At 37.4% G+C, this 72,089-nt stretch overlaps 1 protein-coding gene and 1 long non-coding RNA gene across 3 annotated transcripts; one reads left to right on the top strand and one right to left on the bottom strand.

Moving 5' to 3' along the window:
- Positions 1-8,782: 8,782 nt before the first annotated feature.
- LOC147830927 (uncharacterized) lies at positions 8,783-20,409 on the bottom strand. Its single transcript, XR_015526630.1, has 4 exons — positions 20,162-20,409; positions 19,202-19,502; positions 10,479-11,447; positions 8,783-10,402 (listed from the first exon to the last, which is right to left on the bottom strand). It is a non-coding gene; the product is annotated as an uncharacterized LOC147830927 (long non-coding RNA).
- A 73-nt stretch (positions 20,410-20,482) lies between these two features.
- On the top strand, positions 20,483-43,897 carry brd1b (bromodomain containing 1b). Of its 2 annotated transcripts, XM_087310249.1 has the most exons (13): positions 20,528-20,855; positions 25,970-27,334; positions 28,578-28,734; positions 28,819-28,950; positions 29,064-29,192; positions 29,357-29,669; positions 29,755-30,009; positions 30,381-30,860; positions 30,938-31,067; positions 33,517-33,647; positions 36,423-36,532; positions 38,957-39,111; positions 42,490-43,897. In XM_087310249.1, the coding sequence occupies exons 2-13, from the start codon at positions 25,989-25,991 to the stop codon at positions 42,656-42,658; spliced, it is 3,507 nt and encodes a 1,168-aa protein (XP_087166375.1). In that variant the 5' UTR covers positions 20,528-20,855; positions 25,970-25,988; the 3' UTR covers positions 42,659-43,897.
- Positions 43,898-72,089: the final 28,192 nt, after the last annotated feature.

Consider the following 72,089-nt stretch of genomic DNA (forward strand, 5'->3'; position numbering starts at 1 on the left):
TATTAAATAATCATGCGATTTAAGTAATGATGCTGAAAACTTTGTATCAGTAATACGTGTTGAAATATGCTCACTCAGAATTTTAAATATCACATTTTCTTTAGTTTTTATTTCAAATAATTAATACAATTTTTAAAAATCACATAAATCCAGATTTGGTGAGCAGAATAGACTTATTTTAAAGCATTAATGAATGTTTTCCATCACAGAAAAGAAAACTGGGTTATCTAAAATGTGAGGATGTTGCCCCCTACTGTTTTTTTGGGGGAGGAGGAGGGGAAAGGGTTGGGGGTGGGGGTCAAAGACGAGTCAGTGCCTTTATTCCCGTAATTTGATTTTGTTCGTGGTTGAGGAAGTCGCTACAGTTTGTGTATGTGACTCAGTCCCGCGAAATATCCTGATGACTAGTTAATTATACTCGCATTAGTCAATACAAATGATGACACACTCACATTAAAGTATTATTGCCAAAAGGCTGAATAAGATTGTATTGATTCATTGTTATGTAACGCATGAGATCACCTGAGATCGTTTAGTTGTACCTACAGTTACTAGGTGTCAAATCATTTGGCACGTAATGCCCATTACAGAACATGGGTCATTCTGAATCAAACAAAAAAATCTACACAAATAGTGACGAATGGCAAAATAATAATGCATATAGTTTCTTGGTATTTATCTTAATATTCATTCAATTTTTCACAGACATTCTTTTGATATCTTCATTTTAAGGACTTGTATGGTTCATTAAATTGTAAACAATTTCAGTAGTAATTTAAAAATAGTTTTGTTTTAAATAATAACGTCTTTAAAACAACAAAAAAAATTGATAATATACAATACAAATGAAATAATCTTGTTTCCTACTTTTTGAAAAAACTGGATATTAATTGTAATTGGATATTACTTGTTAATTTACAATTGTAAATTTTAAGGACTTGCTTTAATTATTATATAATGCTTTATTAAATTGTAAACATTTCCATTAAAATAGTTTTGTTTTGAAGAAGTACATCTGAAAATTATTCATTCATTCATTAATTTTCTTGTCGGCTAAGTTCCTTTATTAATCCGGGGTCGCCACAGTGGAATGAACCGCCAACTTATCCAGCAAGTTTTTACGCAGCGGATGCCCTTCCAGCATCTGAAACATCTGAAAAACAAATGTTGAAAATATAAAATACAAATTCAATTATTGAAACATTTGTTTATCAATATACCTGACTTTATACATTTTTATATCTCTTTTTCATATTAGATTCCGGTTCTTAATATTTTTGGTACAATAATGTAAATAGGTCAGTTTTACCGATATATGTTTAATTTTGGGGCAAATCTGTGGCTCAGTGGTTAGCACTGTTGCTTCACATCAAGAAGGTTGCTGGTGGAGTTTGTCCCGGTGTTCTTGTGGGTTTGTTCCAGTTTCCCCCACAGTCTAAAGACATGCGGTACAGGTGAATTGAATAAACTAAACTGGCTTGTAGCGTATGTGTGTGCATGTGAGAGTGTATGGGTGTTTCCCAGTACTGGGTTGCAGCTGAAAAAGCATCCATTGTGTAAAACACATGCTGGATAAGTTGGCGGTTCATTCCGCTGTGGCGACCCCTGATAAAGAAAAGCACTGAGGCAAAGGGAACTAATGAATTTCATTTTTTATTTATTGCATAAAAATATGTTTGGTTTCTCCTGGATTTTTTTTTTAATTTTAAGACTTTTAATACTGGTTAATTCTGATAAAACTGGAGTTACAAGCATGTCATCTGGAAAGAGAAACAATATACACTTTAATACACTGCAAAACCTCACAGTCAAATTTATCAAATGAAATGAGTGTAGTTAACTCAAAATTAACTGAAGGTTAATCCTACTCATTTGAAAAGAGTTTTAAACTCTTGTTAAAGTGTTAAAGGTAATGAGTTAATTAAATACCTCATTACTTCAGCTTAAATAAAGTAAGTTCACAGTTCTCATTAGGATTAGTTTTTTGGAACTCAAATGGTTTGTAGCAATCAGTTTCCTCGAATAGTTTGAGTTGCCTTAATTTATTGGGTTTTACAGCACTCAGTTTGTTTGAGTTCTCTTCATTTATTGGGTTATACTGCACTGAAAACCCTAATAAGTTGACACAACTAAATTAATTGAGTAAACTCGTTGCCTCAATTTAATTGAGTAATGGAGTCTCCCAAAACTTGCATATTTAAGTTTATTTAACTTGCCAGTTTTGTAGACTATACTTAAATTATTCAGTTTACCAAACTAAGTACTAAATTTGGTGAACTGAACAATTTAATTATAGCCTACAAAACCAGCAATATATATATATATATATATATATATATATATATATATATATATATATATATGTATATATATATATATATATATATATATATATATATATATATATATATATAGTTGAAGTCAGAATTATTCGCCCCCGTTTATTTTTTCCCCAATTTCTGTTTAACGTAGAAAAGATTTGTAACACGTTTCTACACATGATAGTTTTAACAACTCATCTCTAATAACTGATTATTTTCTCTTTGCCATGATGACAGTAAATGATATAAGACTAGATATTCTTCAAGACACTTCTACACAGCTTAAAGTGACATTTAAAGGCTTCACTAGGGTAATTAGGTTAGCTAGGCAGGTTAGGGTAATTAGGCAAGTTATTGTATAACGATAGTTTGTTCTGTACACTATTGAAAAAATATAGCTTGAAGGGGCAAATAATTTTGTCCTTAAAATGGATTTTAAAAATTAAAAACTGCTTTTATTCTAGCCGAAATAAAACAAATAAAACTTTCTCCAGAAAAAAAAATAATTCTCAGACATACTGTGAACATTTATTGAATCTGTTCAACATCATTTTGGGAAATATTTAAGTAAGAAAATAAAATTCAAAGCGGGGCTAATAACTCTGACTTTAACTACATGCATGTGTGTGCATGTGTGTAATATACTACGAAAAAATATTTACATAAATTTTAAACAAAAAATAAGTAGCCATTTATTGACATTATGATGAATAATTATACCTGAAGCCAATTGTTTTCTGATTTAAAAAAATACCTTGCACTTAAAAGGTTGCACATATTAGAATTTTACAGTCAGGACTACATTTGTGAAATGACCTGTTTTTTGTTTTGTTTTTAAAGGGATTAATTATGATTTTGAGCTCACTACACTTGAAATCTTAAGTTTATACAATTATACATAAGTTAAATTAACTCATATTTTTAAGTGCAAAATTTTAAGTTATGTTTAGTCAACTTTACTTAACTGTTTTAGTAAAGACAATATTAGGGTTTACAGTGTGTGCTCAAATTGCTTTGTTTACTCAAACGGATTAAGTTCACAGTGCTCATTTGGTTTAGTTTGTGAACTAAATGGTTTGCTGCAATCGGTTTCCTCAAAAGGTTTGAGTTACCTTAACTTTTTGTACTTTACAGTGAAAAATATAAATGTAAATCAGCTGTTCGCAAATTGTTTTTTCGACAACTGAAAATATCTACAATTCAGCATACACAGAACCAAACATACTGATAAATCAGTATGTCTGGAAATGGCCAGTTTAGATGCTAAACTTTAGCACATTCACATTTAAATATAACAATACCAAAAGAAAAAAGAAAAAAAAAAACATGGTTAAAAACCACAATATGGTCAAAGAGTCAAATAACCACAATCTAAATGTGTATTAAGGTAAAGTTGACACAGAAATGTACTTATGATATTTATTTATCCTTCACTTGTTTCAAACCTTTATGAGTTTCTTTCTTTTGTTATTTGAAGGAAGCTGGAAATCTGCAAACATTGACAAAACAAATACCAAGGAAGTCAATAATTACAGGTTTTTCTTTTTCTTTTAGTGTATTTGACAGAAGAAAGAAACTCAAGGATTTTAAACAAGTAAAAGATCAGTACATATTTGGCGGAATAATACAGTGCTCAGCTTATATAGGCACATCCCTCACAAATCTATCTTTTAAAGTCATATTTTTAATAGGAAGCTTTACAATATTAGATTTGTGCATATACATTAGATTAGTCAGTACTGAAGCCAAATCTGGAGCTTGTCTAACAAAATAACATATAATAACGATCTAAAAACGAATACAGCCAAAGTTATACGTTATAGAAAATATTAAATACAAACTTTAAAAAGAGGAAAAATCACGAGAAACTAAAAATGGAAAAATGTAGTTGAAACTTTGTAGGTTGTAATTTTTTTTGCAATGTTTTGCTTGAATTTAATTGTATTATGTTTCAATTTCTAAATATGTTTGGTGACTAAAATATTATTTTAATAAATATATGAGTTTAATAAATCGGTTTTGTTTAAACGCACCAAAATACTGTATTCACTGAGAAATAAATACAAATATTAATTATCAAACAGGGGTGTACTCAAATAAACTAAGCACTGTATATCCTTTTAAGATGTCTGTGCTTTAAGAAAATAGAGGATTTTAGCTTCAGATGTGAGGTGAAAATTGTCAAACCCCCTGTTCAAAAAATAATATATTATAATATGTGGAGATATGTGGAGCTAAAATATTAATAAACAAATAATATTTTCCAGAAATCATTAATCTCTCTTTTAAGAAAAGATCGATTCAAGTGATTCTTTTCTCCTTCATAGTAAGAGCTGGATCGATATGATGACCTGCTTTCTGTTATAATGTGTGTAAGGTAACTGGAACAGTTTACTCAAGATAATCAAATTCAGCCGACGGCGTTCATTAACACGAAACCACAATCACAACTAAACTTGATAATAAGCTGTCAATGAGTGTTCAATAAATCAATAACTCTGTGAAAAAAAAAATCATTATGAATCAAATGGTCAAAGTAAATGACACCCTTAATAAATATGAGCTTAAAAGGCTGTGAAAATAGATATACAATGTAAATAAATATATAAATTACTTTTCAATTAAATAAAACAATTGAAAATGGAGGAAAATGGATTTTAAAACAATATGCTGTATACAGTTAAAGTCAGATTTATTAGCAACCCTTTGAATTGTTTTCTCCTTTTAAAATATTTCCCAAATGATGTTTAACAGATCAAGACATTTTCACAGTATGTTTGATAATATTTTTTCTTCTGGAGAAAGTCTTATTTGTTTTATTTCGGCTACAATAAAAACAGTTTTTAATATTTTTTTGAACCATTTTAAGGTCAAAACTTTTTTTTAGAACAAACCATCGTTATATAATAACTTGCCTAATTACCCTAACCTGCCTAGTTAACCTAATTAACCTAGTTAAGCCTTTAAATGTCACTTTAAGCTGTATAGTGTTTTGAAAAATATCTAGTTAAATATTATTTACTGTCATGGCAAAGATAAAATAAATCCGTTATTAGAAATGAGTTATTAAAACTATTATGTTTAGAAATGTGTTGAAAAAATCTGCTCTGTTAAACAGAAATTGGAGAACAAAAATAAATAGGGGGTTACTAATTCTAACTCCAACTATATGACAAAATAAATATGACAAACCATCATGACAAAAAATGTTGTTTCTTAAAAATAAATCAGTATTATGTTTCAACTTACAAATCTTTTAGTTAGGACTAAAAAAGGACTAGAAAAGTTAATTTGATTCAACAACAAATATTTGGGATTTTTTTTTTTTTTTTTGTATTTTTGCAGTGAATTAATCTGCAGGCATTTGCTAGAATCCAAAATGCTCTGAATCTAAACAAGATGTCCGGTGGCCTAGCTTTGGCAGAAAAAAAGCACACAGCACTGAAGATCCAGCAATATATTTAACCATGGGTCCCTTTTATCTTCTTGTGCATCAAAACCATCTAGTGTGTTTACTGCCAAAAAAGCTTTCTTTTTTTTTTTTTTTACTTTATGTAGTTCTAAGTTCTCTAGCTTTGATCCTGGAAAAGCCATCCTCCTCACAGTGCATTATAAACACGCTATCTGTTTTTTAGGCAGATTCATTTTTATATAAAGCTTCTTAATTATTGATTTACTAGTGAATAATATTAGCCATTTTCTATTTAATAAATGGGGATAAAGGGATAGTTTACCCAAAAATGAGAACAGTTTCCAAATTATTCTATTCCAACGAGTAAAATCAAAGAATATAGTTCTGATGGGCATCAAAAGATTACTGAGCAATCATTTAAAGGGATAGTTCACCCAAAATGAAAATTGTATAATTTACCTACCACAAACCTTCTTGAGTTTCTCTTTTTCTTTTGAAAAATCTCAACCGGTTTCTAACATTCTTCCAAGTATCTTCTTTTGTGTTCAACAGAAAAAAAATTAACTCGTAAAAGTTTGTGTGAAAAAGTATTGACAGCACTTCACTTTTTCCACATTTTTTATGCTACAGCCTTATTCCAAAATGGATTAAAGTAATTTATTTCCTCAAAATTCTACACACAAAACCCCATAATGACAATGAGAATTTTTTTATTTTTTAAATTGTTGCAAATTCATAAAAAAAAAAAACAAAAAAAAACAAAACTGAGAAATCACAGGTACAGAAGTATTCAGAGCCTTTGCAGTGAAGCTCTAAATTGAGCTCAGGTCTGTTCTGTTTCCACTGATCATTCTTGAGATGTTTCAGCAGCTTAGTTTGAGTTCACCTGTGGTAAATTCAGTTGATTGGACATGAATTAAAAAGGCATACACTTGTCTATATAAGCTCCTAGGGTTGACATGTCAAAGCACAAAACAAGCACAAGGACAAAGGAATTGTCTGTAGACCTCCGAGGCAGGATTGTCTCGAGGCACAAGGCTGGGGAAGGTTACAGAAAAATTTCTGCTGCTCTGAAACTTCCAGTGAGCACAGTGGCCTCCATTATCCGTAAGTGGAAGCTGTTTGGAACCACCAGGACTCTTCCTAAAGCTGGCCGGCCATCTAAGCTGAGTGATCGGGGGAGAAGAGTCTTAGTAAGGGAGGTGATCATAACCCGGTGGTCACTCTGTGCTCCAGTGTTCTTCTGTGGAGAGAGGAGAACCTTACAGAAGGACACCCATCTGTGCAGCAATCCATCAATCAGGCCTGTATAGTAGAGTGGCCAGACAGAAGCCACTCACCGCCTGGAATTTTCCAAAAGGCATCTGAAGGACTCTCAGACCATAAGAAACAAAATTCTCTGGTCTGATGAAATTAAAATGGAACTCTTTGGAGTGAATGCCAGGCATTACGTTTGGAGAAAACGAGGCACCGCTCAACACCAGGCTAATACCATCCCTACTGTGAAGCATGGTGGTGGGAGCATCATGCTGGTGGGATGTTTTTCAGCAGAAGGAACTGGAAGACTAGTCAGGATAGAGGGAAAGATGAATGCAGCAATGTACAGAGACATCCTGAATGAAAACCTGCTTCAGGGTGCTCCTGACTTCAGACTGGGGTGATGATTTATCTTCCAGCAGGACAACGACCCAAAGCACACCACCAAAATATCAATGGAGTGGCTTCACAACAACTCGGTGAATGTCCATGAGTGGCCCGGCCAGAGCCCAGACCTAAAGCCTATTGAACATCTCATCTTGTAATAAATTTGCAACAATTTCAAAAAAAATCTTTTTTCACATTGTTATTAAAGGTATTGTGTGTAGAATTTTGAGGAAATAAATTAATTTAATCCATTTTGGAATAAGGCTGTAACATAAATAAATGTGGCAAAAGTGAAGCGCTATGAAGACTTTCCGGATGCACTGTATATTTGAAACAGAAAGCTGTGGCTGGACAATTTCATGTTTGTACTCACCTTGGTGTGTTAATTTATTTTACTGATATACTTTACTAATAAGATTTTTGTACTTTTTGGAATCTGATGCTAATAATAGACTATCGCTATCAACGTCATTTTCAACTCTTTACTGCAATGAAAGTTTTGATTTCTGTAAATGTTTATTAACATTTATTTTTTCACAGCTTTTTGCTCATAGTGTCAAAATTCTGTCCATGACTGTTTATTATTATTCAGTAGGGATGTAACAGTATTGTTAATACCGTCATACTGCAATAGTAATTTTTTTCAATATTACCGTAGGCGGATGACTCAATAAAACTATATTTCTGAGAAAAGTTTGCTTAGGCGATTGAAGCGAACGGGAGGTAGCGGGAACTACAATTCCCATCAGCCTAGGCGTGGCCATCATCCTTTGCGGTCTGTTGTCACTACAGATCCAGTAATGCGGAAATGGAGGGTGCTGCTAGTAGCGGGGAAGAAAAAGAGCTGGAAATGATCGAACCAAAAGCGGGTTTTAAATCGGATGTGTGGAAGCATTTCGGTTTCTTTCTAAAAAGATACGAAAAAGGAGAAAAGGTGAAAGACAAAGAAATAAACAGTATGCAGGCACTGCCAGACTGTGGTGAAATATAAGTCGGGGAATACGACTAAAAGCAGTCATGGGGACTGCAGAACACAGCACACTTGTTAGATTGATGCAGACATCGACTTGTACCGCAAAGAGACCTCTATCTCACTCATGGCTTGTCCTCTCAAGTGGTGGAAAGACAATGCACAATGTTACCCACTGCTGTCAACCTTGGCTAAATCATATCTCTCTCTGTCCCAGAAACCTCAGTCCCAAATGAGAGGGTTTTTTTTTCTGTTGCAGGGGACATGCCCAGAGATTCCAGCTTTTACCAGATTATAGTTATATGATAATTTTCCTTAAAAAACCCATCTCTATCTAAGTGAGTGAGTGATTAAATGTTGAATTTGATGAGTTTTCAACAATACTAAATTGAAACTTTATTTGTTTTATATGGTTTAATAGTTTTTTTTGTTATTAAAATTGAAAAACTGAAGTTCCTGTTTCGAAACTTACAGATAGATGGCTAATTTGTATGTCATTGATTTATTCAGTGCTAAGGTAAATAAACACTTTTGGCACTTTTTTTCGAGTCTTTTCATTAGTTTTTTTTTTCCTGTAAATTATTCAATAAATACTGTACCGTGCCATTCATACCGAGGTATTATCGTACTGTGAAATTCTGATACCGTTACATCCCTATTATTCAGTCCTCTCTTAATTAAATAATGGATTTTTTCATTGTAAATTATTATAGGCAGCCTTGAGGAATACTAATTAATTAATCAAACCACTGTTAGCGAAACATTTTTGATCATTTACAATTTCCAATACAGTTATGACCACTTATTATTTTCTATTTCTAAAGGTCATTTGTTGTGTTTCACAAGCTACGCATGTTTGTTTTGCTTTATAACTACGGAACATACTTTTACGATCTATTTTCACAAAATCGGGTTGAAACATTAAAATAAACACTTGCATTAAATATGCTTTCAATGGATATAAAATCACTTTAGGAAGTTTGATTTGATTTTGATGTGAGGAGAGTTTCACAATGACATCACTTCATTTCCAGGTTTCCACAACGCAGTGTATTGGTACTTCCATTTTACCTTTGAATAAATGGGATACTTCACAGGGAAATTCATTCTTTCATTTTCTTTTCGGCTTAGTCCCTTTATTAATCTGGGGTCGCCAGAGCAGAATGAACCGCCAATTTTTCCAACATATGTTTTACGCAGAGGATGCTCTTCCAGCAGCAACCCATCACTGCGAAACATTCATACACACTCATTCACACACATACAGTACAATTTTAGCTTACTCAATTCACCTGTATTGGGTGACATGTACATGTCTTTGGGCTTGTGTGGAAAACTGGAGCACCCAGAGGAAATCCATGTGAACACAGGGAGAACATGCAAACTCCACACAGAAATGCCAACTGACGCAGCTCATGCTTGAACCAGTGACCCACTGCGCCACCTTGTCGCCTTCACAGGAAAATTTACAACAAAGAATATTAACATTGCATGTTGTGAGGTAAGCTTATTAAATGATTAATTATGTGTCCAAACGATCCTCTTTCAATACTGCTTTTAAAAGTAATTTATAAAGTTATTGAGAAAAAAGTAGGCTATTAATTATTAATGAAAGTATATATTTGCAACCTTTTCAATTATTTATTCAAGTTATTTCCTCAATATGAATCCTCAATTTTACTTTGATGCTGCTATGAATGTAAATTTCTCATCTAACAAATACAATATATAAATGTTCCAGCATGAGTAAAAATCTGTATTAAATCTTATATTACCTGGTAAGTATTCGACTATAAATGTAATCAGCTTCATCATTAAATACTCACTGATCCATTAACGATTTTTTTCTTGTTGTTCATTTGAATAAATTAAGACATTGTCCTGCTGCCATCTATTGTGTGATTGTAATTTGATATCTGTTCTATTTTTAAATTAATAATAAGTTACAAATAATTTCATAATCTATTATTGATTTAAACTAAACTAAGTCTTCTTAGTGTTACTTTTGCCATTGTAAATACGGGGTAAATACATTAATTCCACTTTCTAACGACCCTTCTGGGTGGATCTCTGTCCTGTGGCCAGTATAAAATTCTGATGGTATGATAACCATTGAAAAAAAAAAAATCACGGTTTCATGGTAATGTTTATATATACTATGAACAGCAGCTACGCTAACTATTTTCTTTTTTCTCAATTTCCACCTGGGGATACTCATCCCGAGGGCCTCAGACTATGTGGTGTCACTGATTGGATCCAAGACCAGTGACAAGATGATCCCAAGGTTTCCATATCCTGGACCAGGCCGTATCCTGAGCAGCTGCTGCGCTGGTCATGGAGGAGTGGAGAACATGAGACTGATTCCAGTGACGCTCCAGGGACAAAGAAATCTTCGCTGAGGCCAGTTTCCAGTCTCCGCCGCTGAGACTGCAGCTCTGCACCAGACGTTTGGCCAGCGGAGAAATTAAAATGCTTGTGCCCAACCCTCTCTCTCAAGGTTTTTTTTCTACACTCGCCAATTGGTGAAGTTTTTTTCCCCTCTCTACTGTTGCCTCTAGCTTCCATGGTTTGGGATCGGTAGAGCTACGCATCGATGGGTTTGCTCTTCAGTGTTTGGACTCTCAGTAATGATTTCAAACCAAAATGAACTGAGCTAAACTGAACTGAACTTAAACACTAAAAAACTGAACTACTCTGTTCCAATTTACTATGACCATTTATGTGAAGCTGCTTTGACACAATCTACATTGTAAAAGCGCTATACAAATAAAGCTGAATTGAATTAATGTGGTTACTGATCTAAAATGTTTTTTTAATGTCTGTGTAAAAACTAAAACTTTTTTTCAAATTCGAACACAATATATTTTGTTTTAAGAAACATTAAAAATATTTTGGAACAGTAAACATAATAATTAAAATGAATTGTTTCTAAACTGCGGTATACCTTGAAAACGAATATAGTCCCATGCCTAGGTAGATCTTTAAAAATAATTTTTATAGCCTCACAGAAAGTCGCTGGTTCGAGCCTGGGCTCAGTTGGCATTTCTTAGTGAATTTTGCATGTTCTCCCTGCGTTTGCGTGGGTTTCCGGTAAGGTTGGCTGTAATGGAAATTCATTTTAGATAAACATGTGTAGTGGAAACTTACAGCAGAAACAGCGGAGCACCTGATGCACGTACAGAATGGGCCTTATTAGGATTTGACCTTGCAACCAGTACAAACTAGATAGAACAGTGAACACACTTTGCTTCAGTGTCTCATTCTGTAGAAACTGTCGTCAGAATGGGCAGTATTAGGGTTTGACCTTGTAAGCAGTAAAAACCAGATAAAAGGGTGAACACACTTGACTTCAGTGTCTCACTCTGCAGAAACTGTTGTTGCTGTATGACTGTGACCTTCTTTGCAAAGAATAAAACTTTAAAAAGACATTCCGAGTAAGACTTTGTTTCTTGACCACAGAGAGCGCCTCTTTAAAGAAAATTGCCACTACAATTTGGTGTCAGAATAGTGGGATGTCTTGGAGGAACTTTTCCGGACCCTGCGGACGGTGACTGATCATCCTGGGACTTCGTGTCACAGCCCTGCCCCGCTCGATTGAGGGTTGAGGGGCCGACCGCAGGGCTCGGAGGGGAACCCCACTGACATCTGGGAAAAAGAACTCAAGTGGCATCTGAACTCTCTGGTAAGAGACAAATTCTTTGTTTGTTACTAAAAGAAAATTGAACAGTTTTGGGCATTTGATTAGGCAATTAAAAGGGTTTTTCACTGTAATTTGGGCCATCACCATGCTGGTAGATCTGTCTCTGTGGGATAGCAGCGTGATTAATGCAAGTGAGATCTGACATCAGGTGGGGATCGAGACCTTTTTACAAGTGAGATCTGGCGTTTAGCTGAGATCAAGACCTTACACAAGTGAGATCTGGCGCCTGACTAAGATCAAGACCTTTTTAACACGTTTGGCTAGCTAACTGCGATTTACTCCCGGGAGGGGGTTGAAATCAGGGGGCTGTGCGATTTACTTCCAAAAAGAGGTTGAAATCTAGGGCTGTGCGATTTACTTCCGGAAGGAGGTTGAAATCAGGGGCCAAGCGATTTACTTCTAAAAGGGGGTTGAAATTGGGGGCCACAAAATTAGAGCTGGAAAGCTTAACTTTTCGATTTTAGGTGAAAAATCGAAATCTGTTGGAGACGTCCGACAGATTAATAGGTACCGAAAAAGTCCAGGGGAAAGATTGTTGCCAGCATGGGGAAGTCTCAAAGCAAAATAAAAAGATATGATACACCGGTGTTTTGGAATATGGGAAATTTATACGGAATAAGAAAAAAATAGAAAAAAGCATGCAAGAGATAGGAAAACAATCAGGTATCACAAGTTTCTAAGGGAAAAGGAATGTTGAGTGTTACTAGGTTAAACATAATGAAAAAGCAGATGAGAAGGCAGAAGGAAAAGCAGGTTGTCTTTGGGAAAGGCATGTGCGTGTCGTGTGGAGACACTGTTGATTGTTGGCTCAGGGAGGCAGATAAGAGGCAAAGAGGAAAATGCTTCAGAGGCAGCTGGCATGTAGGGAAAAGAATGAAGGAGATAAAGTGAAAGAAAAATGTGAATGTGTGAATGAAAGATTAATTAGCACCACTAATCCTTTCTATACATCTGTTTCCATACATGTACCGCCGTACCATCACTATCCCGTGGCTGAGCTGCGAGCCCTGAGAACTGACCCAAACCTCAACTGCTACTGTCCCAGAAGACCTCCGACCGCACCAACGAAAGTGGCCAACAAGTGGCCAACCAAAGATCCAACCAACACCTGACAACCAAGTTCAAAGGTGACAAAGGTGTCAAGGGGGAGAAAGATACTAGATGGAGAAACTGGTATGTGACATATGGCGATGAAACCTGCAGAGCCTGTCGTGCACGTGATGTGAACCGGTACCAAATGTCTGCGCTTGCAACCGAGATGGACTTTTGGTTAAGGATTGACCCGAAAGGCGCTAACCAACAACGAGGAGCTGATGTGCGGAGAGGGAAGAGCAGAATGGAGAGGGTCTGGGCAAACAGCCAACAGCTACAGTAAAGGGAAGTGAACATTTTTTTACTAACATGTTTAAATGCAGACACATTTTTATACACACATATTCACAAACACTGACAAACTGGCTCTCTGCAATGAAGGAAAAGCTTGCATTTCCCACTGTAAATTTGACATTGTTTTTAATAGTGAAGCATTTTTTTTAAATATGCAAAATATTCTATGTTGATTGAGAATACATTGGTTGAGTTTCTAGCTGATAGTGGAGCTAGCATATCTTGCATACGACCATGTGACCTGCAGTGTGAAATACCTTTAACAAACAAATTTCACAAGTCTCTGTCTGGATCTGGTCATACAGTGGTTGAGCGATTTACAGCTCCGCTGACCTGTGAGACAGAGGGGGGTAAAATTTTCAGACATGCATTTGTTTGTTCACCAAAATGCCCTGTTCCTATCCTCGGAAGGGACATTTTGTGTAAACTAAACTTGATTTTAACAGCAGATTCCACTGGTGTGAGAGTGATTGAAGGAGAGGAATTTTGTTGTTTACAAATTGAATCACAAGCACCGAAGTGGGCTTATGAATGGCTGGTTGAAAACAATGAGTGGGCTAATTCAATTTGCAAATTGGCTGAAGAACGTGTAAAACCTTTTGACAGGGATATAATGTCTCCTGGTGAACTGCATTGTACGTCACATGTCGTAACTGATAGGGATGCAGAGTTTGAAAAGGCTTGGTTTGAGGCAAATGTGAATGAAACTTTGATTTTAGAGAAAATGTACTGCAAGGATAGTCTGTGTGCAGTTTCAGTGTCTCTGTCAGAAAAGCAGCGTTCATTCTATCTCATGTCAGCACAGGCTGTGCCTCACATATCAGTTTGCAAGGGTAAACATCAGTCTTGGGCTGATTTAGGCCCGTTTGTGAAGCAGTGTCTTGAAGTCAAAGATTGGATCAGCAGAGAGGGAGGGGTAGAATGGAGCGCGTTCTCGCAGGCCTTTAGGGTGGACAGTGAAACTGAAACAGCTGTTTCAAGAACTGTGACTGCGATTGACAAACTTTGCGTAAAGAATTCTTGCATGGTTGACTTTAACGCTGCAGACATACACCCAGCTTTAGCAGAAATACCAAGTGAATTGTGGGCTAAAAGCAAATATGATGTTGGTTTAATCAAAGGTTGTGATCCAGTGACAATCATTGCAAAATCTGATTACAGACCATGCCAACAACAATATCCTTTGAAAAGGGAAGCCATTGAGGGCATTACCCCAGTACTTGAGTCTTTACTGGAACAGGGCGTTATTGTACCATGCAACAATTCTGAGGTTCGCACCCCTATTTTTCCTGTTAAAAAGATAAGGGAAAATGGGATGCCTACTAAATGGCGTTTTGTACAGGATTTTTAAGCAGTAAATGCAGCTGTCAAACAAAGGGCTCCATTAGTTCCAAATCCGTACACGATTTTGTCACAAATTCCTGAAAAATCACAATTCTATTCAGTGGTTGATTTGGCTCATGCATTTTTCAGTCTGCCAGTGGACAAAGACAGCCAGTTTTGGTTTGCATTTAATTTCAATGGCAAAGGCAACACCTTTACACGTCTGTGTCAGGTGTATGTTTCACTTTATACAACGAAGCGTTGTTAAGAAGTTTGGAACCTCTGACCCTGACAGCTGGAACTGCTTTGTTACAGTATGTTGATGACCTGTTGATATGTGCTGAGAATGAAGAGACGTGTGTGAAAGACACTGTGACTGTTCTTAGGCATTTGGCTAAGGAGGGCCACAAGGTCAGTTTGACAAAATTGCAGTTTGTTAAACAAAAGGTAACATTTTTGGGGCACGTCATTACACCACACAGCAAATCTCTGTCTGAAAAAAGGGTGAGTGGTATAAAAAATGTACCAAAACCACTAACGAAAAAAAAACAAATGTTGTCTTTTTTAGGTATGTGCTCATATTGTCGCACATTTATTCCAAATTATGCAATTTTGGAACAACCCTGAGAGCCCTAACATTAGGGAAGGGGATGAAATCCACTGATAAACTAGAGGGGTCGACAGAGGCAGAGCAGGCATTTGTAAACATGAAATTACAAATGGCTGAAGCCCCTGCATTAGGTTTACCTTACCAACAAAACCATTTGTTCAGATGGTAGATGAGAGAAATGGGTTTATGACGTTATTGCTCCTACAGGACCATGGAGGTAGACTGTTAAACAATGTACTGGTTTGAATGCAGCTACTATTCTTCCTACTGAGGAAGATGGGGAAGAGCATTGTTGTTTAACAGCACTTGAACAGGTGTGTACACCACCACCTGACCTTTCTGACGAACCACTTGAAAATTGTGACAATGTCCTCTTTGTGGATGGGTCAGCATTTTAAGATCCACAAACAGGCCAGAATAAAGTTGGTTACGCTGTAACAACTGAATTTGATGTGGTGACCTCTGGGAAATTGCCAGGGCACTATTCTGCACAGGCCGCAGAGCTTGTGGCGTTGAAAGAGGCATGTAAATTGATGGCAGAAAAAGAGGCTACCATTTAAACTGACTCAAGATATGCATTTGGGGTAGCTCATGATTTTGGGGCTCTGTAGAAACACAGAAAATTACTAAAATCTGATGGTCGACCAATAATCAATGCTCCTTCAGTGGCAGCGCTGCTGGATGCAATTTTACTACCTGACAAACTGGTCATTTGTAAATGCGCAGCGCACTCTAATAATAAAGATTCTGTTTCTGTAGGTAACTCCAGGGCAGATGGAGCAGCAAAAGTCGCGGCGTCCCAAGACAAGGACAACTCTGAATGTTCTTTGCTATCTGTTGGTGATAACAATGACGTGTGTTCTTCTTTGCAGGACATGCAGACCTTTGCGACGTGGCTGGAGAAGAACAAGTGGAGACAGTCTGGCTGTGTGATGAAAGATAATGTGTGGAAGTGTGCTGAGGGCAGGGCGTGTTTAACAAAACATTTTTTCCAACATTATGCAAAATTACTTCACGGTAAAGATCATGTGTCAAAAACAGCAATGGTTGCGCAAATGAACGAACTGTGGTTCACAAAGGGGTTCACTGCATTTGCGGACAATTTCTGTAGACGATGTGTAATTTGCAACACACATAATGTGGCCAGAGCGATAAAGGTTCCACGATCATCTCATCCACCTCCAACAGGGCCTTTTGAATATTTGATGATGGATTTCATTGAATTGTCCCCATGCAATGGGAAAAGGTACTGTTTGGTGATGGTTGACATGTGGTCAAAATGGGTTGAAGTTTTTCCAACCTCAAAACAAGATTCGGCTGCGGTAGCAAAAGCGTTACTGACTGAAATTATGCCGAGATGGGGAATACCACGGAAAATAAGTTCAGATAATGGTACTCATTTTGTTAATGAAGCAATCAAACAAGTGGGCCAATATTTGGAAATTGATTTGAGAACACATTGCAGTTACCATCCGGCTTCAGGTGGAGCTGTTGAAAGAGAAAATGGCATCCTGAAAAACAAATTGGCAAAATGTTGTGAAGACACAGGGCTTACATGGGTTCAAGCTTTACCCATTGTCCTAATGTACATGAGAATGAGAAAAAGATCAAAAATGAATTTGAGCCCATTTGAAATTCTCTTTGGTAAACCACCGCGTGTAGGTGTGAATGGGGGTAAGCAGCAGCTGCCCTCAACAGATGTGTGTGAGAATGACATGTTGAATTACTGTAAAGAAATGTCTCATGTGTTGTCCGATGTTTGTGTGCAGGTAAAGGCCGCACTGGGGAAGGCTGCTGAGAGACCACTGCACAGTCTGAGGCCTGGCGATTTCGTGGTGATCAGGGACCTGAGGAGAAAGAGCTGGAGAGCGAAACGCTGGCTGGGTCCATTTCAAGTGCTACTGACCACTGAGACAGCGGTGAAGGTCGCAGAGCGGGCGACGTGGGTGCACGCTGGGCACTGCAGAAAAGTTCCATCACCTGAGAAGGATTCCATGAGGGAGTAGGAGAGAAAGAGGGGCTCTGAAGCTGTCTGAAGAAAACAGCAGGCTGCTATCTGAGTGAAGCAAGGTCACAGCTGGGGAGAAACAACAAGGTCAAGAGGTGTGTGTGAGACAGTAACTTCTGAATACAACACCAAGCAGCAAGAAGATGGAGGAGAAAGCGACCAAAAGAGAGGTGAATAAGCTGTGATTGACCATCGCATTAAAGATCTGAAGATGAACGAAAAGATTCGATGGCATCCATTCCGAGTGCCAGGTATGTGTGGGCTGAAAAAAAAAAAACATGTTGTGGCTGACGTTACTATCATTGACATTATGTTACGTCATCTTCCTTGCTCTAGAACTGGCAATGGAGCATGTGGATTGAGACAAATCACACTGATGTTGCTATTATTATCACTGAATGTTCTGTTGTTTTCATTAACCTGATTCCAGGAAACCATTTCTGACATTGTAGCCGACATGAGAATGGCCGTAAAAGAGCCTAAGAACGCTAACAACTGATGGCTAGATTGGCTGTCATTTAAGTGGGGAAACTGGATCTACTGGGCCTTTACTGTGGTGTTACCTGTATTGGGGGTGGGTCTAGTGATATTATGTTGTCTGCCATGCATATTCAGATTTGTATCATGGTCAGTGGGCAGACTAGTTACATCTACAACATCCCATCAGATGGTAAGGATGGCCGTGAATGAAGAGGGTATAAACATTGATATGGGTGATGATTTTGATTATGACTTTGACGATAGCAGCAGCTACATGGATATGGATAAAGAAAAACCGTAAACAAATTGAGAACAAAATTTTAGGTGACAGCTGTTACTTAATTGGGAAAATATTAACGGACCTGACTTTTTGAAATTTGAGATAACTATCTGCTTGCTTATGTGTATTTTGGGTCTATCCAAACAAAAACAGCAAACTGCATGAGTTGGTATGTTCTGTAACAAGTCTTAAAAGAGTGATCATTTGCATGAAAATCGAGAGAAGAGTGTAAATGTGATGTATGTTTAAGAGTACAGAAACAACAATGTGTGTTTGTTGTATGTTTGTGAGTGTTATTGATGAATTGATCATGTAGAGTGTTAGTAATTTTTTAACTGATTGAAGAAATGCTTTCAGAATTTTGTTGTGTGAACAAATCAATAATGTGAAAATAACAGGCAATTTCTGTGATTTGAACCTCTGAGGGGTGACCGAGGGTCTGATTTCGGTCAGGAGCGCAATAACAGTGATTATTCGTTTAGCCCGGCTCCCAGGGAAGAGGGATGTTTTGAAAGGTAACTCTTAATGGGGAAACTATATTAAGAAGAGGGTTTAAACATCTCTAGTGTATTTGATGTGAGCAAAAACCTGTTAAATGATTAACCAGTGTGATTTTAGAAATCAATTGAAAAATGAATTTAATAATGAGTTATCAATGAATGATAAAAAGAGAGGAATTGTAATGGAAATTCATTTTAGATAAACATGTGTAGTGGAAACTTACAGCAGAAACAGCGGAGCACCTGATGCACGTACAGAATGGGCCTTATTAGGATTTGACCTTGCAACCAGTACAAACTAGATAGAACAGTGAACACACTTTGCTTCAGTGTCTCATTCTGTAGAAACTGTCGTCAGAATGGGCAGTATTAGGGTTTGACCTTGTAAGCAGTAAAAACCAGATAAAAGGGTGAACACACTTGACTTCAGTGTCTCACTCTGCAGAAACTGTTGTTGCTGTATGACTGTGACCTTCTTTGCAAAGAATAAAACTTTAAAAAGACATTCCGAGTAAGACTTTGTTTCTTGACCACAGAGAGCGCCTCTTTAAAGAAAATTGCCACTACATTGGCCATTTTAAAAGTGGGGTCAATAGAAATCTGCTCTATCATGGAGCCAGGACTAGCAGAATGTCGATTAATTGCAGTTTCAGTTACTTCTGTATTTGCTTCATGAGGGAGAGCGGGAAGTTGCCGCTTGATTGAGAGCACAGAATGACAATACTCTAAAAATATAATCAATAATCTGATGGAGGTTTTGAGCTAAAACTTTAGACACATTCTGAAGACACAAAATACTTATCTTAAATCTTGAAAAGAGTAAAATATGTGCCCTTTAAATATACAGCTGACATTTTTATTGGTAGTTCTGTGTAGGCGGACGTTTTTTTTTTTAATTTATTATTATTTTTTTTATTAATGTCAGGGTAACAATAACATCATAGAAATGCAAGAGTGTACATGAGTTTTACAGAGGAGCAAATAATCAAGTAAGCACATAAAAGAGAAAAGATAACAACAATAAAAAGAAAAACAAATAATATTACCTTATGTGTTAAGAAAATTAAAAAAGGAAAATAAGTTAACCGTTCTAATGGCTTTAAGATTTTTAGAGGAAGCAATAGTTCTAATGTACTGTTGAATTTCCTTTTCAAAAACAATAAAACAAGGTATACGCTGAGAGAATTTACAGCGGTGTATATGGCATTTAGCAAGGATTAAAAGGAGATTAATAATGAAATATTCCTTACTTTTATCATCAGAAGCATTAAAAAAACCCAACAGGATATCCTTAAAAGATAACAAGAATCCTGGTAATATTTTACGATGAATATCTAAAGAAAGTTCAATCCAAAAGCATTGTGTATGAGGGCAACTCCAAAAAAATGTTTCATTGGGTATATTACAGAACGAGCAGCATGTATCTATATCTGATTTAAATCTTTTTAAAAATGTCTTGGCTGGGTAAAATCTGTGTAACAGTTTAAATGAAATTTCTCTAATTTTGTTAGTTATTATATATTTTACAGAATGTGTAGGCGGAAGTAAAATTCAAACCGGACACCGTGCGACGTCATATGAAAAGGGTCTATAGGGCCTACCAAACACTTCCCAAACGTGCTCATGTTTCTATATTTCATATACAAATTAAAGGCCATTAGGCGAGTATATTCGGTAAACGTATTAGGTTTGGCAAATAGTGAATAAAATAAATGAGCTATTTGGATCATTCAGACTACGCTAGTCTACTCATGTTGACAAAAAAAATCATCTGCGGGGCGCTGCCTACGCCTAGCGTTCACTTCCTTGTTTTTGCCGCTAAACGTAATGACGCTGTGCGTACGACTCGTGCGTGGTGACGCAGTGCGTGAGGCGATGGAGAGCTGCAGCCGCATTGTTGTGGGGGGAAGAGAGGCGAGCTAGCCTGCTAGCACAGTGCCCATACGGCCAGCCCAAAAACGAATGAAAAGAGGCGCGTTGGTATGGTTGAGCTGCTATTATCGTGAGCCTGTAACTCCGGCTTTTAAATGCGTATTTTTGGACCTGACAGACCGTCACGGATACCGCATAATATCCTTGGAATACAACGGAGAAGCGGCTGGAGGACGGTAGCGCGGCTCGTGTACGGATTAAACCTACTGCTGTTCAGTAGGCCACACCGCTGCTGCGTTTAGCTCGGCCTGTACTTCCTTTAAAGCTTCTTTTACCGTCGAGGGCAAAGGTAAGACTATAGCGCAGCGTCTCTGATGATTCTTCTATCTATTTACAGCCTTAAACGGGGGCGTGTGTTCATGTTTAACAGTGGCTGTTTTGTTTTGTTTGACGCCATGTTTGCAGTAATGTCGGTGGGTTTTTCCAAACAGCATTAGCTCACTAGCACAACCACCAGCAGGCCGCCGGATACCGTGTGTGTCCTTGCTGCTCCGCTTGAGTGTGTCTTCTTTTCAGTCCAGTGTGTTTGGCCTTGTTCTGCCCTGCCCCCTCAAACAAACAAAAGCCTGGAAGTAAACCGAGGCTGTTATCTGTTACACGCAAATGCCTTAGTTAAATGGGTTAATGTGTCAGTTCGTGGCCCTAAAAATCCGGTAGTGGTTGAAATAAAATGGTAAATTTACCAAGCCATTAATTGTCAAGCTTGAGAAATGTTGTTTTATTATTTTTTTGCATGATTTGCTACTAAATAATGAATGTTCGATGACCAAATGCACACGTTCACAACAATACAAACGCACGCGCTTTTTCTGTCTCCATGCCAACAGTTTCAAAGTTGGGTTTAAGTTGCCATGGATACTAAGGTGCATGCTTGCATTTTACATCAGACATTATACCTGTGTAATTTACATTACTTTAAGAAGGCTGAGTTATTTCAACTCAAATTAGAGTCAAATACAGGGCAGGGTACATGCTTGCATTTTATGTCTCTATATAGTTTACCATGCTACTTTCAATATACTCAATCAGAATTAGCATGCAAGTATGACTTCAAAACAACATCAACACTGACTGTGAACATGGTTGTATTTTGAAAGTCAATGGCTGCTAATATGATTTCCTAATTTAGAATTTGCAAAGAATACTTTTCTGAAATTATATTATTAAGCAGAATGTCTGAATATTGAAATATAAAACCAACTTTACCTCTATCACTCTTTGAAGGCTGATTTGTTTTAACCCAAATTTGGGTCATATATGGACAAACCCAAACATTGGATTCAACTTTTAATCAAAGCTATTAGCCAATGGTAGGGTTTGTCCATATAACGTTATGTATCTAAAATGTGGTTTGAAACAACAAGTAAATAAATAAGTCTTTTGGGAATAGAGCAATCAACAACCATAACAATTAAAAAGTAAAACAGAGGTATGATGCATTTAACATCGACTTTGTCTGATTTTAAAGTTTCAAACTTTTTAAACAGCAGAGCATATTACGCAAAAAACAAATGACTTAGTGTTCACACCAAGATTCCATAATGCTGTTTATTACAGGAGCACACTGCCACTTTAAATGCTTGTACTCTTTCAAGACAGATTCTGATTGGTAGTCTGTGCTGTTATTGTGCATGCCTTGTCTTCACACTCTTAAATTGTAGAATAGCGAAGCCAAAATATCACAGTTATGGCCGCTGTCACCTTGTGCTCGTGATGTAATTTGGAGCCGAGCATGTGCGTTAGTGGTCATGAGCTGGATTTCTGCAGACCCAATAATAATAATCACAACAATATAGTGTGTAGACCACACACAGTTATCTGTCACATCGAAATATTTGCGCATTTAAAATTTGTGTATTTTAATTGGGAGAATTGCTTTTTGCAGTTCAATATTTTTTTTTTCTTTGATTCATTTGCATGAATAGACAGGGCAGAGTTTATATGGACCCACACTGGAGCCAGCCATCAAAGGGACGATGGAAATATTTTGGCTTGGATTTAGGAAATGTATTTATTAGGGGTGTCACGATCCTCCAAATCCTCGATTCGATTACATTTTCGATTCTAAAGTCACGATTCGATTTTCGATTATGAATAATTAATTAATTAATAACAAATTAATTATTTGTAGCCTACAGTTTAAACTGCAGACTTGCATGGTCTTTGTTTTACTCATAAACAAATCATACAGTAAATGAAAAAAGGTAAGTTACACACATAATTACCACCTGTCAATCACTTTTTTCTGCGGGACTCGTGAATAGGCAGTGATCTGTGTCGTTATAATGGTGTTGGTAAAAAAGGTGCACAACCAACAGGAACCAGCCAACAGTATCTGAGGTGTTCGCTAAAATGACTAAGTACTTGTGTGAAAGTAAAAGATGGAAGCTGTCTACTGACCCGCTGACTGCCTTGACCCGCTGTCTCGAGCGCATGACAATGTGTGTGCGTCTGTGTCTGTGTGTGAATGAGCTTGTGTGTGGTCACGTTATGTGCGTTTTCAGCGGTAGTGAGGAAGGAGGGCTGCTCAGAAACGCTACATGCCAGTGTGGATGTGGATCGTTGTCGTTCTAAAATGCCATTTAAAAACAAAGACATATTAGTGTAAACAGGGCCCGAGTGTGTGTTTTTCACGAGCGGATTTGCAACGGGTGCGGGGCGGAGGATCGCGATGCGCCCATCGTCTATCATCCCAACCGTAATACGTACATAGCAGAGCTTGCAAACTGTGTTTTTTTTTGTCGACAACACAAACGTTGTCAACATAACTAATTGGAAATCCAATATACTTCCACACCGGCGACTTCATAAAAAGAGGAGAGGATTTAAGCTCTGTTTACGGGTCTCCTGTGTCTGCAGTTTAACAAGCACTTCAACAAGCATGTTTTTTTCCCGCTTGGCAAGCCAAACTAACGTGACATGGGGGCGTGGCAGCATCGACGATTCTATTTTTTGATTCGATAATCAAACTTAAGCATAAATTTCGATCGATTTCGATTAAAAATCGAAATCGTGACACCCTTAGTATTAATTGTAAACATCAACTGTAGTTATGCAGGTGCTCCTTTTTATTTAAGGATTCTGATTGGCTGTCATTGTTTTAATTGTTCATCATGTGGTCACTGGATGTGTTGTTGGCTTCTTTATTCTGATAACATTTGCATTTTTTTTTGTGGTTACAGTTATCTTTCTTGGTGTGAATGTTTTTCCCCACAAAAGGCAATCAGAAAGCTAAAACCTTAATGAGCAGAACCTTTTAAATTTACAGATACCAAAACTGCAGCGTACAGTTACGATAAACAAAGCAGTCATAAATTACTATGTAGGGCTGCACGATTAATCGAAAAAAGATCACGATCTCGATTCGACCCTACACACGATCCTAATTCAGCTTTTTCTACGATTCAGCCAATTATATTTTTAAGGTCAGGAGAGAAGAAAAGGCGGCCGCAGAAGTCTTCACAGCAACATTGACACTTTCAAATGGCGTTAAAAGTGTCACATATTGTATTTATAATGTATAATTTACCCGAAATGTCATTTCTGTCTTCGTGTAATGATGTATTCACGGTCGCGAAATCACACATGAGCTGACGCATTGTTTACGGCCGAGAACACGCCTGTGCACGCATATGACGCCTACTTTAGTGAACACAACCTCCATATGCTGTGAATAACAGGTAATAAAGTTGTAAATAACGTTCAGTTTGTTGCACAGAGCGATCGTTTGAGGGCCGTGCGGGAGGTTTGATTTGCATGTGTGTGTTTTTCCTCACAGTGACAGCAGCCATGAGCCGCACTAGGAAGTGAAAGTGAAACCTGTGCGCACAAATAATCATATCGCGTTTTACAGTTATAATTACGACAAGAATTTGATATGTTTTTTGTTCTTTTATAGTGAACACAAAGTGTTGTGCATGAAAATAAAAGTTTAGTTTGACAGTATAACCCTAGCTTATATATAATGGATATATAATGGTCTAATAATGTTGTCAATAGCCCCTTTCACACATACAGACCTTTGTATGTGTGAACAGGTCCTTTTTGAAAATACCGGTAAATTCGTTCTGGCTATTTTCCGGAAAGAGAAGTTGTAACATTACCGGCAATTTGCCGGAATGCTGCGCTGTGTGAATGCAGAAGGAAGATTACCGTAATAAGCGCGTGCACGTGTAGAACGTGCTGACGTGAGACGTCTGCTTTAGCCAATCACAACAGTCAGACGCATTTACGTCCGCTCGGTTTGTGAGAATAAAAACCTTTGAATATTTTTCCAGACACATTTAGCTGCTAGAAGTTAGTCAGATCACGTTTATATGTTCTTCTTTATGTCAACTGTGTAAATAATCATCGATGAGATGCTTATGATAAGCCGTTGTTTGTTTACCTTTAAGCTTTGCGTGTGCCTTTGAAACAGCCTGTGAGCGCCAGCACACGCACATATTATGAACATCTCGACATGCGAAAGTGTTCCTGCGAAAGTTGTTCACAATATTGATCATCCACAGAGATTGTAATTTAGTCAAATGTTTACAAATACAAGCGCAGCCGTTTAAAGCTCATTTGTCGTGAATGATGTCAGAATTTACCGGTATTTTGGAATGGATGTGTGAATGCTCTTTTCCGGAAAATTTCCGTAACGTCCTCGCCTGTGTGAACAGCGCTTTTTTGAATATACCGGTAAAGTCGTTCCGGAAATTTTCCAGATATTTACCGGTATCACTGTGTGAAAGGGGCTAATGACAGGTGACAAGCACATGTCTTAAACATAATTAATCAACTTTATAATTACGAATAGTTATATTCTGATGTCATCATTTTATTGTGAATTAACAAACAGGGCAAATTGAAAGTCTGTTCAAGTGCACCATAATACAAAATTTAGCATTTTAAGCAACAGTAGACCTACACATAGGCCTAATATTATTGCTGTTTTTAACGATATGTTTGAGAATTAGCAATAATAATAGGCTAATCGTATTAACCTTTATTTTACATCTACTGAATCTTGAGAAAGAATCATGATCTTGATTTTAAGCAAAACAAATCGTGATTCACATTTTTGCCAGAATCGTGCAGCTCTATTTCTGTTAATTTATGAAGTAATTAAGTTGAATGAGACGTAACATTCAGCGAGTCTCTAAATGCGAACACATAATCGATGGATAAGTGAAACAAAAATTAGCAATTTATTAAATAGAGCATATCAAACAATAAATATAGTTATCTTTGTAGTTGTTGGTGGTGTAAATGTTCCTTTACACTGCGGTCTGCTTGCTTCTGTAATTCTATCTGGAAAAAGATTTTCTGACCTTTTGCTGTTTAAAATGTAAGAATTGTTATAGATACAAATTGTGGCTTTAAATCAGTTGAAAGTTGACACATGCTTTTCTTGTACTTCAGTTTGTCTGCGGCATTCAAAATGAGGAAGAAAGTGAGACAGAACCGTGTCGCAACCCCACAGAGGCCTTCCTCGCCCATCAAACCCTCACGCAACCGAGAGACCTTGACGTACGCTGAGGCTCAGCGTATGGTGGAGCTGGAGATTGACGGCCGCGTGCACAGGCTCAGCATTTATGACAAACTAGATGTCATCGACAGCGATGACCCTTTAGCTCAGGAGATCAGCGAGTGCACCAGCAACAAGGAGAACACTGAGAAGCCGCAACAGGTCCTTGTTCGCTCGGTGCGGCTCAAAAACAACCAGCAGAAGAAGAGTGCCGCATTGACGAATGTGCAGGGTTCGCCAGCTCAGGGCAGGCTACCAGAGCCAAAGATCCGAATGGTTGAATACAACCTTCCGGCTGTGCCGCGGAGGCCGTCAGTGTACTACACCTACATGGAGAAGACACTTGACGAGCTCGATGAGGAAGTGGAATATGACATGGATGAGGAAGATTACGCCTGGCTGGAGATGATGAATGAGAAGAGGAAGAGCGACGGACACAGCCAGGTCTCTCAGAACGTCTTTGAGTTCCTCATGGATCGCTTCGAGAAGGAGTCTTTCTTTGATAGCCAGGCTCAAGGAGAACCGCAGTCTCTTATTGATGAGGATGCTGTCTGCTGCATATGCATGGATGGCGAGTGCCAGAACAGCAATGCTATTCTGTTCTGTGACATGTGCAACCTTGCTGTTCATCAGGAGTGTTACGGAGTACCACACATCCCAGAAGGACGCTGGCTTTGCCGCCACTGCTTAAACTCTCCTTCCCAGTTAGCCGAGTGCATTTTCTGTCCAAATAAAGGTGGTGCACTTAAGAGAACGGATGATGACCGATGGGGTCATGTGGTCTGTGCCATCTGGGTCCCGGAGGTTGGTTTTACCAATACGCTTTTCATTGAACCAATTGACGGTGTGGCAAACATTCCTCCAGCGCGCTGGAAGCTCACCTGTTACCTGTGTAAGAAGAAAGGAGTGGGTGCCTGCATTCAGTGCAGCAAGGCCAACTGTTACACGGCTTTTCACGTGAGCTGTGCTCAGAAAGCAGGGCTTTACATGAAAATGGAGCCCGTCAAAGAGGTCACTGAATCAGGAGGCACTACATTCTCTGTGAAGAAAACGGCATACTGCTGCCCTCATACCCCAAACGGTTTTGTGAGAAGGCCACTCACTATATATGATGACTCCAAATCTAAGAACGGTGTATGTCAGAAAGCTGCTCACAGAGAGAGGGTGAAGGGATGCCAGAAGAAGAAGAACAAAAAGCCAGAATCGGAGCCCGATACAGTGGTTCCAACGGTTTCTGGTCCTAGTATTACTCCTAAAAGGTAGGTGTGCATAACGGTTGCGTGATGTAATATCAGTGTTGCTGTACATGGTAATTATATGCATCATAATGAGTTTTGTCACAACCAGAAATTAGTTTTTACCTCATATTCTTTTTTTAGTTTTATATATAGAGATGGACAGATCGATATACAGACAGACAGATGTGTGCGTCACAGGGCCTAAAACTGCCAAACCTGAAAATGACTGTTGATATTAGAAAATTTAAATCCTCATCCTCAGACAGGACTCTTAACTCTAGACTCATTATTCCAACTGGTTGCACAATTACTAAAACATTATAATATGTACAGTAGTTTAATCAGACATTGGTTACTAATTGCATTTCTTGCTTTATTATAAGTGAACTGAATTTAGCCCTAGAATTTAAAATTTAGACCAGAAGATGACATTCAGTCCATTCCAACGTGTCCCGCTTTTTCTTCACCTTGTTAAAAAAAAAAAAAATGTATTTTTCTAGTCTAGCATGCAATCAGTTTTAGACTAAAGTCTAGTTACAGATGGGCTTTATAAAAGATTGATTGATTTAATGATATTATCTAATGGTGTTCAAACACGTCGTGCAGATGCACTACATTTTCTCTCTCCCCCTCAACTTTCCTGTTCTATCTCTACTGCCCTATTTGTAAATCATGATAAAGGCCAAAAAATGTACTAAAGCATGAAAACCTACTGCTTTTTTAAATTAAGATCTGTCCCGGAACATTACAGTTCTTTGAAATAATTTGATATTTACCACTTTTTAAGTGTTTTAACACAATAATTTAGAATAATGTTATCTTCTCAGATTATTGCGTTCTGTCATTGAGTGCATAATTCAATGTGACCACGCAAAAAAAGTAACTTTAATGTTACTTTTTTTTTTTTTTTAATAATGTGTTACTTTACTCATAGCTTATAATAATGCTTTACTTTTAATGCACAGCCCATGTTTATTGCACTGCCCCCAACACTGCTTGTGTATGTTACACACAGGACACAAACAAAACATAATTGTTGTATTTAGAAATATATGTAATAATAGTAGTAATAATATGTTAGGAAACTTTCCAACAAAGTGTTTTTTCCAGATCTATCAATTTAAGTACAGTTGAGTATTCATGTATTTAATTTTATCACAATATATGGCACAGAAAAATGTTAATATTACAGTATTTTTTTGCAATATGATGCAGTTATTTCTACAATGATTTGCTCAGTTTATAATATAATTCTTCCTCATAGTTTCAACACAATCCTCAATCAAGTGTCTGTCCAGAAGAAGAGGATGTTTGTGGAACGGGTTCTCAGTTACTGGATGCTGAAAAGGCAGTCGAGGAATGGTGTCCCGCTAATAAGACGCCTGCAGACTGCAATACAGACGCAAAAAGATCCAGAAGATGTGAGACTTTCTTAGAACGTAATGGTTGATGGCCTAAAACATGTGCATATGGATTTTAACAGAGGATTTGTTTTTGAATGACAGGACCCGTGTGTTGATGACCACCAAACGTTGACAGACCAGTTGAAGGACTTGCACCGCTTACGGCACGACCTGGAACGTGCTCGCTTGCTATTGGAGCTCATCCGCAAAAGAGAGAAGCTAAAGAGAGAGGAGGTGTGTGATGATGTGATTTCTGGAGGGAGGAAAATAAATTTTCTTCATCTTTTTTTTTTCCTTTTTTTCCCCAACTGATTGCCATCTCTGTTGTATTGGTGTTGTTTTTGCAGATGAAGTTGCAGCAGTCAGTTTTGGAGATGCAGCTCACTCCGTTTCCTATTATTCTGCGGGTAGCACTGGATCAGCTGCAGGAGAAAGACCAGGCCAAAATCTTTGCTCAGCCTGTCAGCGTCACAGAGGTAAAGTTGACTTATTTATATATAACTTATTTTTTAAAATTTCTTGTTGTATGCCATTTTTTTACTATCATTTTAAGATGAGAAAATGTTGAATGAGTAGGTGTGTTTTAGTTAGTTGTACATAAGGTTTCACATGTTGTTCTATATTTATCTCTGATGCACAGGTTCCTGATTATCTAGACCACATTAAGCACCCCATGGACTTCTCTACAATGAGAAAACGCATTGACGGCCATGAATATCAGAGCCTGGATGAGTTTGAGGAAGATTTTAACCTCATTATCAACAACTGTTTAAAGTACAATGCCAAGGACACATATTTTTACCGCGCCGGTGTAAGAATGCGAGATCACGGTGGAGTGATCCTCAGGAGGACTCGACGGGAGACAGAACGGATAGGTTTTGAATTCCCAAGTGGAATACACCTTCCTGAGCCTCCTAAATTAGAGCTGCCTCCATCGTTTACCTGGCATGATGGTAAGAACCTGCTCCATTTCTACTGCTAAAAAGTGAAAGTCATAGCTTTTGAATTTCATTACGAGTTGTTTTGTGTTTGTTCCAGTTGACCGAGTGTTAAACCCAGCTAATCGTGCGCACATGTCAAAGGATGAACAGTTGAAAAAGCTGTTGGAGATGCTGGATTTAACATTTGCCATGAAGTCATGCCCTTCCAGAAGCAAACGGCTCAAACTTCTCAAAAAGACCATTGGTGATGTGCGAATGGATATGGGTCAGAAAACAGAGCCCCCTTCATTGGAGCAGAATAATACAAAGGAAGAGGAAAAAGCGCCTCTTATTTTACCACAAGAGGAAGAAGGTACACTTCTGTTAAACCACTTCTTTTTTTCATTGTATCTTGAGACGGGAAAGCATTTTTAGAAATAGTTTGCAGTGGGGGCTAATACAATAAGATATTGTGTATATACATTAGATTAATCAGTAAAACCAGAGCCAACCATACTTTTATTTTAATGAATAACTGTTTTGTTTAAATGGACAAAATATATGTCTGAAAAAGAAATCTAGTGTGCATTTTAGTACTTTTCATCATACTTTTGCTCTTTGATGCTCTTTGTCTTTTGACATACTCGCCTAATATATTGTTAGAACTCCTAGTATGATAAATATCATACAACTGTGGTACTTTCTAAAGAGTTTTGATGGTAAACGTTTGATCTGGTATCACAGGTGACAAGTCCTTACCTCCAAAACTTGAGCCTTCTGATTCTGTGCCACTCCTGAAAAACTCAGACAGCCCCTGTGAACCTCCTACACTGAAGCCTATGGAGCCCAGCCCCGAAAAGTGCCCGAAAAAGGTCAAATTTGACGGGGAGACATTTTCTACCTCACTTTTAAATGGTCTCTCCCCTGATGTCCTGCCCTCCGAAAATAATGTTATGGTCGCTACCTCCACGCTAACCGAACCAGCAAATATAGTGAACCGGCGAACGGCTGTGCTCTTCCGGAAGTCAAAGAACACAAGTCCACAGAAGCTGTTGAACACAAGCGAACCCTCAATTGACTGCCCTCAACTGGGTACAAAGACCTTTCTATCGGTGGTCATTCCTCGCCTTGAAACCCTGCTCCAGCACAGGAAGAGGACGCACAGTGCAAGCGGAGACAGTCCAGATGAAGAGGATGAGTGTCCAATCAAACGCTTGGATACTGGTAAATATCTCGCCCTTTTCATTTCGCGAGCAATATTTTACTTCAAGGATTAGTTACATAAAAATGTTTACTTACAGGCTTGTCTAATGGCTTTTCGGAGCCAAAGAAAGGTATAATTGTGACTCGACCATCAGAGCCTCGTCGACGCTGTGCTTCAGAGTCCAGTATTTCTTCCAGTGGAAGCGGAAGCATTCAGGAGAACTCAAGGTGTGAAGGAGAATGATTCAAATGCTCACACAAAATTATTTATAATTAATGATGATTTGCTTGTTTTTATACCTTTCGAATGACTTTAAAGTAGTTTAGAATATAGCACTTTTAAATACTTCGATGTGCATCTTGCCCTTCCTTGCCAGAGTATGCAACCTGCGTCAGAAAACCGTTGGTACATCATAACTAGTTGTTAATGGAGATGCTCCGATCGACTGGCCAGAGATCGGTATCGGCCGATAATCATATGTCATGACCAAGCAGCAACCTCGCGCTCTCCCTCAGGAAGCCAATACGGAAGTAACTAAAACTGCAATTCATGCAAAATTCCGCTTGTCCTGGCCGCTCCTGGCTCCAAAATAGAGCAAATTTCAATTGAGCCCACTGTTAAAATGGCCAAATTTACTGCTGAAAAAAAAGTGTTTACAGCCTGGTACAAAAACAGATTTTGGTTAATATAGCTAATATTACCCTTCATGACAACTGTGAGGGGGTGAATTTTTTTTATAACTCATCCGTTTCCTTTATATTAAGTTATATTAAGTTTGCATAATTAAGGGAGTGGCCACTTGAGTGACAGCTAGGTCTCGTTGGTCGCTGTCACTTCACCTCAGCTGAATCCTGCAGATTAGCCACTGATCTCGGCATATTTATCGTATTTCTGTGTTGTTTTATGTGGCTTTACACAGTCAGCTGTCTTTTGGACTTGTTTCCTACTATTATTAGATGGCATGGCATGCTGAGCGCACTTAATTGTGCTCATAAACCATTCACGTGGCCTCCGTTTCCCATGTGAGTAAAATTATATATTCATATACCATCTCTATCCATGTATTTGTTTTATTTAAGATCATTTATCGTTTATATTTATATTTAGAGCTGTAATGCACTCCAAAATCTGACGAATTGATTAGCTGTAGGCTCTAGAACAGTCATCTGAAGCGTTATCATACAGTGTTATGCTGGATTTCACAGACTATATCTGAAGTGTTTGGAAGTAATTCGCGTTTTCCTCCTGTTGAAAAACGTTATAAGAACAATGTTTAGTGGCTCAATGTATTACAGCAGTGTTTTTAAAAGTCTAAACTCTTTATTGGTATAGTATACAACCAAGCACAAGTGGTCAGAATACAAACAAGTCACAGGTGATAATGTATTAAGCGTTCTCCCAAAGTAAAGTGTGTCTGAACCAGGTCCAAGCAAAATGCCAGCAGTGTCTGTAGCTCCGCTCACTCTCTGCATCTTTGCCCTTGTTTGGTATCCCGCCGTGGGTGTGATGACGCGCAAACAAAATGGCGACTAATGGCCGCGCCTACTTGTGGCTTCTTTTGCGCTCTTTAGAAACCTATGGGTGACATCACGGATACTACGTCCATATATTTTACAGTCTATGGTCATGACTCGATCGGTACTCGCTAATCTGGCTGATCTCATGAACCGATCACAATTATTTGTTTATAAGTTTACAAGCAGAGGATTTCAAAAAGTGAAATCTTTTTACGGATCAGAACTGAAAGTTCTGTGTTTTCAACAATATTGCAAATTCATTAAAACCTGGCTGGAAATATTAGGGAAATTAAAAAACAACAAAAAAATATTGTTAACTTGAATATTAAATGGCATAACTTATCATAATATACTAATTGCAATAAACAGTAGATTAAGACCTCTTTTCTTTTAGTAAAGAAGTATTAAATTTATAGCTGTGCATTCTTATGCATCAAATATGTACTTTGAGACATGCTGAATTTGACCATTTATCTTTTTTTTTTTGTATCGGTTTTAAATATTATTTTTTATAAAGCTGCTTCTGACCATTACATGTCCACACTAAATGGTTATGAAAGACATGTTTAAGAAATTATATGATATTTAATTTATTTTTTTAGGTAAGGAGAGATCTCCACTTAAGTATCATAAGTATGTTAAGTATCGGCTGCCAAAATCTTGATCGGAGCATCGCTAGCTCTTCCTAAACCGATACAGAATTTTTCTCGTTTGTACAGCAATTTGGACAACTCTATTAATTTGGACACTCCTAGTGGAGGAGGCAAGGCAGGACAGGTTGGGCGATGTACATTGAAAATATGAATGCATAAATTATTTCATAGATAATAAATCTAATGAACGTGTGAAAGTAACATTCCCAAAGGTGTTGTTTAAAAGCAGCTTGATGCTTCAAATGATGGTTGTAGGTATTACATTATTACGCCAATAGAGGGCAGCAAGAAATTTAGAAATGTATTTCTCACTTTGAGTTATTAAATCATTCATTCAGGATGTGATACATACATTTTAATTATACATAATAAATTATTATATTAAATATATTTATAAATGAACATTACGTTTTTATTGTCCAAAAATGCCAATCTTTATTGAGCATCTCTACTGACTATACACCTGTTTTGCTTTCTATACACTCACACTTTTGAATCACTTTTAGTGATGTCAGTCACACAAAGAGCGGGAAAGGGAAGCTGGCGATGGCAAGGCGGAATACAACAGATGATAAAAAAGAACTGCTCAATTGCACAGAACCAGGGAACATTTCCAAAGCCAACAAGCTGGCAGCAGGTGAGTGTCCAGCTTTTTGCAGGCGTGAGCAAGTATGTGGGATTTGCCACCAAGCCCCATCCTCCTTCAGTTATAGAAATGGGTCAGACCATCGATGTCCCGTCAGCTCTGTGGAAGCTCGCTGTCCTTCCTTCTGCTTGCTTTTGCCACTGACCCGCTCTTCATGGCTTTGTCTAACACAATTATAACCTACTGCCGTAGTGTCTGCATGTGTGAAACCCTCATGTTTTAATAATCATCTCGGCCTATCCTGTCCCTCTGGGTGGTTGCTGCTTCCGTTCGCTCAGTAACATGCCGCTTAAAGGGTTGTTCATCTGAATGAAAATTCTGTCATCATTTATTTGCACTCCTGTCATTTCAAATGTCATTCATTTCTTAGTAAAACAAATGTTGACACATTGCTTTACAGGAAACACTAAAAAGGTTGGACTAGACCAACCTATAACCTGTTAATTGATTGCTTTTACATTGATACTTTATGAAAACATGTGCAAAGCTCCAAATAAAACTGTGCCTATCATTTTTAATAAAAAAAAAAATAAATAAATAATATATATATATATATATATATATATATATATATATATATATATATATATATATATATATATATATATATATATATATATATATATATAATTAATTACACCATTAACACTATTAATTAGAATAATGAAAATGTAATCAGGTAAAACTTTAGTCATCGTTCCTTGATTTGATCGGGAATTAAAATTTTAAATATACAAACTTTTCATTAAAAAAAATATTATAATACTGTGTGACATGATGCAAAACCATGTTACTGCCAAAACAGAATGCGGAAATGCAAACAAATGATGCTTCTAAGTACATTTTTTTTTATTTTAATCTTAAAGTTAGCAAGGAATGATGACTTTGAAGTCTTGCATGTTATTTGCAAATGTGATTTGCCTCTGCGGCAGAGAGGAAGATTTTTAGTGAATAGAGATGTTACGTGAACCTATCATAAGTAACCTTAACTGGACTACTTCATGTCATTTTGGAGTTTAACAGTGCTTCTTGGTGCACAGTTCTTAACCCAAAAAAGAGAGAGACAAAATAACATTTTGTTTTCATTGAAATTTACAAATCACATGGAGGAGTAAAAGATGACAGACTTTAAAAAAAAAAAAAACATTTAACGAACTAACTCTTTAAAGGTAATTTCACCTCAATACTGTATTTTTTGTTGATTTCCTTGATTGCTGAGTGAAATCTTTTGGCCTGCCACATGCTTTACCAGAAATAGAAAGCTTACTTCTGCATTCTGACTCGTAAGCATGTCAGAGTCTGAGTGGACTCATTAGTCACATGACATGTTTGACCTTTCCAGACCACACCAAAACTATTTTCTGTCAGCATAATTCTTAAAACTGCAGTCCATAACAGTTTTTTAATACAATGCAAAATGGATTTTTGTAGCAGCTATATAACTTGCTAGTGTTCAAAACTGGGTCCTCATTTACCACAGTAGTGGAGTGCTACTGGAAGGTTTTCCCAGTGGTGGGCCACTTTCACATTGGTTAACACGAAGAATAACTCTCAGCTTTATTGCATATTAGGAGCTGCCGATGGCGGTTCATTTATAAACATTGATCACAGAAGCTGGTATAAATAGCTAACTATAAAATTTCAAATGAATGAGCCTTAGTTAGGCTTTTTGTTTAAAAATAACAATTTCCTTGTTTGACAAATCTAAAATTCTGCACAATTATTAAAATCTAAAGCTAACATTAATACGCACTAATTCATAGTCACGCAATGCTGATGTTAAATAAATAGCTCAACTAAAAATAAAAAATCTATTATTAGTTACTTACCCTCATTGTTCATTTTTCAGAATAAAATATTTTAGATGAAATTCCAGAGCTTACTGATCTGCTAGAGACCGCAGCAATCCTGAGATATTCAATATTCAGAAAATCCCATGTGACTTCAGTGGTTCAAACTAACATAAAGCTCCAAGAATACTTTAGTGTGGCAAAAAAAAAAGCAACAACAACTGGAAATACAGCCTTCTTTGCCTGTCTTGTGCATCAGATTAGGAGGCACATTTACTATAGACATTATGATGCTTTTGTGTTGCTGACTCTAATGGCAATATGCCATACTGTGCTTAGTAAATGCACTCCCCAACCAGAAATGGGAGAGAAGACAAAGGTAACCCAAGTAGTTTAATCGTAGTTCATTTTTTTGGCCTAGTAAGAGGTTCTTGGAGTTTTGTATGGTAAAAGTTGACTTCACTATTTATATTCACAAAAGTTGAGTTCACTATAGTCACATGGAATTTTTTCACAATGTTTTTAATTACCGTTATGGGGTTTAAACATCTCAGGATGGTTGCTGTCTATGGAGGATGAGGCAGCTTGAATGAAGGCCTCAGGAGATTGGAACAACACGAGGCTGAGTAATTCATACCTGTCAACACTCCTGTTTTTCCTGGGAGTCTCCCTATATTTCAGACCCATCTCCTGTATTGTTCTGTCTCCCGGAAATCTCCTGGAACTGCTATTACACGTTACAAACAGAGATGGCGACATGCTTATGGACTGCAGCTTTAATCCGTTTTGGTCCCAATAAATACAATTGAAAGCATAGGAGTGTCTGGGTAATGGCTCGGCATGCTTTCGTTAAAGAAATAATCTACCGCTGCCGAATGCTAACTGGCTAAATTCTGCCGTGGCTCTCTTGAGGTGTTCTGCGCCATTTTTTGAAAGGTGAACCCCTCATAACCTTCCATTATTCCTACTTTCATAGAGATTGACAGCAGCAATATTTGGATGCCTGCTAACACTACACCACTAAATCTGGAGCCCCTTAAAGTAGTTTGGGCCAAACTTAGTGGATATCCTTCCTATCCTGCCTTGGTGAGTGTGCATGTGTGCATGCCGTCAGAGACTGGTTCTCCTTCTCTTCCTTCTCATTATTTCATGCATCAGCCTCCTCAGTGGCCAAAACTCAACCATAACATTATTGCCAGGTGATTCAACCAGGGTGTGTATGTGCATCCATTTGTTTTGTGTTTGTGTGCGTGTTTGTGTGTGCCGTGTTTTCACAGACTTATGATCTACTTGTGGCGGACCTTCAGATACATACAGCAAGTTATTTAAAAAACAGTTCGCAACCAAGTATTGAAACTTCGGAAACACCAAAATGGTTATTTGCAGATTTTTGCTATTAAACAAATAATCTTGATTATTCACATCTAAAATGTAGCTTTTTTCATACGAGTGTGTATGAATATATGTTTAAGTATATAAATATATGTTTACATATATTCAGCAAATATTTTGAATTACACATATTTGAAAAATTACATATCTATTTATATTATGTATAAATATTTTATATATAGATTATTTTCTGGGCTTGACTTGATTTCAGCTGTGGCGGGTTAGAAAAACACCCCACTAGACACTTTGGCAGGCTGAAAATAATTTTTAAATTGCCAGGTCTGCCCTGTCACTAAAGATTATAATTTTAGTTTAAGACAGTTTTGTCACAAATGTGATCTTAGAATCGAGAAGCAGCACAACTGATAAGTTTTCACTCGAGCAAAAGAAAGCAGGTGAATACCGAATGAGAGGATGATTAGGCGCATGGTGAGACACAGGTGATCCTTGTTTACTGACAACAGTGTCACGCACAGCTGATATGATGCGCTGGAATGCTTAAAATCTACTGTGTCCTATTTTCTTGCGTGAAGCAACCGTGCCTGGAAACGCAACTGGTGCAATTGTTTTTGTTTCATTCCACAGTCCTGCTGCTTTCAAGATCTCGAGATTTTTTTTTTTTATGTAAGCAGCAGTGGTTGCCGCTTTCGCTTTAACTATTTTTCGAACAGATTATTAATGGGCTTAACGTTAATTGTGTACATACAATCATTCTTTCATTATTGCACGCAGAATGTTTTTCACCGGCTTTCTTTTGCTTAGTTATTTTTGTTAATGTTGTTTAATAATCATCCTTCACAATAACATTGCTTTAATAGAAGATTAACTCTTCATTTATCTATAGTTAACTAGTGATTTGAGACATTTAGCCTGGACAGGCTGCTGTGTATAGTTTTAGATGCATGAGAATGATTTATTTAAAATTTCAATTGTTTTTGTTGAATAAAAAGTTATATTTAGCTTGTTTTGGTGAATTATTTAATGTTTGTGGCAAGGAAATAATTAGTTTGGTCTGTCCAGAGAAAAAAAAAAAGGTAAATCTTTAGTGTTGAGCCCTGAAAAGTCATGTCAAATAAAAGTAATTGAAATGCAACACTATGAAACAACATCCCATTTGCTTAAGCTCATTAAGCAAGTTTACAACACATCAAAAAGTTAAATTAAGGGAAAGCATGTGGACAAAATTTAAATCAAGTTAAATTTATGTATATAAAATATATTTTCCCAACAACAAAATTGTGGCTAGTGAAAATGGGCAGTGGCTAGTAATGTTGGAAAACTACCAGCCACAGTTGCTGGTGATCAAAAAAATAGTTGAGCCCTGATTATTTTATGCATAGTATCTATAGAAAAATGCATACAGTACACAAATATATTATGTAATCAAAAAAGCCTTTATTTTTTAATGTGATGACAAATTGTTATCTAACGACAGTTTTGTTTAGCACATTTTGAATTGGTTATGCAGATTTGTCATGACAACGGGCTGCCCAGTGAATCTCAGAGAAAATAGGCACATTTGTGCTATATTTGTTGGTTAACGTTAATTTATCTTCTTTTCTGTCGTGTAATTCTAAGATTTATCTACTTCTAAATAGTTTTTATTTTTAAGGTTGTCGCATTGTTTCATCAATTGAATCCTGTATCTAAGGGAAAGTCCACAATCGAACATAATTTGAATGAATGCCATGGAGGCAAGAAACCAGCCAATGTGTTACTCTAGCAACAGAACATAAGAGTTAGCATTCAGCACACTTTATATCAGTCACACAGATGGAGGAGTTTGAAAAGACTTTTATTTGAATGAATTATTGAGCGAGGGATTTTGCGAACCCGTCTCTGCAGTATCAACCTTATAATACAACAAATATAAAATAATATTACCACATTTTTATTTTTTTATTATTCATTGTTAAGATTTCTGGGCCGCCACAAATGAATCAATGTGTGGGAAACACTTTGTGAGTGTTGTCTGTGTGTGTTGGATCCTGTGTTTTGTGGCAACCATTTCCATTGTCAACAGTGTGCACATTAGCAGAGTTACGAGGTTAGCAAGCCTTTCGCAAACATGTGTGCATTTTACTGTTGTGTTGACTTTCTCTTTGCCCGCCTGTGTAGATCATAGATCCTCAGTTGCCTCGAGTGGGATGCCATCTCAACGAAGAGTACATTCCCACCCCTCCACGGGACGTGCTCCGGGTCGGAGAGCTGATGCAGTTCAGGTCCAAGGAGAAACTCTTCCTCGTCCGCTTCTTCGACAGCAAACGCAACTGGTGAGAAGACTCATTTTGATAGATTTTTTATGTATTTTAATAATAACAAATAATTATCAGAAAATATCCAACTGTTTAACTTTAATATCTATAGGCTATGAATTTAATAAATTAGTTTTAGGACCTGAAACCACCTTGTCTTGTTTTTGTCACATGATAAAGAATCATTGACAAAGATAATAGTAATAGTTTTAGTTAAAAGCAACACCATCTGGGGGTTCCGAACCTATTCTGATTCTCGGGCTCACAATCCAATTCCAAAATCTATATCTGTCCTGTTTCTTCTGCTGTACATTTTTATCTTTACATTTGTGATCTGAGCAGGGCTTGACATTAACTTTTTTTGATCACCAGCCACTATGGCTAGTAGTACCAAATAAGTATTTCTTAGCCACAGTTTATTTAATGTGTCAAAACAAAGAAAATAGCTTTATAGGTGCACTTTTTAACTCAAAACCTTTCTTTTAAAAAAGCATTACATTTAAAAAAGAATTATTGTCATTATCTAAAATATGCATGGTAATCTGTCCTGGCTAAAAGTCCCAGATCACCAGTTAACTACACATAAACGGGGAGTAATCTCCTATCAAAGCAATGGTATTGTAAAAAAATATAAGTGAACCATATTAACAAAAATACCTGTAAGCAAAAGAAAGCAGGTGAAACATCATGAAAGGATGTTCATGTGCACACAGTTAATATAGGCCTGTTAATAATCTGTTCAAAGAATAATTAAAATGAAAGCAGTGACCGCTGCTACTTACAAAAAAATGTGTATTTTTTTTAGTGCAGGACTGTGGGTGCACGATTATCGCTCTTTGTCCAGTCTAGTTCAAAGGTAACCTATCACACCAGTTCTGTTTCCTCTAGGCACAGTTGTTTTCGCGCAAGTAAACGAGAGCGCGGGCGTGCATCACATCACATCACCTGTGCGCGCGAGTGATCATCCTCTCGTTCTGTATTTACCTGCTTTCTTTTGCTCGCAGGAAGTTATTTTTGTCGTGCTGCTTTTCTATTTTAAGATCACATTTGCACGAATGTTGGGCCATGCTTATTATCGAACCCTGCTTTTAAGAAAACTACAATTTAAAAATGACTTCCGACCAGCCAAAGTGGCTAGTGGAGGTGTCCGTTTAACCCGCCAGAGCTGAAATCTACCTGCATTTGGCCGATTGGGGGTTGTTAATGTAAAGCCCTGGAGCTGATAAAGACATGCACACAAGAGCGAGTATTGAGTTTATGCTCATAGGAATCTTTAAAGTTTAAACTGATATAACCTGAAGCTTACAAGTTTAGTTAGCATAGACTGTTAAAGTGATACTGTAAACTCTGGAGAAATTAACAAAGTGGAATTGTAATGGGACAGAATATGGTGAGTTGTTACGAGAGAGTGCTGCAGACATCAGCTATCCAGGGGATATACACTTCAGTCAGATACCACTCCTTGAAAAATTATTTCAAACAAAACAAAGGCATGAAACGAATAAGGGTGTCACGATCCTCCAAATTTTCGATTCGATTTTCGATTCGATTTTCGATTATGAATAATTAATTAATTAATGACCAATTAATTATTTGTAGCCTACAGTTTAAACTACCTGACCTGCATGGTCTTTGTTTTACCCATAAACAAATCATACAGTAAATGAATAAAGGTAAGTTACACACATAATTACCACCTGTCAATCACTTTTTCTGCGGGACTCGTGAATAGGCAGTGATCTGTGTCGTTATAATGGCGTCGGTAAAAAAGACGCACAACCAACGGGAACCAGCCAACAGTATCTGAGGTGTTCGCTAAAATGACTAAGTGCAAGTGAGTGAAAGATTGAAGCAGTCCTCTGACTGCCTGGACCTGCTGTCTCGAGCGCATGTCTGTGTGGATGTGCATTTTCAGAGGTAGAGAGGAAGGAGGGCTGCTCAGAAATGCTACACGCCACTGTGGATGTCAAATCGTTGTCGTTCTAAAATGCCATTTAAAAATAAAGACGGTGTAAACAGGGCCTGAGTGTGTACTTTTTGCGAGCGGATTTGCAACGGGGGCGGGCGGAGGATCGCAATGCCGGTGTTGTCTATCGGACGAACAGTACGTAATACGTACATAGCAGAGCTTGCAAAACGGTGATTTTTTTTTGTCGACAACACGAACGTTGTCAACATAACTCACTGAAAATCCAAAATGCTTACACACCGGCGACTTCATTCAAGAGGAGAGGGTTTAAGCTCTGTCGACGGGTCTCCTGCTTCTGCAGTCTAACAAGCACTTCAACAAGCCTGTTTTTTACCCGCTTGGCAAGCCAAGCTCACGTGATATGGGGGCGTGGCAGCATCGACGATTCTATTTTTTGATTCGATAATCGAAATTGAGCATAAATTTTGAACGATTTCAATTATAAATCGAAATCGTGACACCTGAGAAATTTCTCGTGAAATCATGAGATTAAGAAAAATTTGTTCTGTTTTTTTAAATAAAAATAAACAAACAAAATGAATAAAAATATTAATTACAATACACAAGCACAAATCTAAATGAGGTTTTGTGTAATTTTTCATTTTTATAATTTAGTATTTTGTTTTTAAATTAGTAATTTCAGTAGTTTAGTTTTTTATTGTAATTTTCTGTTGATTTCTTTATATAAATGTAGTTGTACAGTAATTAGAGTTGTTTAATGTATAATCATATTTTTATGTAATAAAAAATAATATATGATTGTAGGATCTTTGTAGAGTTTTATAATGTAGTTATTTGTAACAAATAGTAATTTTGTGTAGCTTGTGTGTGCATGTGCGTGTGCGTGTGCATGTGCGTGTGTGTGTGTGTGTGTGTGTGTATATATATATATATATATATACATATATATATATATATATATACACACACACACACACACACACACAAGCACAGAATTATATCATTACTCTAATAATAGTAATACAGTAAACTAATAAAATCAGTTTTAACATTTAACCTTTATGTAAAAAATCATAAATAAAAATAAACATAATAAATTGTGAACATACTTGCATATTACATATATTGCAACATATTAAATATAAACATTTTATTCTAGTTAAATATAATTTATACACAAAATTGTGAGTGAAAGGATTTTGTATATTATTATCATTATTTTATTTTTTTAATTCCCTCACCGGGAGGTGTCTTATTTTAAAATGCAGTGTCATAGAAATTTCAAAATCTTCTTATTCAAAAGTCTATTTTGTGCAGTAACGTACCTGCCGGCTATTTCAGCACGGACAGGAGAATGACCTGACTCATGAAATACTTTTGTTTCAGGACACGGCGTTACATTTAAAAAAAAAAAGTTCTGCTTTCCTTGCCATTTTAAAATAACCCTTCTCTCAACTCTCCATCAGGCAATGGCTTCCTAAATCCAAGATGGTACCGTTTGGAATGGACAAGACCTTAGACAAACGGAAAATGTTGGAAGGCAGAACATCAGGCATCCGGAAAGCTGTGCAAAGCGCCTTCAACCGTGCCATGAACCACTTGAGCCTTGTCCAGGACTTAAGCGCTGGAGATTAAGCCGTGTTGAAGGGTTTTATCATAAAAAAAAAAATCAAACAATTAACAAACCCACGTTTACCCGACGCTATGCTCCTGTTTCAGACTAGCGAATGAGCTTCTCAACGGATGAATTTCTCCTATAATGTGCTGCAAGACTGCTGTGAACTCACACACTGCCATCTACTTTCCTTTTCACCTCCATCACCATCCAAGTTACACCTCGTCTTTAACTCTGGCTGTAAATAACATCATCCTAAATTATCCAACACTAATTTATTATCTTTTTTTTTTTTTTTTTGTACCGCACATGACCTCCTGGAAGATTTCGACTTTCCAAGGTAATTTCTCAACCGCACTGAGGTGCGAATCCATCTGGTGCTACATCACGTGCAAAGCCTTGTTTTTTTGTTTTCTCCATATTAGAGACTTTTTGGAAGAGGCTGTCGCACTTACTGTATTAACTTTTTTTTTTTTTTTTTTTTTAGTTTTTTTTAACGGTTAAGTTATTGTAATGTCAATGCAAGCTTCTCCTCTTTGGCATTAACATGTTATCTACTTTTTTATATAAAAATATTCTTATGGGACACAAATAAGTGATGTTTGTAAATATTTATATAAAGCTAAGAAATTATATACATGTAATACTTAAGAGTGGTAAACAAACAAAAGGACAACAAGAAAAACATTCGGAGAAGAGAAAACAACAGTAGCGATGAAAGCCAGAAGTGCGTCACTCATGCAAAACCAAAAAAATCAAAAAAAATTGCTGCCCAGTTTTTTTTTTTTTCTTCATTTTGGAATGTTTATCCCTTTTGCATATGGGTTTGTGTGAATGTTTCAGGCATATAGTATGAAAAAATGAAAATCCCCCAAGTTGTTGCTTTTTCTGCTCTCGGGAACTGTATTGTAGGTCTGAATCAAGATGTGCCTGTACAAATGTGTTGTATTAGGACAAAGAGAAGTATGCAAAACTTTATATTCAGAGTAGGCATATTTTGGTGGAAAGCTGTGTTTGCCTATTTTTTATTTTGTTTTTTATTTTTGTTTTTTGCTTTGTGTGTGGGTGTTTTCATCATAGCCATCTGTTGTGACTGTTTAACTGTGTCTCTTTCTCCAGTATGGATTCTGGGTAGCATTCTGGGTTAAAAACACTTTTTTTTTGTATGAATGTCTTGTATTGACCGGTACTCTTGTTTCTTTTCTCTGGGAGGATCACATTATAGCCAATGATAGTGAGTGCTGGCGAGATCCAGTATTTTTTAAGTACACTGAAAATAAACAAACAAACAAAAAAATACAATAAACTGTGCTTGTTTTTTTTTTTTTTTTGGTTGAGATTTTGAAATTATTTTAAATTTTAGAGACTTTATATGGGTCATAAATCAGAGCTTAAAAGTCGTAAATTCATATGATCATGACATTATTTTCATGAAGATATGTTTCCTTGTGTGTTATTTTAAATTGGACCACAAGCATAAGTTCTGCACTGAGGAAAGTCATTGGTGCTAGAGATCTGCGCAGGACTAAATTTTGGATCCCGCAACCGCCAGGTTTTAGCCCGAACGCTCCCGCTTATATTAAGCATTTGTATTCCAGCTGCCCAACCCGCCCCGTTTTCTACCCGCCGCACCCGATCCCACTAAAGAGCAGGGGGGAGAACAAAACCGAAAATCACCCATATATGTAACAAGCTGTCTGTATAAACACACACACAGACAAAGCTCTCTCTCTCTCTTATTCGCGCGCGCGCACTAACACACACCTACACACACACACAGACAGCACCAAACAAGCTAAACACAGCATTGCGCTATTTCATTTACACACATACATACGCGTGCTCACTCGAGAGTGATATTGCTAGACGGCCTGCTCCCGTCCCAAATTAAACCTGTTACTGACTGCTCCCGCAATTTATTCGTAAATTTATACCTGCGCCGCAGAAATCTGGTCGGGACCTCTAATTGGTGCCATCATTGTCACTGAGAATGAGCTGTATTACTGATGTCATTCAGGATGTCTTTCAGGGATGTGATCATGGCAGACCATTGAATAAATGTTGAAACTTCAACCCAACTATTATCGAAACAGCGTTATAAAAGCTATCATTTATTTTTAGCATTTTGCTCCCTGATAATAATGCTATTTCAACGACGATCCTCCGATATTTACATCAAAATGGTTACAAAATCAGCATTAATTCAAGCATTAAATTAATATTTACACTGAAACAAACACTGGATAAATGTTAAAAGATCAACAAAAACTACCACTGAAACGTTAAAATGTTGATTAAAATTGATTTAAGGCAGTTTTGCACCCTGAAACAATGGATTACAAAGTATTACAATATTAGATCAAAATGATCACAAAATCAACAAAAAATCAACCACTGTAAATTGGAAAAACAAATCAATGTTTCTGTTGTCTCCTTTTAATCAAAAACTTGTTAGCTGAATGTTTCTTATTAAGTAAAAAAAAAATGAGAAAAAGAAACCAAGTTTTATTATATAAGAACATTTTTGTAATGTCATTCCCATTAAGTTATGATGTTTTTTGCAGAAAGATCCAAACAGCCTTTTTCTATTTGAAAGGTTTGTTCTGTTTTAGCCACATACCAAATTGTAAAGGTTACCTTTGAATCTTCTCTGCATACATTTTATAATGCTAAATGTAATACAATATTAAGACGTGCAATTGAAATATTTAATCAAACACATGGTAAAGTTTACATATCTCTTGGATTGATCTGTGAAACATTAAAGAAGGCACTTCCAGGGTTCAAAAATATTTTTACTACTGAAATTCCATGACTTTCCAAGACTTTCCAGAGCGAATGAAGCTCTGCACAAGACTTTTGGCCAGCGGAGAAATTAAAATGGTCGTGCCCAACTGAGTCTGGTTCCCTCAAGGTTTTTTTTTCTTCACGCCCATCAGGTGAAGTTTTTTTTCCCTCTCTGCTGTCGCCACTGCCTCGCATGGTTCAGGATTGGTAGAGCTACGCATCGATGAATTGGCTCTTCAGTGTTTGAACTCTCAGTAATGATTAAATCACACTGAACTGAGCTAAACTGAACTGAACTGAACTTAAACACTAAAAACTGAACCACACTGTTCCAGTTACTATGACCATTTATGTGAAGCTGCTTTGACACAATCTACATTGTAAAAGCGCTATACAAATAAAGCTGAATTGAATTGAAACTTTCAAGAAAATTTTCATGACCTAATGTTTCATGTAATGTCTAAGTATGTGGTAAATAATAAGAAAAACAATGCATGTTAAAATTTAATACAGTATGTTATAAAACGTGCAACAATCTATTTAAATTATTTTTATATCTATGCAAAATTTACAATAGAAAATGTAGATAATATTTACATCGCATAAAATAATGTGAGAGTACGTGACTGGCCAAGGACAGAAAAAAGTAAAGACAATCAACCTATATTCAAGTATACAGATATTAGTTTATTAAACAAATTTCTATGAATTTTCCATATCTGAATAATGCCATGTCAAAATTCTATGACTTTTCCAGGTTTTCCATGATCGTAGGAACCCTGCACTTCACAACATAGGACATCACTTCTTTTTTTTATTTATTTATTTTTTTTTAATTAGAATATGCAAAAATCATACAAATACAAGAAAACATCAACAAATAACAAAGCAACGAAACAAACACAAATCAAAAACAACAACAATATAGTCATGTACTGGTATGTGCGTGTGAGTGTGTGTATACATGTAAAGGTAACTTGGTGGACAGGTCAGAGTACATACATAAGGAACAATAACAGTCAATAAATGAAGCAAGTGTCACAGATATAGATAGAACATATAGAAAGAAACCAGTCAGACTCAGAGGTAGAGAGTAACAACAATGCTTATTAATGTATGATAGTAAAAAGAAAGAAAGGACAACAGTAATAAATGACAACAATAATAATAAATCACAAGTGCTACACCAACTACTACTACAGAAAGTTACTTATATTACAACTACTACTGCTTCTACTACAGCCACAACCACGACTACTACTACTACAATGTCTACTAATACTGATACTACTACAACGACTACCACTACTGATACTACTATAGCGTTTGCTACAACTAATACAACAACGTCTACTGCTACTACTACTACTACTACTACTACCACCCCAATCACTTCTACTACATCTACATCAACAACATCTACTACTGATATTACTACACCAACAACGACTACTACTACTACTACTGTAACAACCACACCATTACTACTTCTGCTACTACTATACCAATGACATATACTACTACATGAACTACTACTTCAATAATCTCCGTAACAATTACTCAATAACAATCCATACTATTATAATGTCTACTACTTCAACTACTACTACTACTACTACTACTACTACTACAACTACTACCGGCAGCTAGCTCTCTGCAACTCTCACATGGTCACCCACTGAAGCTAAGCAGGGCTGCGCCCGGTCAGTACCTGGATGGGAGACCACATGGGAAAGCTAGGTTGCTGCCGGAAGTGGTGTTAGTGTGGCCAGCAGGGGGCGCCCAACCTGCGGTCTGTGTGGGTCCTAATGCCCCAGTATAGTGACGTGGACGCTATACTGCTCAGTGAGTGCCGTCTTTCGGATGAGACGTTAAACTGAGGTCGAGGTCGTTAAAAATCCCAGGATGTCCTTCGAAAAGAGTAGGGGTTTAACCCCGGCATCCTGGCCAAATCTGCCCACTGGCCTCTGTCCATCATGGCCTCCTAACCACCCCCATATTCAATTAGATTCATCACTGTCTCCTCTCCACCAATCAGCTGGTGTGTGGTGTGCGGTCTGGCGCAAAATGGCTGCCGTCGCGTCATCCAGGTGGATGCTGCACACTGGTGGTTGATGAGGAGATCCCCTCATCCCCTGTAAAGCGCTTTGAGTGCCCAGAAAAGCGCTATATAAATGTAAGTAATTATTATTATTATTATTACCGCTACAACTACAACAACTGCAACCTTAATAATGATAATGCTATAAATACTACTTGAAGAAAAACAAGCCTTTGAAATGCAGATTTCCTCAATTTTTATAAAAATCTGCTAAATCAAAGGTATATAATAGTCCTCTGGAATAGTTTATGGTCAAAGCATATAGATCAGAATATATTGTAAAAACATCTGTGAAACCTTTAAAATCCAAAAATCATAGTCCTTTCCTCCAGTCTCACAACATTGTCTGGGAAAGCCTGGCTCACCACCAAGATGCCCACCTTGAAAATAAAAGAGAAAAAAAAGACTCAGCAGTGGACCAGATACTTCCCCGTCACTTTAAACATACATTAACAAAATAAAGAGCTCATTACCCTGCTGAAAAATCCAGCTTAAACCAGCCTAGGCTGGTTGGCTGGTTTTAGCTGGTCGACCAGGCTGGTTTTAGAGGGGTTTTGGCCACTTCCAGGCTGGTTTCCAGCCATTTCCAGCCTGGTTTTAGCTGGTCAGGCTGGAAAATGACCAGCTAAATCCAGCTAAAACCAGCTTGACCAGCCTAGCCAGGCTGGGAGCCCAGCCAAAACCAGCTGTGTCCAGCTTAAACCAGGCTGGTCAAGCTGGTTTTAGCTGGATTTAGCTGGTCATTTTCCAGCCTGACCAGCTAAAACCAGGCTGGGAATGGCTGGAAACCAGCCTGGAAGTGGCCAAAACCCCTCTAAAACCAGCCTGGTCGACCAGCTAAAACCAGCCAACCAGCCTAGGCTGGTTTAAGCTGGATTTTTTAGCAGGGTAGCATTTCAAATATCGAACAAATACAAACTGTTTTGTTGATTTAACAGTTTACAGTAGCAGCTTGAAAACAAAAGAGAAGCTGCTGGGTGACAAGGCGATATATCATATATTGACAATGTCAAACGAATATGCCGATGTCAATAATGACAATGAATAATCGGGCCATAATCAACATTATTGAGGAAAAAATAAAAATAATAAAGTTAGTAAGCAAATGGGTGACATGAGGGCTCATTGGTTGGCACTGTCACCTCACAGCAATAACGTCGCTTGGTTCAAGTCCTGGCTGGGTCAGCTTGCATTTCTAAATGGAGTTAGCATGTTCTCCCAGTGTAGGCCTGGGTTTCCGGGTGCTCCGGTTTTACCCACAGTCCAAAGACTTGTGGTATTGACCTTATTCTCTGCAGACGAGTGGGCGCTGCCATTTGAATCTTTTTGGCACGAGACTTCCGTTCTCATTCACTTCCATTCATTTTTAGACAATAAAAACTGCTCGTTTCGCTGTTTGATGTTGTAAACCGATATTTCCTTGTTATATTATTCTACTTGGTCTCTATAGTCATGCAAACATTTGTTTGTAGAGCAAGTAGTTTGACCGTTTTTTGCCGTTTATTATTCCTTGTCATTTCTCCCATAGGCGACTGAAACGGAAGTTCTAAGACAATCGCGAAAACAGGCGCACTTCCGCATTTTAGAATAAGGTCAATAGGTGAACTGAATAAGCTAAACTGGCCACAGTGTATGCGTGTGCATGTGAGTGTGTTTCCCAGTACTGCATTGCAGATGGAAGGGCACCCTCTGTGTAAAACATGTGCTGGATAAATTGGTGGTGGTTCACTCTGCTGTGGTGATCCTTGGTGAATAAAGGGACTAAGCTGAAGGAAAAGTAATGAATGTATAGTAAGCAAATGTAATATGGAATTATTTTAAATTGCATTGCCAAGATTAAATGTATTTAATTGAGCCCTATAAATACAAATAAAATATAGAAGCAAAACATTTAGCTGATTTGTTGTCAAATTCAATTGAACAAAAAGACATGTAGGCACAGGTATATTTTGTAATCAATATATAATGTTCATTCTTATATATATATTATAAAAAAAAAAAAAACACTCATTCAATCTGAAACATGCAGCATACAGTCTGTATTATTACTTCACAAATGCTGTAAATAGTACAAAGACTAAAACATTTAAAATCCTGTTTGATTTAATTTGCCCACATCAATTCAAATCCACTGTTAATGTTAAGATTGCTTGTACTTATAACCATACTGACAGAACCTGCAAGTTAACATTAGGCAAAATCAGTGAACCTTACATGAACCCTCAGACTAAAAATCCACTCAAAATCATTCATTTGTGATAATATATCACACCGGGTGCTTCGGTTTACCCCACAGTCTAAAGACATGCGCTATGGGTGAATTGAATAAACTAAATTGGCTTTAGTGAATGTGAGAGTGTATGGGTGTCTCCCAGTTCTGGGTTGGAGCTGGAAGGACACTCGCTATATAAAACAAATGCTGGATAAGTTGGCGGTTCATTCCGCTGTGGTGACTACTGATGAATAAAGAGACTAAGCTGATTTAAAAAAAAAAAAAAAATCAGACCTTAAACGCGACGATTTTGCAATGGCATACAGTTCACCGGAAGCGATGACCCAGGTTAGTGGCAAATTAAAAGTACTATTAGCATGCTTCGGCATATACCCTATTAAGGTTTTAACATTAGGAAATAAATGATGAATATTGATTCAAGGTGAGTATTTTCAACACTGCTAATAAATACAATATCAATGTTTATTTAATGTAACTATTTTTTAACATTATAGGAAATTAGTAAATTACTAACATTAATTCAATAATTTTCAACATTAGCAAATGATTGAATTATCAGCGTTAATTCAATGTAAATATTTTTCAATGTTAAGAAATAAATGATCAACAATGATTCAGTTTTGGACAAATGGGTAAGTTATCTTATTGACTCTATGTTAGTATTTGCAACATGGAAAGTGATTGAATCAGTGTTGATTCATTGTGAATATCTTCAACACTGGGAAATAAACGATTTATCAATGTTGATTCATAATTTCATTTAGCACTGAATATTCAGCCTTAACCAAAAAAAAAAACAAATATTCTGACAGAATTCCAAAAGAGAGTCAATGACAATCTGCTATCTGAATTATTTTCAAGTACCTTGCAGTGTTTTTCAAGTATTCATTTTATCATATGAGTCTAAAAACCACCAACAAGATTATTTAACAAACGTTATGTCTATTACTTTAGCAGTTAAAATCCTTTAGTTCTCGAAAACAGATAAATTAGCTTACATTTCAAATAACATCTCACCAGATGGCGCTGTTGAACCGAACACAGTGTTGAAGAAGGTGAAACTCGAACAAAAGCGCTTGAGCACTGACTGAATGTGATTGTAAAAGATCTCTTCCAAACTTTAATAATCTTCCGGCAAGGTCAGCATTGTCGGCTGGTAAAGCAGATTAAAGAGCTCTTTTATTCCGGATCAGCACTACCTGTTCCAGAGACGCCTGGTCTGTCAAACAAGAAGCGCTGCTGTGGGTCTCTGTTTTCTGTTGGTTTCTTTATTTGTCCCTCGCCCTCTCTGTCTCGGTTTATTTTCTGGTGCTAGGTATATTATGTATACTGAATATACATACATTTGCAGACTTAATAATCAAGAAACCTCTTCTGAACTCTATTCAGAGAGTATTTAAAATGCGTGTAAAATTGGAACTTTCATTAACAGTCCATATTAATGAGTCAGTAGTAGTAGTATAGTAGTAGAATAATAGTCCATTGTTAACATGTAACATGCAGGAAATGACAGGTAATACTTTAACACTTATTCATTCATTTTCTTTCAGCTTAGTCCCTTTATTCATCAGGGGTTGCCACAACGGAAAGAACTGCCAACTTATCCAGCATATGTTTTACACAGTGGATTCCCATCCAGCTGCAACCCAGTACTGGGAAACATCCATAAACACTCATTCACACACATAGGCCTACACTATGGCCAATTTAGTGTATTCAATTCACTTATCGCGCATGTCTTTGGACTGGGGGAACCCGGAGCACCTGGAGGAAACCCACGTAAACGAAATACAAACTCTACACAGAAATGCCAACTGACCCAGCCAGGACTCGAGCTAACCACCTTCTTGCTGTGAGGCTTCAGTGCTAAACATTGAGCCACCATGTCACCTTAAACACATTATAGAAACAAAATTTACTGAGCAAATAGCTAATTTAGGTTTTTTTTGTTAGTTCCTTATTAGGTATTTGATAACCACTTAAGAAAAAATACCACTAAGAACTACTTGTGAACCATATATAAAGATAACCATGTTCATATGTAAAGATACTCCCCCCCCCAGCTTGAATAGATGTGCATTATATAAAACATAACAATGCATCATTTTCGTTCATTTACAAAAGTAAATAATTAGGAAATTATACCTATGATTTTATTATTTTGAGCTCTATTTAGTAAAATTATCTATCAAAAGAAAGTGAGCATCAAATAATATATTCATTCTAAATTACATGTGAAAGACAACCAAGCATTATTAGTATTATTTCATGTAAAAGCTTAAGTGACACTCAAAACAAAAGTACAAAACCAATTTATGATTACAGTTCACAAAATGCAAGTAACAAAATTATTGTAAGCTAACTTTGTTATGTGGACAAAATAGTTATTGTTTATTGTTTGACTGGGCATTGTTGAGTAAAATGCAAAACCACACAAACTTGGAAGATCAGTACTTACTGGAAGATCAGAACAGAAGTACAGCAACAGAACAGAGGCAGGATGATTGTTCAATCAGGCATGATGAATATTTATAGATCTTTACCATCCTGATGAATACTGCCTATAAAAAGTGTGTTCATGAGTGTGAGTTGTATTATATATAGTTTACATTCTGTTTTGATGTCTTTAGCGATTAGTATTTAATTTGTTTTAGGATATTATATGCTACTTTACGAGACTAGCACACAGGACTGCAAAACAACAGCGTCAGTTTTACAGGTGGTTTGTCAAGCCCACTCACCTACAGTTGAAGTCAGAAGTTTTATTATTCAAAATTTTTTCTTCTTTTTAAAATATTTTCTAAATGATGTTTAACAGAGCAAGGAAATTTTCACAGTATGTCTAATAATATTTTTTCTTTTGGAGAAAGTCTGATTTGTTTTATTTCGGCTAGAATAAAAGCAGTTTTTAATTTTTTAAACACCATTTTAGGGACAAAATTATTAGCTCCTATAAGCTTTATTTTTTTCTCGATAGCCTACAGAACAAACCATTGTTATACAATAACTTGCCTAATTACCCTAACCTGCCTAGTTAACCAAAATAACCTAGTTAAGCCTTTGCATGACACTTTAAGATGTATTGAAGTGTCTTGAAAAATATCTAGTCAAATATTATGTACTGTCATCATGGCAAAGAGAAAATAAATCAGTTATTAGAGATGAATTATTAAAACTATTATGTTTGTAAATGTGTTGAAAAAAATCTTCTCTCCATTAAACAGAAATTGGGGAAAAAATAAATAAACAAGCAGTCTAATAATTCAGTGGGGCTTATAATTTTGACTTCAACTATATATGTGCAGTTGTTTTGTTGTTGTTGTCGTTTTAAGAATGTGTCTTGTGTTTATGTGCAAATCTGGGGTAAGCATTGGTTAAAGTGTCAGAGAGATTAAAGCGTGTGTTTTCTACTGGGGGCTTGTCAAGCCCACTCAGTTTGGCCTTGGTTTTGTTCACAGGGGCTCAGGTGATTTTTTTGTCGTCGTTTGAATGATACTTGTGAATCAGCAGTCTGTGTGGGAATGAAAAGATCATTCCAATAGTGTGGAACATTGAATGAAAATGATTTCCAGTATTCCTGCTGCGGACTAACAATGTAACACATAAGTAATCAGTAAGGGGTTAACATGTTTTTCACTTTAAAATTATGGTCCAGATCATCAGTAGTACCTGTGGACTGACAAGGTAACACATTATTGAGGGGACAATAGAGCTTTTATAAGTAGTTTACAATAAAATTATTTATTTCCTTTACTTACTTGCATTTCCTACTTGACACTTACTGTACAGCCATTTCTATGCACCCGTGATATTCTTCAAGACATTGTAGTCTGGATGTGGTCTTGTGGTTAACAATATAAGTGCAATCAATATTTTTTATTAAGGATGCAACTTTTTTTGACAAGAGAACATCATTTATTGTCACATCCTAAAGAGCCCTCCTCAAGGCACTATTCGTAAAAGTACAGTATCAAAGTTGGAGACACTGAACTAATGGAGCATATATTAGTGAACTAATCCAATCAAGAGCTTGTCTGTATCATTCCTATTTTTTATGATTTAAAATAATTAATAATTTAAAATGTATATATAAATAAATAAGCATAAACATCATGCTTTGGTTAGAAAGGGTAAATATTTATAAACGTGTTTTCACTAAGAACCTATTCACTATTAAACGTTACTGTTATCATCAGTAATAATTTTATTTTATTAATTGGTCATAGTAAATAGTTGTCAATGATAATATTTTTTTGAGAAATTATAAAACTAAAAATAATACCTGTCCCCCAAATCTAATGCCAGGCCAGTAGTGGGTTTTGTTACTTTGAAAAACAATAACAACATTATATTATCAAGCATGTCTATTGACTGAGTTTGTCATATACAGTTGAAGTCAGAATTATTAGCCCCCCTTTAAATAGTTTTTTTTTCCTTTTTTAAATATTTCCCAAATGTTGTTTAACAGAGCAAGGAAATTTTCACAGGATATCTTATAATATTTTTTCTTCTGGAGAAAGTCTTATTTGTTTTATTTCAGCTAGAATAAAAGCAGTTTTTAATTTTTTAAACACCATTTTAGGGACAAAATTATTAGTCTCTTTAAGCAATTTTTTTTTTCCGATTATCTACAGAATAAACCATTGTTATACAATGCCTAATTACCCTAACCTGCCTAGTTAACCTAGTTAAGCCTTTAATTGTCACTTTAAGCTGTATAGAAGTGTCTTGAAAAATATCAACCCAAATGTTATCTACTTCCATCATGGCAAAGATAAAATAAATCAGTTATTACAGTCTCTCTGTTAAACAGAACTTGGGGAAAAAAATAAACAGATGGTCTAATAATTTAAGGGGGCTAATAATTCCGACTTTAACTGTATATAGTGTGCATGATGTCAGTGACTGCATTTACATAGACATAAGTAATCAAATTGTTTGCCTTAATCTGAATAAGACTATAATATGATTAAGGTGTTTACATGAGTTGCTTTTTGATTGTTTCTTTCATGATCTTGTTTTACATGTTAAAGCACATAGATCGATTAACGTCACTGCGTCACTGCGCTATCTAAGTTTCCTTTGGAGTTTTATGTTATTTTGCGGGATTAATTTTTGATTTGTTGACTTTAACTGCAGTTTGGCATTTTCACTTTCATTCAGGAACATTTCATGCTTGCCCCCCGTGACAAACGTGAAATTAGATGCGAGTATAAACTGCTGGAAGAGTGTTGTTTTAATGGAATTTGATGCTGCACTGTATGGGAAAAAAACCTCTGCAATTTGTGATGCAGGTGTCTGTGGTCCTTCCGTGGTAGGTGCAGAGAATAGCGTCAAACAACCGTGTGTGTATGGAATATCCTCTCCTAAAATGCAGCTAAAAATCTTACACGATAGTAATAGTTTGATTACAGTGTTTACATGTCTGTACTGTACTTCAATAATGCGACTAAAATTGCCATATGTCTCCACAGCTTAATTAGATTTCTGTTTAGTTTGATTATGACCTTAATCAGATTAAATTAATAAAAAAATGCTGTTTACATGGTAGACTCTTAATCAGAGTATTTTCCTTATCATATTAAAATTGTATTATTAGTGTCCTTAAAAACGTATCGGTCCCACTTTATATTAAGTGGCCTTAACTAATATGTACTTACATAGGAGTTAATAGTTTGTTACAATGTACTTATTGTGTAAATACAAGTATTTACTGTGTACTTATGCTTGATTAAATACATGTATGTAATTACATCTGTAATTAACTTTTGTAATTACATTTGTAAATACACTGTTGACCATCCCTTACACCTTAACCCACCCTTAAAGCTACCCATGCAACCAAACCTGTCCATAACCCAACCTCTATCCCAACTCAAAAGCACCACAAGTGTTCTCAAATACATTATAAACACAGTAAGTACATTGTATTTATTTTTTGATGTAAGTACATAGTAGTTAGGGACACTTAATATAAAGTGGGACCAACGTATCCACTGTTTTCAAAAATCTGCATTTTGTTGTTTACACTCAATGACAGTATATTTTTCCAAAAATTTGTTGAATTTCTCAAAAGACCCTTTCATATATAGAGGCCAAGAGAGCTCAGCTGTCCTGCAAGTTCAGAAAACATCAAATTGAGATAATTGACCATACATCTTCATCAGTTTGACAACAGTACAGTCTCACAACACATGAAAATAGAAAGCGCACTGCAAATGGCACAGCAGACTATGATGAGAAGGTGTCAGAGTGCCCAAAAAGTGACAAACCCAGCTGCTTCCCTTTTTTTGGTATTTGTAACATTCAGTTATTTATTTATTTATTTGTTTTAGTTCAGTGGTTCTCAAACTGTGGTACGTGTACCACTAGTGGTACGCGGACTTCCTTCTAGTGGTACACGGAGGAATGAAATATGTCATGTACATGCTAAATATATTTCAAAATGTATCAAAAATGATGTATATAATATGCCATATATGACACATAGCCTATATTTCTGAGGTAATCTGCCACATTTTTTAACTGTGCAGAGTTGTAGCTGCTGTACTAGGCCTACTAGGCTACTGTATTTCAATACTGCTCATTATGGTGGTACTTGAAGAGACTATTTTTTTCTGAGGTGGTACTTGATGAAAAAAGTTTGAGAACCGCTGTTTTAGTTTATTTTAACTGTGGCATGTTGGCTCAGTAATTAGAAGTAACTGGAAGGGCAGCGTATGATGTGTAAAACAATAATAATTGCATGAAATACACAATTAATGTTAAAGGAAATGTTATTTTAATTCCATGTTACACCACTGACTCTAAACAGTAAGCAACCATGTTTATCACTGTTGTGGTGTTTCGACACATTTTAAAAAATGCATGTTTGATTAACTTAGCTAGCAGCTTTCTCAGTCACCATACTTTCACCACATTAAAAAAAAAAAAACTGCTTTATATCTGCTTTTAGAACTATTAAGTGAATCTTTTAGTTCTCTTGTAGAAGTATTGTGTTCTCCCAGGAAATGTTGATCACCCATAAAATATTTGTGTGTGCTCTGAAATATAGGAGTAAAACATATAAAAAATATTTTCCCCATATTATTTTCATTAAAAATGTTTTACATTGAAATATATATTTTTGCTTCTTATAAACTAGGTTGTTTGATTTCTTACTCTTTTCTGTCTGAGATGCATGATGTGGTTTTATAATAGAAAAGGCTTACATTGACAATGGCATGTTTCAGATGAAATTACGCTTTCTTTAAAGGCATTTGAAAAATTTTCAGTAGAAGCAAACCTCACATCAAGAATCTATTGTTTGTAGAAACAGATCAGCGGTTTATTACTGTGTTTACCTCTCTTGTCTAAATATATACTCCAGAGAGAAGAAACCAGCCTCTAAACACAGGTGATTCTGTAGCATGGAGATCAATGGCTATTTCAGTTTTATTGTTAAACATCATTGGTTTAAATCAGATGCCTGGAGACACAACAGTTCATTCTGCTCTGGTTGTTCTTGAATCTACTGTTGATGGAGGTAAATTTGTAATAAAAACAATAAAAACATTTTTAAATTGTTTTTCAACTGGGAACAGTTATAGTTCAGTGTCACTTTCTGATTACTCAATGTATGAGATACATGACCACCCATGAAGGTGCATACATCCCTTTGTCTTGTATGAGGGACAGCAAAGATTTCACCGCAGTGAAAATGTGGTTCTGAAAGACAATTCAGACATAAAGTTATGTTTTTGCTATCAGAAAGTTATGTTTTGTTAGCTGAAAGTTGATAGAAACACACATATTCAAAACAATCTGCTCAATCTGAAAGCGTACCTATATATACATTTTTGGAGAACATCAAAGATGTCCCAGGAGCTGCATTTTGTTTTTTCGACACCTGCTGCGTACACTTTTTGAGATCGCAAATATCTCTTGCGAGTGCCATTCGCTCCTGCTGTTCTTGTGTAAATCCACCAGAGGCCACTGTCAACTCACTGTTTGACTGACTGACTGACCCACCATCCTCCTTTCCTAAACCCAACCAATAATATTTTCAAAAGCACAGATTGACCCGCCCACCCGCTTCCCTAAAGCAATCCAGAAAAAAAAGCCCTCATGGCCACCTGATTTTTACCGGGTTTAAGATTTTACCACATTCTCACCCTGTTAATAACTTTATTTTTTGGCTTCTGTTTCTGTCCTACCTGTTTTCTGCAATTGTTCTTCACTGGACTCAAACTCTGTCGTCATGGTCAACCTTTCTCTGCATTTCAAATCCACCATACATGGCGAACGATCTGGTAACAGCGGGAAAGTGTCCATAAGAGATAAGCGGTCAGCTGGTAAGCACGAAAAGGAACAGTGTCATACCGCCCCTAGTGTTCATTTTAAAAACGAAATGCAGCCATACATTCTTCTGGCTACTTAATTTGCCATCTTCAGAAACTTATGTAGGGTTATGATTTTAGAATTCTATTTAGAAGTCTATGCTGATTTAAACTCACAGGAAAAAGCAGCAGACACTGAAATGCATGCATCCAATTTACCTGTTATTACAACTCAAATTAGAAATAAAAGTATAGAAATACTCTCAACTGTTGTTTTATTTATTTATTTTAGTAATTTTAATAAAATACATTTTGAATGAAATATACACTTATTTTCAAAAAGTTATGGTACTAAAGTTATTTGTATTTTATTTTAACAAAGTTATTAAATTACAAAATATAAAAAAACTATGTATTTTGATTTCTATTAATTAAGATATTAATATCTTAATTAATAGAAATCAATATTATAATATTAATATTATAATATTATAATATTAATATTAATTAAGATATTAAGCAAGATATCCTTACCTTTTAACGTTGTGCTTGCTACACTAACAATGGTCGATTTGGGGGTTATCATGAGACTGCACACAGCACACAGGCAAAGCTCAACCAAGGGTGATAGAAAGGAAACAGAATGAGAGTGACAAAGGCAGAGATGGGAGAGATAAAGTAAAAAAACATGTCCTTCCTCACTCATAGTACCTGAAAGTGCCACTAGGTGCACAACTTTTTGCTCCACATATCCTAATGACTCTTTTGACTGTGATCCCCTCGTTACCTTACTATCCCTGCTTCTATCCATCATTTTGGACAGCAGCAGGTCTGAATACCAGTGAATATCCAGCCTTTTGCCAATGGCATTCACTTGCCCATGCTCCGGCAGACAGTAGTGAGTCTGTCTGTTCCCCCAGCAAGCTCTTCCAGAGCAAGCGTTGAATGTCCTTCTGGTTCAATGGCATGACTACCTTCCCCAAGCAGCAAGGGTTATTAAGTAGAAACAGCTTGTTTTTACGTTCCCCCAGACTTGGCATCAATGTAACAAATCGCATAGTCAAGGGAAGAAACAGGTACCTTAAAGACTTTAAGGGTGCTTTCACACCTACACTTTTGTTTCGGAACGTATCTCGTTTGCCCAGTTAGCGCGGTTCGTTTGGTATATGTGAACAGCGCAATCGCGCTCTGTTCCGCGCCAAAGTAATCGCTCCGAGATCGCTTAAATGAGGTGGTCTCGGCTCGATTAAAACGAACCCTGGAGCGGATTGATTGCAGTGAGAAAGCGATCCGATCCGAGCGCGGTTATATCACAGTGTTTTATGGATATGTAATAGGCTTACGGCTATATGAAGAGAGAATTATGAGTAGGGTGGGAAGTTTCGCGAGTCTCCGGATGCCCGCAAACAAGTAATGATCTCCCGGTAATCTTGTGCCTCCCTCCCGGTCCTCAAATATGCATCGTCGCGCACCCTTCTCACCCCTCACCACCGCATCTCTCCTCAGACACATCGCGCGCGCGCACACCCTGTCAATCACCACCAAACTACCACCTCTCCTGACAGCTGAGCGGGACGCTGCAAAATAAACCCTGACACTCTGACCAATGTAAGGAGAGTTTACTCGCACGTGACTTGTTTTAGCTCTTTTGGTCCGATTAGAAACTTTGCAGTGTGAATGCGAACAATGTAACAATTGTAATCTCTGTTTCGGAACAACTGAATCGATTCACAGGTGTGAAAGCACCCTTAGTTACAGGGGACAAAAAGTTCATCTTCTTTCTCTCACTCACCTCAAGCCTTGCCCTCTGCCAAATTGAATACTCTCCATCTTTCTTGTGAGTAGCAGCCACCTCTCCATTCTCTGGCAGACAACAGTAAGTTTAATAAACCCCAGCAAGCTTTTTTTATCTCTATATGGATGAGTTGAAAACCAAACAAACCATAAAGTTAAGGAAATCAATGAGTCAATCAACAAAACATGTTGCATTAAAGTGAGTTTTGAAAGCAGTTTTAAAGGTCTGATATGATGAAATCTAAGACATTGTGGTCGTTCATTCCAGAACTTGGCAGAAGAAAGCCCTACCACCCACACTAGTTAGTATGAGCAAGGGCATAAAGGGTACAATTAATTCAGAGAGGTTGGAAGGTGCCAAACAATTATAGGCCTTGAAAACTAAAACAAGAATCTCAAACTGAATGGGTGATTGAGAGCCAATGCAATTGTTGCAAAACTAGTGTAATGTAATGTATCTGACAATAGCCCCTTTCACACAGTGATATCGGTAAATATATGGAAAATTTCCGTAACGACTTTACCAGTAAATTCAAAAAAGCGTTGTTCACACAGGCGAGGATGTTAAAGAGGAAAAGAGCATTCACACATCCATTCCAAAACACCGGTAAAGTCTGACATCATTAACCAGAAATGAGCTCTAAACAGCTGCGCTTGTATTAGTAAACATTTGACTACATCACAAACTCTGTGGATGGATAAGTATTGTGAACAACTTCGAAGAAAACATATAGAGAAACACTTTCGCATGTCGAGAGATGTACATGATATGTGTGTGTGCTGGCGCTCATAGACTGTTTATGGGCACATGCAAAGCTTGAAGGTAAACAAACAACAGCTTATCATAAGCATCTTATCCATAATTAATTACACAGTTGACATTAAGATGAACATATAAACGCTATCTGACTAATTTCTAGCAGCTAAATGTGTCTGGAAAAATATTCAAAGGCTTTTATTCTCATAAACCGCGTGGACGTGAATGTGACTGACTGTTCTGATTGGCTAAAGCAGATGTCTCAAGTCAGCACGTTCTAGACGTGCACACGCTTATTCCGGCAATCTTGCTTCTGCATTCACACAGCGCAGCATTCCGGCAAATTACTGGTAATGTTACAACTTCTCTTTCCGGAAAATAGCCAGAACAAATTTACCAGTATTTTCAAAAAGAGCCGGTTCACTGTTTCCGGTAATTTTCCGGAAAGTTGTGCATGTGTGAAAGGGGCTGAATTGACAAATTCTTGAATAAGAGTTTCAGCATTTTTGAAATTTAAAGAAGGCTATAGAAGGACTATATTACAAAATTGAAGGAAACAGGATTTGCAAACAGGATTCAAAAAATAAAAAATAAATAGTCAAACATACCACAATTATGTGTAGTGGGAGAAGGATGGATTCTCTAAACTATCCCATGATGCCACACGAGAGAATTCATGAATTCAAACAACTTTGATGGAGTAGTCTAGTTGAGCATTCATAGCAGCAGAATCAGCTCCTCCTTGCTCAGTAGAACCTTAATCTTTTTCTTCACCACTGAGAGCTTTCTGGCAGCATGTTTCTTTTTTCCTCTGGATTTCAGTACCAATACAACAACATTTGTTTTTTAGGAAAGAAAAAGGTGGAAAAATGGCAAAAAATAAAACCTAACAGCAACATAAAGACCAGCCTGGTCTTTTCACTTTTTCCACAGCCATTTTCTTCTCTTCCTTTCATATCCTTCCAGAGTTATTCTGTGGGATAACTGGTCTGCTGTGCAGGTATCACTTACACCCCTTTGCAGGCCAGGGGGCACCTTCAAGACTCCATGGTCAAGCAGACTGCAGCAGCTTTTTTTCGTTTTCCCTGCAAGCTCTTCCTCCAACTTTGAGGTCTCTAATGCAGCAAACCCTGTTTGTCCTTGATTAATGACACTTGATTTTCCTCAAGGAATGAGGGTCCTCCAACAGCGTGATCATTCTTCCCAGATTTAGGCACCAATATAATATTGACAATATAAAGCTGCGTCCCAAATCGCATACTTATGCACTTTTCTATGCCATTATGTAGTATAAATAGTGTAAGTAGTGCGTTCACACTGAAAACCCTACAAATAATAATTAGACTTTAATTACCCGGAGGATGCACTCATTCAGCTGGTAAAATGAAGCATGGAATGATGGATACTTCACGCACTCAACGACCGCAGGTTTGCTCACATAGCGGAAGCATGGAGCTATCGGCTGCACATGTTGGGTAACTTTATTTATTTTGGATGGTGAAAGCAAAATTCTCTTACGAGAATGATTATAGCGCCTTCCAATGGTGAATGCGATTATTCTCATGGTAGGTATTATTTGATCGTTTGGTCATTTATGTCTCTGATTTGGCAACCGTCAATGTCATCAGGGAAAGGGTTTGAATTTACGCTTAGTAAAGAAAACATTAGTGCTCCGTTTGGGATGACACTACATACAAATACTATGCTGTTGAGTGTGTAAGTGGATAAGTACATAGTGCATGAGTGCATAGTGCATAGTGTGCCATTTGAGACGCAGGTTCTGTTTATATTCAATGGAAGAAGTGGATGTAAAGCTAATGCAAAACAGCAATACATTTACCTACTCATGTAGGTACTATTTTAATTTATTACATGTTTTTTACAGAATTATGTTCTATAAAGATATAATGTGAGTAGTACGAATGTAATTTGGACAGACTACATACACCATTTGTCATTACACATGGCTTACGTGCCTCCCTCATGTGGATTGTGTACAGTCCATTAGATTCACTGTACAGATTCTAGCTGGAAGTAGTAGGTCATCCGGGTAGTTATCACTTGCTGTTTATCAAATACTATGAATTCGGAAATACTACTTGGCTCACAAAGTGTTTTATACATGCTATTTAGTAATGCTGCTCTTCACACCAAACGTGGAACGTGCGTCAAGTGCGAGTGATGTACATGGTAAGTCAATGCAAACGCGCAAATAGACATCCTGCGGCGCGTTATGCGCAAATGGCACAGCGCGAATGGCGTGGTGCGAATGGTAACGCGTGAATCACTCGAGTTCGAAAATCTGAACTTCAGTGGACATTCGCGCCGCGTTAACCAATCAGAAGCTTGCTCTTGTAGGGGCGTGATTGTGACGTATCGCCTGTTGATGGTGTCCCGGGGAAAATCCTCCAGCCATCACAGACAAGAAGTTCATCAAACTGGGCTGGGCTAAGTCAGAAGTCACCGCTGAAAGCCTCCGTTAGCCAGGTTAAGTTTCTGGAGGAGTTTATGAGCTCTCAGAGCTGGATGCACCTCTGAAAGGATGTAGTGGACTCAGACACGGCCCTAAACGTATAGATGCTGTTTTTTAGCCTTCATAAAACACATAAACACTGTGATTTTCTTCATAAAACCCATGTTAGCCATTTAGGTATGAAGCTAGAGTCATGGGGCAGACAGAAGCCCTCCCCATCACGCGAGTCCGCGTCTGTTCTGCAGTGAATTTGACGCGTGAATGAAGCGAGTAAACTCAAATGTTCAAGCGGCTATTTACGCGCAAATAGCGCGATTTATCCGCGCGTTCCGCGTCTGGTGTGAACGCAGCATCAAAATAACAATGCTAGTGACTCGCAAAACTCATTATCCCAATACTCATTACAGTTGGTTAGAAATATATAAACGTTGCAATCACAGATGCACACATACCAATAGGCATATATACAACACAGACTCATTTTGAAAACGTACTTCTATATACAAAGCCAAATACATCTCACGAGCTATGTTTTTTGCAGTTTTTGTTTTCGTGAATCCACCAGAGGCTGCTGTGTATGCTTTTTGAGATCTCATATTTCTCTTGCGAGTGCCATTTGCACCTGCTATTTTCTCGTAAATCCACCAGAGGCCACTGTTGACTGACTGAATGACTGACTGACTGACCGATCGACTGACCCACCCTCCTCCTTCCCTAAACCCAAGTAACAGTATTTTAAAAAGTACAGATTTGCCCACCCACCCACTTACCTTAACCCAACTGATCAGTTTTAAAAAGCAATCTAGAAAAAGAAAAGCCCTCATCTGATTTTTACCATGTTTTCAGGCAATGGAAGCACTGCAAACATATTCAATACAAACCCAGGCTCATTCTGGAAACATACCTCTATTTACATTTCTGGAGAACGCCATACACTTCCCAGGAACTACTTTTTTTTGCAGTTTTTGTTTTCTCAAATCCACTTGAGGCCGCTGTGTACTCTTTTTGAGATCTCAGATTTCCCTTGCGAGTGCCATTCACGTCTGCTATTCTCGCCTAAATCCACCAGAGGCCACTGTTGACTGCTTGACTGACTGACTGAATGACTTACTGACTGCCTGATCGATTAACTGACCCACCCTCCTCTTTCCCTTAACCCAACCAATAGTGTTTTAAAAAGGACAGATTGACCCGTTTGGCAAAATTTATTCATAAACAAATTTCGAGAGGATCATGTGCTTATGATTGTTCACAGCTGTTCCAGCATTGGCCAACGACCAATTATCCTATCAGACGATTCCTAACTCACTAAAAATAACGTGAGTTTTCTTATCTTAATGTCTTCGTCTTGAAGTAACCCCCCCAACCAACCCTACTTTCCCTCCTTTTAAACGGCTGACACGGTGGCCCTTGGTTTAATTCCCTGCCAAACCAAGTGACATTTCTGTGCGGAGTTTTGCTCGTTCTCCCCGTGCTTGCGTGGGTTTTCCCCGGGTCCTCCGGTTTCTTCCCACAGTTCAAAAACAAGCACCCTAAACATTTAATCCAAAATATTTATAGCCTCTTTAGTACACCTCTTCTCAGCCATCCTTTTCTGACACTTAGCTACAAATAAGCAAGGGGGAGTCCCTTTTCGCCCTGCAATGGGAGGGAGCCCAGGGCTCAAGGATCTTTTAAGCTCAGGGCTCTCTCCCGGCACAGCATGCCAAACAAGCTTTATTATCAATTATCAGAAAAGTGTGAACTCTTGAATTTTCCGTTATAGATTCGTTTTTTGTCTTAATCGCTTTCTGGAACTGTTTTTCACCGGACTCAAACCCCGTCACCGTGGTCAACTTCTCTGTGTCTCAAGTCCACCAATGTACATGGCGAGCTAACTGAACAAACTGGTAACAGCGGTAAAACTGTCCACACAGAGGTGAGTGATCAGCCCTAGTGTTTATTTTAGAAATGAAATACAGACATACAAACTTCTGGCTACATAAACTCACAATCTATAATTGTATATAGGGCTACATTTTTAGAATGAGCCTATGTTGCATATATGAACATGAGCATATTGACAACACAACAAAATGCAACAGTCTAACAAGCATACAATTTTTTATAGTAATTTATTCATTTGTTTAATCTAACATTAACCCCATCTAATGAAATTGGTGGGCACAATGTTTGCAAGTCTGTTCTTGGTGTAATTTTGGACACTTGGAGACAATCCTCCATGTACAGTAGTGCCATGTGTTTATTTTTAATGTGACAAAGTTTAACCTCGGGTTGTTAAATCAATCTGCTGCAACTGATGCTATTGCTGTGTCATCAATCTATCGTAAACACACCACGGGTCACAATTGAATAAAATCAAAAGGCTTTTAATTTGCATGTTGTTTTTTTAATGTATCTGTTAACTTACCATTTTATCTTCTATAGGGTTATAGGCATACCTGTCAACCCTCCCGTTTTTCCCAGGATTCTCTCATATTTTACAGTTCCATCCCGCTATCATCCCGTAAAGGTATTTTCCGTGCTTCTCTCGTATTTTCAGTCTTTCACTGAGGGGTGGCATTAAAGAGCCGAGCCTATTTATATGCAACCCATACCGCCAAACCACCAGGGGCCACCCCTTGCTTTTAAATGTAAGTCTGTTCTGTGCTTTCATTTTATTTAGACATGAATACACTTTGAAATAAATATATAATGGCGGAATGGCAACGCAGTGGCGTAGTAGGTAGTGCTGTCACCTCACAGCAAGAAGGTCGCTGGTTCAAGCCTCAGCTGGGTCAGTTGGCGTTTCTGTAGGAAGTTTGCATGTTCTCCCTGCATTCGCGTGGGTATTCTCCGGGTGCTCCGGTTTCCCCCATAGTCCAAAGACATGCGGTATACAGGTGAATTGGGTAGGCTAAATTGTCCGTATTGTACGAGTGTGTGAATACGTGTGTGTGGATGTTTCCCAGAGATGGGTTGCAGCTGGTAGGGCATTTGCTGCGTAAAACTTGCTTGATCAGTTGGCGGTTCATTCCGCTGTGGCGACCCCGGATTAATAAAGGGACTAAGCCGAAAAAAAAAAATGAATGAATTAATGAATAAAACAGCGGGATTCCCTCTCCTTTTCATTATAGGTGCCGACACCCCTCCTATGCAATTCTCAAAACATTCATATAGTGGTGCGTGACTGTCAGCTGACGGGCTCCATAGTGATAAATAGATGTTAGATAAACCTTTTTTAGGGGAATGGTGGGTATATCCCTTATTTTCACATCCCAGTGTTGACAGGTATGGTTATATGGCTGCTTCTAATAGTTGATATTTCACCAGAACAGGCTTGGTCATCTAAGTTCTCATTGGTCGGTTAGTCACAGAAAAAAATACACAAGTGGCTCAGTTAGGGCAGGTGTCCAGCAAAGCATTTGCACTCAGTATGTTTTAAAAGCTTTGAGAGTTTGAGTAGCTCTCACAGGTGAGTGTTTTTAGCTCTCAAGTTTGTTGGACACGTATGCACCCTCAGCGAGGATCTGACAAATCCATCTGATATTAATGTCAGGAAGGATATTTAAAGTATGGGATCATACCTTCACTCCCTCAGAGCACATTTCCTTTAAGGCTGGGTTGATTTTGTATAAGATAAAGACATGGAGACAGATATCTCTTCATCACAACAACCTATAGGCAAACTTTTGTTGCTTTCTTATAATATGAAAACATGAGATTGAAGAGTGTTAGCTTAGATTTGCTTTGCAGCTTATTAAAACTAACACCTAATTTTTATTCGATGTTTCATTTGTAGTCTCATGCTTAGGCCTAGTGGCAGTTATTATTGTCCATATACAGTTTTACTGTCACAAACTTAAGAGTGGGGTCCCTAGTTTGCACTATCAAGGTCGGCAATCCGGGAACTGTACCAAAAAGATGAGGACCAGGGTTGAAGTGATGGGTCAATTTCCAGGAGTTTTCCAGAGACAGAACAAAACGGGAGATGGGTCTGAAATACGGGAAACTCCCAGAAAAAACGGAAGTGTTGGCAGGTAACTTTAAACATTTCTGCATCAGCTTACACCCAGAATGCATATGCAAATCATCACACTTCGGAACAAAGGCCCATAAAACTTCATATGGCAAATAAACTTTTTCATTGGTCAACTTAGCTCCTGAGGGTGGGTACAAAACCACCCCTATAAAAGCTGACTAAGGCCAGCCCCAGAGCGAACCCCAGAGAACACCAGAATGGAAAGACTCCGAGTGAGAAAGAGATTTGTTTAGTTCCAGCTCAGGACAGCTAATCTTCGGGTCCAGTGAAGAGACTTGGACCCTGGCAAAAATGGGTTAACTGCACAGCTTCAACAGTAGCGCATCACGATGAAAGCCTCCGATGCAGCGTCAAACACACGTGATGAACAGCAGTGCGATGTAATGAAAGCCTCCAATGACGGCGAGTTTTACTGCAGCGTGTGTTTATTACTGTGTATTGTTTGTTACTGTGTGTGTTTGTGAATGAAAGAGAGAGCAAGACGCTCTCTGCATGTGTACCACTTGCTTGTGCTTGTGTGTGTGTTTATACAGACAGCTTGTTATAGGCTGTCTGGACACTGTATAGCTGGGTGGTTTTCAGTTTTGTTCTCCTCCCGTCCGTTAGCGAGAACGGGCGCGGCGGGTAGAAAACGGTGCGGGTCGGGCAGCAGGACAACAAATGCTAAATATAAGCGGGAGCGATCGGGAGCGGGAATCAAAATTTAGTCCCACGCAGATCTCTACACTGCAATGCTTCACTTGTCACCATGTTGACAATTTCACCATAAAACTACACAAACCAAAAAACACAGAGTATAAACAATCACAAGAACGTAAAGCGTAATATACAGACACACATTCACAATACAAACACAAAGCATAGTTCAATAAACAACATCAAAGTACCAGCAAACACATAAACAAAACAAACATACATTGTTCCGCTATGCCATAAAAGAGGGAAGCTAAACCGTTCTCATTCCTGTTTAGTCTGCTGTTCATAATTATATTTTAGCGTGAGGTAACAAAAACAACCTGTTGCACACCGACCAATGCTGACTATGAGGATCTGGATGGGAAGCTGCTAAGCCCAAATTACTTAGCAACTTATAGGCTACTGCCCTCTAGCAGTGACTTAAGGATCGGGAGGGTGGTGGTCATTACACAAACATTCCCATCTCCGATATCCTTCTTTCTTTCTTTTCTGTTGAGAGTCTAGTTAAGTTTAGTATGCCGCAAAAACAGAAGTTGACACAACTAGTCCTTTTGCCGCCTCAAAAACATTTAATCGACAGACTTCACCTCACTCCAAGCTTCACAATACAAAGAGCCAACCACCAGCTGACCACATGGGAACCCCACTCAACAGAGGGAGTTCTTCGCATCACACAAGAAATTCAAGTAACACCTCCAGATTACCAAAGTGATGTAAATAAATGTAACTCTAAGGAACTATAAAAGGGTTAAATTGATTATTTTTGGTTTGAGGGTGATTCTGGATGATCAGCTGTCCTTCAAAGAGCACACTGCTAATGCAGCTTGATCATGCAGGTTTGCACTTTTCAACATCAGAAAAATCAGGCCCTTCCTTACAGATACACAACTTTTATTCTAAGTCCTTGTCATTTCAAGGCTGATCTACTATAATGCACTTTTACCTTGACTCCTGTCCTTTACCCTTAAGTCTCTACAGATGATCCAGAATGCTACAGCTTGTCTTGTTTTCGATAAGCCCAAGAGTGCCCATGTAACACCTCTCTTTATCTCTCTGCATTGGTTACAAGTCGAGGCTTGTATCAAGGTCAACATCTGTGCTAGAACAGAATCTTCTTACCTCCACCTTAACCATAGAAGAGTTAAATTGTTTATATTTTGTTTGCTTGGTTTAGTCAGAAATCCGAGGTTTTTACATCATTCCACTCTCTCAAACTCTTATTTTTCTTCTTTTACTATTTTTCTACAACCTGTATGAATGTGTGTTTGTGTCAGGTGTTTCGCTACACATTCAATATTTAATTTTAAGGCTTGTGTTTCGTTTTAAGCATTTATTATTATTATTATGGTATTTCTGTATGCAAAACAATGGTACAAATGACATTCTTTCATAGTCCTTTAAACTCAAACCGTTAAGTTTGCCTAATTAAATTATAGGGGTTTCTCTGTCTTAAAATGCAGGGGTTCCTTAGGGATTAGTTCTTGGTCCCCTTCTACTTTTTATTTACACCACATCACTGGGGACCATCATCCAATTACATAGTTTCTCTTATCATTGTTAATGCCAATGACACACAGTACTATCTTTTATTTGGATGACCGAACAGTAGCTGAAAGATTCTCGCACTGCCTGGAGGACATCTTGGTTTGGATAGAAAACATCACCTACAGCTTAATCTGGGAAAACCAGAACTTCCTTTCTTACCTGCAACTCCACACACTCAACACAATTTCTCTATCCAACTGAGATAATCTACTATTACACCATGTAATTCTGTAAAGAATCTTGGGGTGATCCTGGATAATCAGATGTCCTGCACTTTTCGACATCAGAAAAATCATACCCTTTCTTACTGACACACAACTTTTAGTCCAAGTCCTTGCCATTTCAAGGCTAATCTACTGCAATGCCCATCTAGCTTGACTCCGATCCTGTACCCTTAAGCCTCTACAGATGATCCAGAATGCTACAGCTTGTCTGGTTTTTGATAAGCCCAAGAGTGCCCATGTAACACCTCTCTTTATCTCTCTGCATTGGTTACAAGTCGGGGCTTGTATCAAATTCAACATCTGTGCTAGAGCAGCCACTGGAACTGCATCCTTTTACCTCCACCTGCTCCTGAAGGTCTAAATCCCCATCCAGGAGCCTCTGTTCAGAACTTTAGTGCCATTAAAGTGCTTTCCAAAACCTTTTCATTCAACATTCTGTGCAGGTGAAATGGTCATCTCATTCCCACACAGACTGCTGATTCACTGGTAACATTCAAGCAACAACTAAAAACCCATCTCCGAGATCATCTAAACCCCTTTTCTTTCCTCTTCCTCACCACACATCAACCCCAAACTGAGTTTGCCTGATACAGGTGATTGGGCTTTACGAACCATTAAAACGTGCATTACAAAGTGCACCTCTCAAAAAATGTAACTACACATCGCAACAATGCGTAGTGCAGGCTCTGTGATTGGTCGGCTTGGTAGTGGTGACGAGTGTGGATGGTGCTGAGAGCCGCGAGCCCAATAGAGCTTAAGTGTCGAGACCCACTGAGGAGCTCCTTATGATTAAAGTTGTTGCACATTCTCCGGTTCCCGCCTCTGAATGAGTGAGTTTTAGCTACTTCTACATTAAGATAGCATTCAGAAAAATCAAAACACCCACAAAGAAACTCGACACAGAGGAAGATAAAAACTGCTGCCAGCTAGAATGGCGGAAGTGTTGTAGAGCAACAAAAACAGCACACAAAAGAATAAATACATGGCTACACGCTAGGGATGGGCCGTGGTTCAAGGCGATCCCTTGAAGCAGAAGTATAAACCAGCCTTAACTGTCACTACACCAGTTTTGCACATTTGCACCAGACGTACTTACCAAAAAAAAAAAAAAAAGAGTGAAAAAAATCTACACTTTTCCAAAAAAACTCTCCCTTACTCTTTAGCACTACATCTGAACACTTCACTGTTCTTTTGTATAATTAACACTTCCTGTGTGTACTGCCTCTTTGTGTTGATTTGCTACATTTCTCATTAATTATAAGTCACTTTGGACAAAAGGTCCAACAAATGACAATGTAAATGTAAAATGTAATGTTAAATTAATTTAATAAACAAGTGATTAGTTGACTAATGACTGTAATGAATGTCTACTGGTCAACTAGGAAAAGCTTTAGTTGTGGACAGTACTAGTAGTTTATGAATGAAATATAGTAACTCTAATTTTTGATTTTTAGATTTTTAATCTAATCTAAACCCCCCCACCGCATTGTCCTGGGAGTCCCTCATAACATATGCATGTATGGCCTTTATTTTAATGATCTAGGCACAAAGTCTAAAGCGCATGACTCAAAAGCATTAAGTCCATGTCCGAATCCACTTTTGCTAGTTTAAGGACTGAAAAATACGCTCTGTGCCCTGGCGCATGATCTAACACATTTGTGCTTATTCTTTTAATGAGTTATGGATGTGTTTTGAGCACAACTTGCAATAAACCAACCAGAGTCTCATCTCCCATTCTCTTTAAGGGTCAGTTGCATCGTGCCATGGTGCATTTGCTATTTTCATTGCGGACTTTGTAGAAAAACTGAACACTTCACTAGTAAGAAAACAGTTAAACAGAGCATCTACAGCGAGGATAAAGACAGAGCCTTCTCCATTCGGCCTCTTTATTTTTACTGTTTACTTGTTTACTTTCGCGGATAAGGAAACGGTGTTATACACTCTCTGCTAAAGACATCCATTAGCCTTCATATTTAATTTCGTTTTTTAAGCTCAAAGATTTGTTTAAAAACTATTTCAGTTCTAATTTCAGTTCTAATTTTCAGCAAATGGATAAATGAACAATAAAAACTTTTTTTATTGAATATTTAGTCATTTAGCAGATGCTTTTATCCAAAGCGAATAGAGTTATATCCAAATACTATTCTTATGACCCTGATAATGCATACATCTCCAAAACCCGACAGGTGGACAAATCTAAGCTTGTTTTTATTAAAACAAAAAATAAATATGCATAAAATAAATAATACTGCTAATAATAATAACATTACACAAAGACAAACTGTCATGAACAAACTGAAACAGCTCCCGACATAAAGAGAGCATGGAGGTAGATTTTTGTGTAGAAAATAATAATTTCTTTTAACATTTTAATCCTTTTTTTTCCCATATGTACGAATATTTGTGTATTGCTGTCATCCTGTGTGTATTAAGCATTGCGTACGCGCTTTGGACATGCATAGGTGCATAACTAATGCACTCTAGTCCATTTCTGTTCCTCAA

The sequence above is a fragment of the Danio rerio genome, chromosome 25, assembly GCF_052040795.2.
Source record: "Danio rerio strain M-AB ecotype USA chromosome 25, GRCz13ab, whole genome shotgun sequence".
NCBI lineage: Eukaryota > Metazoa > Chordata > Actinopteri > Cypriniformes > Danionidae > Danio > Danio rerio.

Coding starts and splice junctions, on each gene's coding strand:
- brd1b (XM_087310249.1), top strand. CDS start 25,989: ATGAGGAAGAAAGTGAGACAGAACCGTGTCGCAACCCCACAGAGGCCT. Junction 31,068..33,516: donor AGCATTCAGGAGAACTCAAG/GTGTGAAGGAGA, acceptor AATCACTTTTAG/TGATGTCAGTCACACAAAGA. Junction 36,533..38,956: donor ATCCTTCCTATCCTGCCTTG/GTGAGTGTGCAT, acceptor CCGCCTGTGTAG/ATCATAGATCCTCAGTTGCC.